The sequence below is a fragment of the Apium graveolens genome, chromosome 9, assembly GCF_009905375.1.
Source record: "Apium graveolens cultivar Ventura chromosome 9, ASM990537v1, whole genome shotgun sequence".
Taxonomy (NCBI): Eukaryota; Viridiplantae; Streptophyta; class Magnoliopsida; order Apiales; family Apiaceae; genus Apium; species Apium graveolens.
In genome coordinates this window covers 184,418,349-184,490,437 of record NC_133655.1, presented here as the reverse complement: position 1 = coordinate 184,490,437, position 72,089 = coordinate 184,418,349, and the positions used below count along the sequence as shown (strand labels likewise).

Below are 72,089 nucleotides of genomic sequence, written 5' to 3'. Positions count from 1 at the left end.
CAGAATCCATTGAGAAGTGTATTCTTGAATTCTGTCCCATTATCTGACCTTATTACTCTAACAGGGACGTTAGAATCTAACTCAATCATCTTGATATGATCAATCACAACTTGTGGTGTTTCATCCTTAGAGTGAAGAAATAAAACCCACGTATACTTGGAATAGTCATCAACTATCACAAGACAGTAACACTTCTTTGACATAGAAAGGATATTAACTAGACCAAATAAATCCATGTGCAATAATTGCAGAACACCAGTTATGGAAGATGTGTCAGTGCCTTTGTGACTTGCTTTCTTTGACTTTCCTTTCTGGCAAGCCTCACATAGTCCTTCTGGAGAGAATTCCAGCTGAGGCAGACCTCTTACCAATTCTCTTTTGACAAGAGAATTCATTGTTTTGAAATTGAGATGGGAAAGTCTCTTGTGCCATAGCCAACTCTCATCTGACGATGCCTTTGCATAGAAACAATTGACTTCAAGATTGCTTCCAGAGTTCATGTCAGCTACGAACAGATTTCCTTTCCGGATTCCCATTAAGGAGGGTTTTTCACTTTTCTTGTGCAGAATCTGACACTTCAGCTTGTCGAATAAAACATTGTAGCCGTTGTCACAGAACTGACTAATGCTAAGCAGATTGTGTTCAAGTCCTTGCACAACATATACATTTTCAATGATAACATTTCCAGCTTGCAAACAGCCATATCCCTCCGTTAAACCTTTGCTGTTATCTCCAAAGGTAACCACTGGGCCAGCTTTCTCAACCACATTTGATAGCAGGGCTCTATCTCCGGTCATATGTCTTGACGATCCGCTGTCAAGAATCCACACTACCGGTTGTACCTGTTTAATGCCCTCTTTTCTTGACGATGAGGTGCTTGCATTACTAGCCATGAGAGCAAGATTCCCAACTTCTTCATCTTCACTGTCAGTATCATCCCAGCTTCTTCCCTTTGCCAGGTACGCCCTTTCAGATTTACTCTTCTGATTAGAATCGTAAGAGTTCTTCCTAGCTTGTTTTAGCTTCCTGCATTCTGTGGCAAAGTGTCCCAACTCATTACAGTTGAAGCATCGAATGGTACTTCGATCAACCATCCCTGTTTTATACCCACCACTGCTGGTGTTAGAGGATGAAGATCCACCTTTCTGGAATCTGTTGTAGTTGGACTTGTACTTGAACTTGGGATTCCTTTTGAATCTGACATTTGAGAATCTCTTGACAATCAGGGCCATTGACTCATCCTCCAATTGCTCCAGTTCTTCCAAGCAATAATAATCATCTCCTGATTGATTTGTAGTAGGAGAATCAAATTCTGCTACTATCACATTATCTTTAACCTTGGAAGACTGTACCATTCTATCTGACTGTTGAGATTGTTGTTGATATTGTGGTTGTTGTTGTTGTTCATCAGCTACTAGAGCAGTAGACGTGCTGACCACTCTTCCTTTCCCGTAAACTTCCTTCTGCTGAATCTGCTCCAGCTCATAAGTCTTTAACACACCATAGAGCCTTTCCAAAGAAATCTCACTCAGATCTCTTGCTTCTCTTATGGCAGTGATTCTATGTTCGAGATGAGTTGGCAGTGTTAAAAGGAACTTTTTGTTGACCTCCCTGATGGAATAGTATTTACCATTAATATTCAGGTTGTTGATCAATGCATTGTACCTCTCAAACACTTCAGTGATTCCTTCTCCTGGATTTGATTTGAAATATTCATATTCAGAGGTTAGGATTTCTAGTTTGTTCTCCCTAACTTCCTCTGTGCCTTCATTAATAATCTCAATAGTTTCCCAGATATGTTTGGAATCTTTACAATTCATCACATGTCTATTCATCAGGGGATTAAGGGAATCTACTAAGATTAATTGAAGGCTAGCATCCAGGAAGCTTCTTCTATTTCAGCAGGAGAGAAGTCCTCAGGATCCTTCACATAAGTTCTCGCTTTGGTGATCACCACATCATTTTCTATTACTTCTGGTTCCATAACCATAGGAATTTTTGGACCCTTCTTCAACACTTGCAAATATTTGGGATTAGCAACCTGTAAAAACAGTAGCATCTTCTTCTTCCACATGACATAATTTTCTTTATCGAAAAGTGGAATTTTAACGGTTCCAACTTTTTGTGTAGTCATTATGAATTTTTTGAGTGAATAAAAAATTCAAGAAGTGAAAGAAACACAAAAGTCTAGGATCTAGATTTGTACGTTAATCAGATGGCTCTGATACCAATTGTTAGGTCCCAATTTGTTTGTAGAAGGGGGGGTTGAATGCAAACAATACCGTTTAGTCGAATAAAATGCGGAATAAAATTGTGAAACAAAATTCAAGTTAAATAAAACTTTTATTAAACTTGAAAGGTGTTACAACTACGGTATCAGTTACAAGGGATTAATCTCAAATCAATTATTACAAATCTAGAATAAATTCGACATGAACTTTTTCTATTTTTGTAATTAAAAGATCAAATGCTAAATGCGATTTGAGATTAAGTTCTAGGGATTTTGATCCGCTAGATTGTTACACAAGAACAAGAGAGTGATTTCTAGTTGATTGGATTTAACTTTACAAGCTAGAAATTGTGATCTTGAATTAGCAGATAAGATGAAATATTTGGCTGCTTTTTCTCTGTTTGTTCTTGGCTTCTGTTTGATTGCTTGAGAATGAATTGGTCTTCTGCTTCTTTTAATCAACACATCCGAGATTAATGAACTGGTGTGACAATCCTTTGTCCAATAAGACTTTCGGTGTGACAATCTTTTAGAGCTAGCAAGACAATTAAAATGAACTAGCAAGACTTTCGGTATGACTATTGATTGTCATACCGATTGTCATATTAGTTCAAATGAAATTGTTTTACTGAATTAATAAGTGATTTTAATCTAAATAATAATTCTATCAAGACAATCAACTGAATTAGCATGACATTCGGTATGACTATCAATTGTCATACCGATTGTCATACTAGTACAATCAGTTGTCTTTTTAGAATTAAAACAGATTTTAACCAATTAAAATTCTGAAAAACCTTAATATTAATTCAGAATTAATTAATCAATTAATTTAATTAATCAAATAAATTAATCTTTGCAGATATAATTTATTTTCATAATTAAATTATATGACTTAATTAATTAATAGAGAATTAATACTAACCCTGAGCAGCATCCATTCTTCTGACAATCTTCTGAAAGTCACTGAGACTTATGAATCAATTCCGCCACTTCAATGCTGACACTCGATGTACTGTCTGGTTCATGAGTGACTAACTTTCGTGACGTTTCTTCATGTCTTGACTTTGTTGTTCTGATTGAATCCTTGTAATAAATAATACCCTGACGAGATCTCTGTCACTTGATTAAATCCACGATCTTGATTTATATCACTGAGGCATGATCAAATTCTTGAACTTCTTCCAGTGAATCTTCAAGTCTGCAGATGAACAATGTTTCTTTATTCTTTGACAGATGTTACTTTGTGAGATCTCTCTGATGATAGATCCACTATTTACTTATTACATTCTTATTTGAGTTGAGTTAAATACTCGAATAAACGAGTAGGCTATGACATATGCCTTTCAGGAATTCTCCGTATCCTCGTCACTGACAATGGAACACAATTCAACAATGAGGAATTCAAGAAGTATTGTGAAGAAAATGAAATTGAGTTACGATTCACCTCTGTGGCTCACCCGCAAGCCAATGGGCAAGCAGAGGTAGCAAATCGGATAATCCTGGATGGACCAAAGAAGAGGATCGAGAAGTCAAGAAATAATTGGGTAGATGAGATACTTCCAATATTATGGGCCTACAGGACTACCTGTAGAGTCACGACAGGAGCAACTCCCTTCATGTTGGCATATGGGGCAGAAGCAGTAGTTCCAGTAGAGATATCACATTCCTCTCCAAGGATTCAGGCTTTCAATGCAGAAGAAAATGAGGAAGGGCAAAGGTTAGCCCTGGATCTGATCGATGAAGTGCGAGATAGGGCACATGCAAAGATAGTAGAATATCAGAAAAAGGCTTCATTCTACTATAACCTAAGGGTCAAAGAAAGGTTTTTTAAATAAGGCGATCTAGTATTGAGGAAGATAGAAGCATCTGGTGTAGGGCAAAAAGGGAAGCTTGCCGCGAATTGGGAAGGACCGTACAGAGTCAAGAGTGTTCAAGGTAGATGAACCTACAAGCTAGAGACTATGGATGGTTTTGAAGTCCCGAGAACTTGGCATGCACAAAACCTGAAGGTTTACCATGTATAGGGCAGCCGGATACGATTCTCGCTCGTCAGGATGGCGAGTAGGTTGAAAAGCACCTTGAAGCTTTGCTTGCTTAGGATTTATATGTTTTAGTTTTATTACGAAGTTTATTAAGACTTGTGTAAGGGACGAATCCCAGACAATTTTATGAAATTCATGAATTCTTCAAAGTATGTTTGTGGCCTAACGAATAAAAACCAAATGCATGGATGCAAGCACAAAAGGTGATAAAATAAGATCAGATAAATATTACAAGAAATTTGAAAAAAAAAAGTCTCGAAAATAAGACAAGCCACGCAGGGCTGAAAAAGCACTAAGGAGCTGAGGTGCCCTCGGCATCCATATCATCGTCCTCTCCACTCTCGCTGGATGTCTCTGTCATCTCGGAGGAGGAGGAAGAGCTGTCGTCCTCAGCGGGTCTGGAAGAAGACTCGGGAGGAGGAAGGAGTGGATCCTGAGGAACATGGTCCGAGACAACTACTCGGGTACAAAACCTCTGTAGCAAAGCCTCGTCATCAGGGCAGATATAGTCCGCCGGGTTAATATCAGGACAAGCCTCGTTCACGGTCCCAAGGGCCGTGTCCCAACTAGTCCTAAAAAACCCGGGAAAGACTGAATCATCCCTAATCCTCATGGATTGGGCAAACTCCTCCGAGTCCAGATAGTTGTCTATAGCTTTATCCTTCTCCGCTCGAAGTACCACCAGCTCGGCGTTATACTCTCCGAGTTCTTCCTCCTTGCGCTTGAGCTTCTTCTCCAGGGTAGCATACTTCTTCTGTTGCCTCCTGAGGGCATTATCGGCCTTATCAGAAGCCCGCTTCCATGATTCGGCTTGCCTCACAGCGCCTTGAAAGTAGGCGTTAGACTGAAACAAAGCAATTAACAAAGTATAAGGCAAGAAAATGCTACAAGAACGAAAGATAAGTTCAAAAAAGAGAAGGCATATCGAAACCAGAGACTGAGCTCCCATGAGCTTAATCCTCTCAAGATCAGGGGTGGCCACCACATCAGTAAAGTCCTTGGGAGTCACGCTATGGTAGGACCAATCCCAAGCATGTTTCGTGGAACCAACTACGGTGTCCCCTCGGCGGAATCCCCAGAGAGGCTGAAAGGCGCCTGTGGCAGCAGCAGTAGGGGCAGCAGCAGTGATAGGAGCACCATGGCCTCCAGCTCCTTCAGTTGAAGCCTCCCCTATAGGCTCTTTGTGCTTCTTCAAAAAGATAGGCTCCGTGGCCTTTCCCCGGGTGTCTAGGCCTGCGAGCCGAGCTTTCTTCATCCTAGCTGTCTCCTCAACCAAAGGAACATTGTCCTCGTTAATCTCCTTAGCAGCTGAAACAAAGCAAAGGACAAAATAAGTGATGTTAATAATGCATGAAATGAAGTAAAATTGAGAAGGGAAGAAAAATACCCTGTTGAGAAACAGAGGATAGTCCCACATGAATCAGGGAAAACTCCTCTAAGAGAGTCCAGCTGGTGGTGGTGCCATCATCCTGAGTAAGCCCATTATAAATAATAGTTTCTTCAGGAGTTAAGTGAATTGATTTGAGGCTACCATCACTAACCTTCCCAAAGGAAGATCGAAAAAGTGTGCCCCAGTCACCATTCTCCCAACGTAACCCAACGAAACTATTCCTCCAATTTTGATTATTATCAGGAATAGAGGCGCTGTTAAAGATATGTTTGCTTTTGGGCCTTTGCTTGACATAGACCCGACCACAGATACTGGAAGAACTATTATAACACTGAAAGACCTTCCTAAAAACAGCTACAGAAAGAGGAAAGCCCTCCCTAAGACAACAAACCATAAAACATAGAATGTTCCTCCAGGCGTTTGGAGGAAGCTAACACGGGTTGATTTGTAAATCAGCCAAAAGATGAGGAATAAAAGGGTGAAAAGGAAACCTAAGCCCAGCATTAAGGGCATCTGTGTAAATGAAGAGAGTGTCGGGTCTCCAGTGGCAAGTACGGTCACCACCAGAGACTAGAACTAATCTAAAAGGAGGAAGGACGTTATAACGAGCATTTAGTTTATTGAAATCAATGTTGTGCCAAGTGTTACAATGATTAAAAGAATCGAGATGTACAGTAGAGGGATATTCATCCCCCCTAGTGTTAATCATATCGATTAAAGACATGTACGAAGAACGGATCTCGATATCCTTACCTCATTTTGAAGCCGAGGCAATCTTCGCCGCTCTCTCGGAATTCTTGTCAGCCATTAGTAAAGCCTAGAAAACCTGAAAGTCTTGAAGGGAGGAGTTTCCAAAAAAAACTAAAGGAAGAGAAGAGGGAGAAATTTGTAGGATGAGTGGAGAAGTGAAATGAGAGGTGTGAGGAATCACACTCTCATCCCACCTTTTTATAGCCAAGAAGAAGGGGATTTGGGCCTCAAAAAAAGCCCATATGGGCCCAAAAATGGAAGGATCTGGAATGTTCCAGATTATTTTAGAAAAATCTTAGAAAAATATGGAAAAATCTGGAATGATATAGAAATTCCAGAATATTCTGGAAGTCAGGCTTAAGAGTTAAAGCCCAATCCAAGTTTGAATGGGCTTTGGATATTAAAGCATGATAAAGGCCCAGTCCAAGAAAGCCCAGAAACAGGGCCCAATTAGTTGACAGACAAAATCCCAGATTTAAGAAATGGGCCCTGGATGAAGACCCATTAAGAGGGTGGCCCAAGAAATCCAGGCCCAAATCAAGGACCCAAGAGAGTCCACCCCAGATGTATGGCCCAACTTCAAGGTAAAAGGATATGAAAATAATTATTCCTGACCCATTCGACCAGAAAACGTGAGGAAATCTTGGTCGAATAACCTGAGGTCAAAGTTCTGTTGATCAAGGCTGAAAACTAAGCATAAATCGACCAGAATTTAAACTCATTCGACTAGAAATCAAATGAAAATCCTGGTCGAAACAATCCTGCTCGAAATTGCTTCGACCAAGGCAAAAAAGATGGCTAATTCGGTCAAAAAGCATGAAATCCTGACCGAAATGAAATCCTGACCGAAATGAAATCCTGGTCGAAACATTCTACTCGAAAAATACAAAAAAAAAAAGAGAGGGAAAAAATCCTGGCCGAAATTCGACCAAGATTCCTGATCGAAACCATCCTACCCGAAATCCTGTCGACCAGGGCAATATGGAGGTTAATTCGACCAGGATCCTGGTCGAATGGATTCCTGGTCGAAATCTGCATAAAAAAAAAGAGAAAAGGAAGAAAAAAGAAGAAAAAGGGAGGGAAAAATTCCTGGAAAATTACAGAAAAATAAGGAAATTCCTTAAATAATTTCTGAAAAATATTAATATTTTCAGGAATAAGGAATAAATCCAGAAAATTAGGGAAAAATCCAGAAATTAAGGATAAATCCCAGAAAATTAGGGAAAAATCCAGAAATTAAGGATAAATCCCAGGAAATTAGGGAAAAATCCAGAAATTAAGGATAAATCCCAAAAAATTAGGGAAAAATCCAGAAATTAAGGATAAATCCCAGAAAGTTAGGGAAAAATCCAGAAATTAAGGATAAATCCCAGGAAATTAGGGAAAAATCCAGAAAATTAGGGAAAAATCCAGAAATTAAGGATAAATCCCAGGAAATCAGGGAAAAATCCAGAAATTAAGGGAAAATCCCAGAAAATTAGGAAAAAAATTCCTGGAAATTAAGAAAGATTCATTGTAAATGTGTAGGTCGCTCCACACTTTATGCAAAAACGAAACCCTATAAAGGAACGAATAGATTTAACTTCTGCGAAACCTAATCAATGTTTCCCAAAAGTTGGGGGGCAAATGATAGGGTTAAATAAATCCTGGTTTTATAATTAATGGGCTGCTAGGCCCAATAAGAAGATGTATGATATTCAGACCAGAAAGGTTAAGCCTGATGGACCAGATCAGGCCTGGTGGAATAAAAAAGGCCCAAAAGCCCTGATTATTAATTAATTTCGTAATTAATTAATAAGGGAAAAATCAGTTATTGAGAAGAGTCCCGATGAGGATATAAATCCTTATAGATTAGCCTCAAGGGGACCTAAAAGGATAAGGAATCAGTTTCCTACTATCTAGGACTCCCAACATCTATATAAGGGGCCTCACCCCACAGATCAGAACTACGTTTTTTTTGGCTTGAGTCTCTAATTCACAGAGATACGTATGCATCTCGTAAAGGCAGATCGAGCCACGAAGCACGAGAGCAGCCATTAAAGGCCTTGAGCTCCCGAATCTTAGTAATAAATACAGCAAATAATAACCTTAGTTTTTTATCCATAACAGACTTAGTGAAATACAAGTGTCTCCAGCATGCAAATTAACCCAATAAGACTCAACATCACTAAATACGATATCACTACACTAGCATCAATATCACCAATTAATCAGAAAATTATCTAAGGGATCATGGTATAGTGCAAATGCATGAAACTTCATGAACAAAATATCATAAAAATACCAAAAAAACTACATAGAAAAATATGCAACTATATGTTCTAAACTATCATGAAATATGCAACTACATGAGACTCACACAAAACTATATTCCTTCAACTACTACCCCCAAATTTAAAATATTCACTATCCTCAGTGAAGGTTATAGTTAGGAATCAGGCATACCTACTGTGAATCAGAATCCTCACCCTCAACGGGTGAAGTGTCAGGCGTGTCTGGAGGCAGATACACGGAATCCTCACCAAAAACTGGCCACCGAATGTCAACTCCGGTGGCTCTGAAAGCTGTCCCAAGTGCCTGGGTGAGATCGTGTGCAAACCGACTATGGATGTCATGCATCGCATCCATCCTCCTAGCGAGACGCCTATACTGCATCGTACTCAAACCAACTCCAATATCTACTGCCTCCTGCTACAGCTACAGCTGCTGCTGCTGTGATCCTAACGGTCCAACCTCCTCTCCTAACTAAGATCTCCAAGTTGCTCTACGGGCATGCTGATATCCTCCCACAGTAGCTTGAACCATAGGCACACCACCTGGCAGATGATCATATGAATACCCAAGCCCCTTAGGATCAGGCTTCCCTCCATACCACTCCTGCATGCTCAATAGTGTAGAACTGTCGATAGGAGCGCTGGGAAGCTGCAGCTGGTCATGTGCGGGCCAATAAACACCAACTGCCACACACAACTTCGTCACAACAGACGCATACAGAATAACACCTGTAGTACCTCCTCTCAAGAATCTCAGAATCCCCTGATAAATCACCATCCCCAAATCAATGTAATCACCCTGAAGAATCCCCCACAGTAGACGAGCACGCTCCACAGTTGAATGTAATTCTAGCTACTTTTTGAGATTAATGAAAAATGGTTCTATCTTAATAATATATAAGTGTTTGAATTGCAAAGTGCGGAATAAAGAGTTAGATAAATCAAAACACAAGTAATAAAAACATAAGTCTTTAAAACTTTCTGGTGAATTTGAATGTATTCACCAGATATATATATATATCAAGAGAACCCTGTGAAGCTTGAATAACTCACAGCTGCTTACAAATATGAACAATTAAACTTACAGAGAAATGCTACAAGATACAGCTTACAATTATTTCTCTGAGAATGAATTTGTTTAGTCTTGTTGTTGTTCTACTTGCTACTCTTGGTTTATATATCACCAAGATTACATAGTAATAAGATAAGATAATAAAACAAAACATATCAAGTCTAATACCATGCTGCTTCACTACTCTATTTCAGCATCTTTGAATATCTTCATAATAGCATGGAAATGGTAATGTTTCTTTGTTCTCAAAAACCCAGCTGAATAGGCTGCCACATTCCTTTTGCAAACACTCAATGCATCTGATTGTGTTGTCACTATCAACAGATGTTTAAATTGATCATCCGTCGGGTACATGATTATCATCCGTCGGGTAGCTATTTGACACTTGACTTCATTTCATTTATGCAGAATTACAAGACATCTTATATTTAAAATTAATCAACCTATTCTGCATATCTAATTAAAGTCAACATGACTTATATGCTACTATAGAATCCATACAAAGGTGTTTGCAGAAATGTGGTACATGACTTATTGTTACATAAGCTACTCACTCGATGGATGTCAAATCATCATCCGTCGGGACTATATTGAGTCATCCGTCGGGACTATATTTGACCATCCGTCGAGTGCTATATTTTCACTAAGTAGAATCTACTAATGTGTTTTGTTAATGTAATCATCAAGTTCACAACATATTCCCAACAATCTCCCTCAATTTATGTCTACTAGAATTGTAGCCATAAATTAAGAGAAACTTGCTAATAACAAAACACTCTAAAAATACAGATTTAAAAAGTAGTAGATAAAACTAAAAAGTGCTGCAACATTTACTGAAAAATTTACAAGACAAAGTGTACAAAGATCTGCTCGGAATCATTTTCATGGTGCTCCTTTAGTCTGAGTAGATTGATCTATTTCCTTGATTATCTAGATTTCTTCCCAAGCCTCCTGTTGTTTTCTTCTATCTGATTTTGGAGCTGTCTGTGGAATTCAAGTTCATCAGATTCTGAAAGATCTAGCATTCCTTGCATTTCCAGAAGAGTTTCATTGCTAGAGATGCTCAATTGGTACTCTAATCTAAAGAATCTTCTAACTCCCTTATCATCCATGAATTCCATCAGCCAGTATGGTCTTAGATGCACTCTACTCCCTGTGTAAGGAATAGTTAAAGTCTTTGGGAGTGCATCTTTGGCTCTAATACTCCTCAGTTCTTCAATCTTCTTTAAAATTAATCTTCTAGCTGTCACATTGAATCTAAAGTTCTTTTTGAAGGATGAATAAACTTTTATTAGTACAGATTGGCTCTCTTGAAGAATCATGTGAAGTGGCCATTGTATCTCTTTTCCTCCCTTGTACTTGAATACTATCCTTTCAGGTAGATTCCTGTAAGCATCAATTCCTCTAACTTCTTCCAGTTCATCTAGATAGAGGTTTAGATCATAGAATTCCTTGATGTCACAGATGTACATGATATCTCCCTTGTTGACCTTGGTTTGAGCTTTGGTTAGGGACTTGGATCTGAGAGTTGAGGGCTTCACTTTCTTGTCTGCTCTGGTCTTTTTCTTCTTTGGCTTCGTGAAATGAGGTATATTGAGTTCAGGAATTGGTAGACTATTCCAGTCTATTGGCTCATCCTTTGGAATGATAGGTTCACCATGGAAATTCTTGGATGGATCTATCTTGAATTTTCATGTGCCACAGAGGGCATGGATGTTTGAGTTGTTGTAGAAGTAGACTTCTTGGGAAACTGATCGTCCAATCCTTCTTCATTAAAGTTCACTTTTCTCTTGGAGTGAAGTTTGTATCTAAACCTTCTTTTCTGCTGTGATTCTTCTTGCATTTTCAAATCCTTAGATTTAGTGGTTTTAGATGGTTGTTCAGGAATTTGTTGTGTGGGTTTCACAGCTTGCAACTTGGCCAAGATAGCAGCTTGCTCCTTCTTTTGTTTGAGCTTTTTAGCATCTAGAGCAGCTTGCTTCTTTTCTTGCTTCAATATTGCCTTTTCTTCCCTTTTTGCTTCAACAAATTGAGGGTGTCCAGCCACCACACAAATTTCCTTACCATTTCTGAAAACCTTGGAAATTCTCCTTTTCAATGCTGAATCAGCTGGATCCTTGTAGAATGCAATAGATCTTGACAACAGTTTCTTCTCATCAGGCTTTGGTGTCTCATACACTGTGTTTAAAGGGTTCTTTAGTGAAAATTTTGGGTAGTTCACCTTTGGCTTCATGATTAGATCTGCCTTTAGGGATTTGATGCAGGATGTCTGGCCTTTTTCCAGATAGTTCATGCTCATATCATTCACAGAAATTTTCCTGACTTGAGAGTGATGAATGACTGATTTTTCTGGCTTCTTTGCTAGACTTAACTTCTTTTGAATATCCTCATCAATTTTCTCCCAGTTTATTGGACTAAACTACTTCTTCTCAGCTGCTCTCAAAGTGGCTGCTACTTCATTTATCAGATCAATGCTATCTTTGGTTGGTGGCTTTGTGAAAGCAATTGTTGGCACAATTGCTTTACTCACTTGAAGGTTAAGCAACTTTTGCTCCCCCTCACTCCTAGAACTCTCTTTCTCCCCCTTTTTGTTATCATCAAGCTGAATAGAGGATGAGGTCTGTACAGCCACTAGTTTCTGAAGCAAGTCTGTTTGTTGTGCTTGGTGTAGATGGATTGCTGTAAGAGAAGCTTCCATAGCAACCATTCTTTTGTCCAAGGAATCCACCTTGGTTGCAAGATCAGAGTTTTTCCTGAGATGTCTTTTGATGTCTATCATTTTTTTCTCTGGAAGTCTAGCTTCCAACTTGTCAGACATGGCTTTCTTAAGTTGATCAACTTCATTTTTAATGAGGGAGACATTTTGAGTTTGTTGGTAGCCTGATATTTTCTATAGTTGGAGAGATGCAAGATGTGCTTGTAGAAGTTTCTTGGTGCTAGCATTTGTGGTTGTTTGAAGTGCAGACTGTGTTTGGATGATAAGTTGGATGATAGTGGTCTTGAAATAGTGTTCATCACACTGCTTGGAAAATGCCCAAGATGGCATGCCTGATCTTGAACTAGAGCCTACTTCTCCCCCTATGTTCAATGGCTCTTCTTCACTATCTTCACCCTCACCTCCAAAGAAATCTTCTGAACCACCAGTCTCATAATTAACATCACCATCTGTTGAAGGCAAAGCTGTGATGGTATCCTTAGCTCTTTGCATGGACTGTGTGGTGTGCACCAAGTTTAACATCATTTCTGCATTATCATTGCCCTGTCCATCTAGAAGTTGATATGCTGGAACTGGATAAGTAAATGTCTCAGCATCTAAGGAGGTAGAATTTATAATAACTTGAGTTTGCTGAGATAGTCCCTCCCTGTCTACATCCTGGACATTCATTGACTCACTTACAATGACATCCACCCTTATGTCTCATGTACATGCATTTCTCTCATTATCTCTCTTTTCTTGCATCAAGGTGTCATCTTAGCTTCCCACCATCACACCCTCACCTTCACCATCTAAGGTGGAACTCCTCACACTCACTTTTGTCAGTCCTGAAGAAATGGACTGCATTGGATCACTCTTATTCTCTCCTTTTTTCCTGGGAGCAACCTAGACTCTCACTCATGTCACTACCTTCCCTCAATCTTAATAGTGACTGCACAATTACTAAGTCATCTGCACTTATGACTATAGTTTGGAGTTGTGCAGAGACACCCGACGGATGAGAAATATCCATCGGTTTAGTAATTTGACTATCCGACGGATGACTGCTGTTAGGCACATCTGTCGGGAGACAATCACTACTCGACGGATGAACAATATCCATCGAGTGAGTAGAAATGAATGAGTTTGGAGTGGAAACTATTATGGACTCTGTGCAGATTGATGAAAATTTTGGCATAGATGTATCAAAAGTCTCAAAAAGAAATGGCAAGTGAGCCAACAAATCATCTAGAAGATGATGCTCGCTTGCATGGATTTTTGGCTTCTCCAACAGAGTTAAAGATGGAGAATATGGCTGTGATGTTTGAATCATGTCAACATCCAAAGAGTATGTGGGAGAATTTGGTGTTTGAGGTGTTTCAATTTGTACATATTTTCGTTGTGACTCCACATTTGTTGGAGCCATATCAATTTGACTTTGAGATGGTGCAGTGACTGGGTCTTTAGCTCCAGTTTACACTTTGTGTGTACCCTGTGAATCCCCAAGGGTTTTAGATTTCTTCTTTCTTGTGTAGGTTTGTGGTGAACTTGTGTCCCTACCCCTTTTGTTCTGTGCTCCTGGTTGAGAGCTTGTTTTAATAGTTACATCCTTTTTGGAGGATGAAACTAGAATTGAGCTTTTATCCTTATTAACAACCACAGTTTATTGGGAAACTGTGGTTTGGCTTGGTTTGGGTACACTATGATCACCATCCTTATCCTTAAGACTTCTTTGATTTTCACCATGTCCCTCACCTGTCTTTCCCACCTTCACACTCCCCTCTTTGTGTTTAGTAGATTTTACAACTGGCATCTTTTGAGAGACACCAGAGGGGGCTTTCTTTGTCTTTGATTTTGAAACTTTGGTTTTGGTAGCTTAGGTAGGCATCTGTCTGGTCATTGACACAGATACCACTGCTACACTAGAAGGAAAAGAAATGTTTGAGGTTGGAAGAGTAGGGATAGTTGAAATTACCTCACTTACCTGAGGTGCCTCCATTACTGGAAAGTAGAAGAGTGACACCTCTTTGTGGTGATCTGCTCTATTGAGATCTGCAATAATTCTTCTTTCTTGAACCCAACAATCTAACTTGTTTGTTGGGTTCTCAAGCACAATATCCTCAGAGAGGTGGTTAGCAAGCATCATGAAAAATCTAGCATAATAAACATTCTTACCCCTCTTATTAAGCTCCCCTAACTTAAACCCCAACTCAAACAAGACTAGATCACTAAAATTGAAGTATTTATCAGTTAATAGCATGTAAAGCATGTTGAGCATAGAGATATTAACAGAGTCGAAATTGCTAATTTTTCCAGAAAATACTTTAGTAACTACATCACACAGAAAACTCCATTCTTTCCTAAGACCCAATCTCCTAATTTCACTTAATTTAGAGGTGGAGAGTGCATAACCCATGGAGTTTAACATGTTAACAATATCAGTGTCTATGTGTGGAGTAGAGACATTATTATCAGGAATCTTAAAGCATGCTTTAACAATATCACTATTAACACAAAATTTCTTACCCTTAATAGTGAAAGTGATGGTCTTGTTAGTTGAGTTGTACACTGCAGTCGTCCATATTTCCTCCACAACCTCACAGTAGATAGTGGGAGACTCCAGCATGGCATATTTGAGCTTACAGCCTTGCACAAAATCCATCATTTTGTGGTAGTCGCCAGACTGCTGAATCCCCTTGTTTGCTAGAGCCGTGAAATTGTTCTTCTCATAGATAAAGCCAGTTTAAGACATGATTTTGACGCTTGGTGCTATTGTTAGAGAGTAAAAATTGCAGAGAGAGGGTAATTGCTTTTGTGAAAGAAAGAAGTTAGAGCAGATGAATTGAGAATGATAAAAGAAAAGAAATGAAAATGAATTTTACTTTTATATTATCTCAAAAATAACTGTCAAAAATAATAAAGTAAAATAAAGTGACTAATAAAAATTACCCAAAATAGCCGTTTAAATAGATAAACTATAAAAATTCTATCAATTATCCGTCGTTTTATGCTTACAAACTGTAAGTATACTCGATGGATAATGTTCAAAAAATTAGCGGCTAAGATTTAGACAATTCGACGGATGAGGTTAAACAGTTATCCGTCGAGTTATAAAAATTCCAGAAAAAATAATTGATTTTATTAACAAATTGTATTCCGAAGGATGATCGAAATCATCCGTCGGGATGTAAATTTTGACTTAGCCAAAACTTCATCCAGGACTGAAAAATCAATTAAATTTTTGGCTGCTTTACAACTTGCAAAATATCTGAAAAAATTCAAGAGTAATTAAGCATACCTAACTCACTTACCAGTCTTGAAAAGGTGGATTCATCCAGTGGCTTGGTAAATATATCTGCAAGCTGTTTTTCACTTGGAACAAAATGTAGTTCCACAGTACCAATCATTACATGTTCCCTTATGAAGTGATACTTGATGTCTATGTGCTTTGTTCCTAAATGTTGTACTGGATTCTCAGTGATGGTAATTACACTTGTGTTAACACAGAAAATGGGAATTCTTTCCACTTGTAGACCATAGTCTAGCAATTGGTTTTTCATCCACAAAATCTGTGCACAGCAACTGCCAGCAGCAATATATTCAGCTTCTGCTGTAGAAGTAGAAACTGAATTTTTCTTTTTACTGAACCAGGACACAAGCTTATTTCCTAGAAATTGACAGGTTCCTGTTGTACTTTTTCTATCAATTCTACAACCTGCATAATCTGCATCTGAATAACCAGTTAGATCAAAACCAGAGTCTCTAGGGTACCAAATGCCAAGTTTTGGTGTACCTTTGAGATATCTGAAAATTCTCTTAATAACAATTAAATGAGATTCTCTAGGATCAGCCTGCAATCTAGCACAAAGACATGTAGCAAACATTATATCTAGCCTACTAGCTGTTAAGTATAGAAGTGAGCCAACCATGCCTCTATAACTTGAAATATCCACAGACTTTTGAGTAGTGTTTAATTCAAGTTTAGTTGCAATGGCCATGGGAGTATTTGCAGATGTGCAATACATTAATTCAAACTTCTTTAAAAGATCATAAATGTATTTAGTTTGACTAATGAATATTCCATCACTAACTTGTTTAACTTGTAAACCAAGAAAGTAAGTTAGTTCACCCATCATACTCATTTCATACTTACTTTGCATCAATTTGGCAAACTTTTTGCAAAGTTTTTCATCTGTAGAGCTAAAAATAATGTTATCTACATAAATTTGAACAAGTATGCTAGAGCCATTAACATTTCTAAAGAATAAATTTTTGTCTACAGTACCTCTAGTGAAGTGATTCTCTAAAAGAAACTTTGACAAAGTGTCATACCAGGCTCTAGGTGCTTGCTTCAATCCATAGAGTGCTTTCAAAAGATAGTATACATGATCAGGTAGATTTGGATCTTCAAAACCAGGAGGCTGACTAACATAGACTTCCTCCTCCAAAACTCCATTTAGAAAAGCACTCTTGACATCCATTTGATAGACCTTGAAATTGGCATGGGCTGCATAGGCGAAGAAGATTCTGATGGCTTCAAGTCTTGAACCAGGAAAAAGGTTTCATCAAAATCTATTCATTCTTGTTGACAGTAGCCCTTAGCAACCAATCTACTTTGTTCCTGACTACTATGCCATTTTCATCGATCTTGTTTCTGAATACCCATTTGGTGTCTATTGGATTCTTTCCTTTAGGCTTGGGTACCAGCTTCCATACATTGTTCCTTTCAAATTGGTTTAGCTCCTCCTACATAGCTAAAATCCAATCAGGATCCAACAAAGCTTTTTCTACCTTCTTTGGTTCTTCCTTAGATAGGAAACTGCTATATAGACATTCTTCTTGAGTTGCTCTTCTTGTTTGAACTCTAGAAGATACATCACCAATGATGAGCTCAAAGGGGTGATCCTTTGTCCATTTTCTTTGTTGAGGTAGATTGGCTCTAGATGAAGAGGCCTCATTGTTGTCTTGATGTGTGATTGGGTTTTAATTATTAGAAACTCCCCCTGAGTTTGTAAATCTATGATTTGAGAAAGAGGGACTTTTTGTAAGTGATCTATTCTGACTTTCATCTTCTTTTGATGACCCGACGGATGGTGAATTTTGAGTTTCGACGGATGAAGTTGATTGTCTCCCGATGGATGATGCAGATTGTCTACCAACGGACGAGGCATTTTGTAAATTGATAGATGTTGAGTTATTAGCTTCATTGGTAGTAGATTTTTCTGCACTTTCCTTAGTTATAGTTTCTTGATCACTTTCATCATCACTGTCATCACTAACCATCTCCACATTGTCAAACTTGAGGCTCTCATGGTAATCTCCATCTTGCAGTCCTTCAATATTTTTATCATCAAACACAACATGAATTGATTCTATAATAATGTTCCCATTTTGATCAGTTTGATTTCTCAAGATATAATATTTACAGCCAAAGACATGAAAAAAATTTAGAGTTGGCTTCTTGTTCTTGATCCATTGATAGGGAGTCATGCATTTTGCTTGATTAACCAAAGAAATATTCTGAGTATAACATGTAGTATTTACAGCTTCAGCCCAGAAGTATGTTAGTAACTTGATTCTTCAAGCATTGTCCTTGCAGCTTCAATAAGTTATCTGTTCTTTCTTTCTACTACATTTTATTGTGGAGTTCTTGCTGCTGAAAACTCATGCATAATCCCATTCTCTTCACAAAATTCTCTCATGACAGAATTCTTGAACTCGGTTCCATTGTCACTCCTGATTCTTCTAACTTTGAAATCAGGATGATTGTTGACTTGCCTTATGTGATTGATGATGATATCACTAGCCTCGTCTTTAGACTTTAGGAAATATGTCCAACAGAACTTTGAGAAATCATCTACAATTACTAGGCAAAATATTTTCCTTGAGATGGACAACACATTGACTGGTCCAAACATATCCATGTGTAGCAGTTGCAAAGGTTCTTCAACTGTTGAATCAAGCTTCTTTCTGAATGATGCTTTGATTTGCTTTCCCTTTTGGCAAGCATCACACAGTCCATCCTTAGAAAACTCCACTTGAGGAATACCTCTAACCAGTTCTTTCTTTACAATCTCATTTATGGTCTTGAAGTTTAGATGGGATAGCTTCTTGTTCCATAGCCAACTTTCATCTTGACTTACTTTACTGAGAAGACAAGTAACAAATTCTGCATTTGATGAGTTGAAGTCAGCTAGGTACACATTTCCTTTTCTCACTCCAGTGAGAACAACTTTTTTGCTCCTCTTGTTTGTCACAACACAGGCTTCTGAATTGAAGGTTACTGAATTGCCTTTATCACAAAGCTGGCTGATACTCAACAAATTGTGCTTGAGACCATCTACTAAGGCAACCTCCTCAATGATGACATTATCTTTTGAAATCAAGCCATATCCCACAGTATAACCCTTGCTGTCATCTCCAAAAGTAATACTTGGGCCAGCTCTCTCCTTAAACTCTGTGAACAGAGTAGAATCTCCAGTCATGTGTCTTGAACAACCACTATCCAAGTACCACAGATTCTTTCTATTTCCCTGCACACATTAAAACCAAATCGAGTTAATTTTGGTACCCAAGTTTCCTTGGGTCCAGCCTTGTTAGCTTTCTTCTTCTGTTTCTTAGGTTTGATCTCATTTGACTTGGGGATATCAGATTCATCCTTAGTCATCTGAGTTGGACCTTTGAAACCATTCATTAAAACAAAATTATCATGCACATTTTGATTAAAAGGAAATGGCATGCTATTTTCAAACATGTTATTCCAGTATGGCATGCTAAATAGAATTTGAGGCATACCAAATGCAGCATAATAAGGATTAGGTGTAAATGGCATATTAGCAAATTGTGCATATATATTCTGTGTAGACATAGCATTCAAAGGCATAGAAGGCATAGCACTCATGTTGGGAAAAGAAGGTGGTACAGTCATGGAAGTAGGCATGGCAATTATGCAATTAACAGATATATGATTAACACTGCCACACTTAACACAGATTTTTCTAGGAGCATACTTATCAGGTATGTAGTTGTTATGTTTGTTAATCCCTACTTTCCCATTTCTATTGTTTTTCTTTTTAGCCTCTGTTTTAACCTCAATCTTTTCTAGTATGTCATTCAATTGCTTGATGGACAGATGACCAACATTCACTTTCTTCTCCTTCTTCACTTGACTAGATTTCCCTGAAATAAAGTTTTTGAAAACTGATCCATATTTTTCATTTAACTTGTCAAGTTTGGCTTTACTCACAGGTTTGCTCACAGTCGACGGATGAGGATTTATGTCACTCGACAGATAACCTTTTTGATTATCCGACGGATGACTCTCATCATCCATCGAGTCTACATCTGTTAGCAATCCTTCAACCAAATTTGATTCCAGCTTCTCTTTACTCTTTTTCCAGGCTGCATCACAGAAGCACTCAATACCTTGAACTTTGGTGATTTGAGCATGGACATCTCTAGATGATTTCCATGCCTTAATCACCTCATGTTCACGATCAAGCTGCTTCTTCAAAATTTCTTCTTTCTTCAGGGACTCAGTTAATTCCTCCTTAGCAATCTTACATTCTATTCTCAATTTTTCAAATTCAATAAACTGAGACTCTAGCACATTATTCCTCTCACTTAAAAACAAATTATTTTCTTTAATTTTAGCATTTTCCTTAGTGAGGGACTTAAGTGTAACATGCAAGTGATATAATTCTGTGGACATGTCATTTATTGCATCATTACACTCAGCTTTAGATATATGTGCAAGGTTAGTGGTGATTACCTGATTACTTGAAGAACTTGTCTCTGTTTCATCAGACTTGGCCATTAGGGCTAGATTGACATAGCTGACATCTTCATCCTCATCCCGACCATCTGCTGCCCAGTCATTTTCTTGTGTAATAAAATCCCTTTCCTTTTTTTGAGCAACTCAAAATACTTCTGTTTATAATCCACAGGATCAAACTTTTTCTTCCTGGAATCTGACTTTTTACACTCACTGGCAAAGTGCCCCGCCAATCCACATTTGAAATATTTGAATTTTGATTTATCCACCATGTTTCTATTTGGCTTAGCTGCTCCAAAGTTCTTCTTGAACTTGAGCTTGGAAAATCTTCTGGAAAGAAATGCAAGATGTTCATCAATATCATCCATATCTTCTTGGCTCAAAGAATCTTTATTTTCTACTACCATCCCCTTACCCTTGTTTTCACAGACCTTTGAAGTAGACTCAACAGCTTCTATCTTCATCTTCTTCTCTTTCTCTAACTCAGCAACCAGTACAATGGACCCTCCTTTCTTTCTCCCTTTCTCCATTCTTTCATCTTGCTCTATTTCAAGCTCATAAGTCTTTAGAATGCCCTACAGTCTCTCTACTGTAAACTCCTTATATTCTTGTAAATTTCTCAAGGAGACTGTCATTGGTTTCCATTCTTTTGGAAGGGTTCTCAGGAATTTGAGGTTAGAATCTTTGGTTTGGTAGACTCTTCCATGCAGCTTCATAGCATTTAGTAGCTTTTGAAATCTACTAAAGATATCAGTGAGGGTTTCACCTTCTTCATAGTGGAAATGCTAATATTGCTAAATTAGTAACTGCATCTTGTTTTCTCCAACTTGTTCAGTGCCATCACAAATTATTTGAATGGTGTCCCAAACCTCCTTGACTATCTTGCAATTGATGATGTTGTCAAACATGTCACCATCAACTCCATTGAATAAAATATTCATGGCCTTCTTGTCCTTTCTGACTTGTTCAATATCAGGATCTGACCATTCATGCCTTGGCTTGGGAACTGATGGCTCATTTCCGGTTGCATCTCTCATTGGTACATGAGGACCACTCTCTATACAATCCACATAGGCCTCATCTTGAGAAAGTAAATGAAGATGCATCTTTACTTTCCAGTGATGGTAATTATCTTTGTCCAGAAAAGGAATCTTGACTTCAACATCCTTCTTGTTCATCTTGCTGTTTGTTATGATCTTTAAACTCTTTGTGCTTCAAGAGCTTGCTCTGATACCAATTGTTAGTCCCTAACAATACAACAAGAATTACAGAAGGGGGGGGTTGAATGTAATTCTGGCTACTTTTTGAGATTAATGAAAAATGGTTCTATCTTAATAATATATAAGTGTTTGATTTGCAAAGTGCGGAATAAAGAGTTAGATAAATCAAAACACAAGTAATAAAAACACAGGTCTTTAAAAGTTTCTGGTGGATTTGAATGTATCCACCATATATATATATATATATCAAGAGAACCTTGTGAAGCTTGAATAGCTCATAGCTGCTTACAAATATGAACAACTAAACTTACAGAGAAATGCTACAGGATACAACTTACAATTGTTTCTCTGAGATTGTATTTTCTTAGTCTTGTTGTTGTTCTACTTGCTACTCTTGGTTTATATATCACCAATATTACATAGTAATAAAACAAGATAATTAAACAAAACTTATCAAGTCTAATACCATGCTGCTTCACTACTCTATTCCAGCATCTTTGAATATCTTCATAATAACATGGAAATGGTAATGCTTCTTTGTTTTAAAAAACCCAGCTGAATAGGCTGCCACATTCCTTTTGCAAACACTCGACACATTTGATTGTGTTGTCACTGTCAATAGATGTTTAAATTGATCATCCGTCGGGTTGCCGTGTTGATCATCCATCGGGTAGCTTTGTTGATCATCCGTCGGGTAGCTATTTGACACTTGACTTCATTTCATTTATGCAGAATTACAAGACATCTTCTATTTACAACTAATCAACCTATTCTGCATATCTAATTAAAGTCAACATGACTTATATGCTACTACAGAATCTATACAAAGGTGTTTGCAGAAATGTGATACATGACTTATTGTTACATAAGTTACTCACTCGATCGATGTCAAATCATCATCTGTCTAGACTATATTGAGTCATCCGTCGGGACTATATTTGATTATCCGTCGAGTGCTACATTTTTCACTAAGTTGAATCTAATAAGATGTTTTGTTAATGTAATCATCAAGTTCAGAACATATTCCCAACAACAGTAATCTCATGCACATGCGAAGATGGCATGATGTTAGCACAAATAAACGAGTTCCAAGCCCATGCAAACCTGTTCATGCACGAAGTAGGGAATGTGGAGTAATCAGTAGTGCCCCTCTTGAACTTCCAATGAGTCTCAGGCACATAAAGAGTAGCAATGATGAGATCCAAATCAAAGTCCTCCGGAGTCTTATCGTTCCAAGTGTCCTGACCCACCTTCCTCGCGGGCTGCTCAATCACCGTCCTGATAGCATCAGCACTGTACTCTACAGTCCTCCCCCTCAGCACCATGAAGCCATTTTTCTCCGCTTTGGCATTAGCATAGAATTCCCGCACAACACTCATGGGCACAGCAGCGGGTGCTTCACAAAAAGAAACCCAGCCCATCTCGAGAATCATCTCTAACAGCTTACCATCCTTCCATGATGGCAGAAAACCTCGCTCTTTAGCAATAGGCTTCGAAAAAAGTCATGTGTCCTGGGCCTCACACCACCCGTAGATGAAGAATCGGTGGTGCTGCTACCAACGTGTGTTCTTTCTCTCTTGAGTGCCATTGGGATTGAATGAGAGAGAATAAAAGTTTAAGTGTTTGAGAGAGATTTGTGTTTGAGAATTTGTGATGTGGTGGAGAAGTTATGTATAAGTGTATGTATTTATAGGCGGAGAGGTGTGAATTTGATAAGGAATAGAAGTGGGAATTGATTGCGAGAATCGTGCGAATAATGGAATTGATCAGGAGAGGGATTTACTGGATGTGGAAGAGTAGAAATCGGTTTGGAATTGATTTTTGATTAAAAACCCCGATTTTCTCTTAAAATTGCTATTTTATTTTATTTTCGAACAGGGACCCGGCGCGGTCCCGCGCTAGGACAGCGCGGGCGGGCTCACTCTCTGGATCACCGGAGCGGTCGCACGCTAGATCAGCGCGGGTGCACTTACCTTCTGGAAAAACTGCTTAGTCACCGGAGTTAACCCTGAATTTTTTTCTTTTTCTGATTTTTTGAGTTTTTATCCTTTCTTCTTGTTTCCTCTACCTACTAATGTACAACATACTTGGGTTGCCTCCCAAGAAGCGCTTCTTTTACATCGCTAGATCGGCGTAGAATCTCGAGATCAATTGGACAATAAAACGGCAATAACCACCTTGCGGTTTGCCGTGTTACCGTAATAATGCTTTAACCTTTGACCATTTACCTTGAATGCTTGGCCCAGATCATTCTCAAAAATTTCCACCGCTCCATGTGGAAACACAGTTTTGACAATAAACGGCCCTGACCATCTTGACTTCAACTTTCCAGGAAAAAGATGGAGACGAGAGTTGAACAAAAGAACTTGTTGCCCCGACACAAATGATTTGAGCACTAAACCCCGATCATGCCACCTCTTGACTTTCTCCTTATACATTTTGTTGTTCTCTTAAGCTTAAAGTGAAAACTCGTCAAGTTCATTAAATTGAAGCATCCTCTTCTTTCCAGCTACATCCAAGTCTAGATTTAACTTCTTCAAAGCCCAATATGCTTTATGCTCGAGTTCCACAGGAAAATGACACCCTTTACCATAGACCAACTGAAACGGCGACATTCCCAAAGGAGTTTTGTAAGTTGTTCTATAAGCCCAAAAAGCTTCATCAAGCTTCAAAGACCAATCTTTCCTCGATGGACACACCACTTTCTCTAAGATACGCTTGATCTCTCTATTAGATACCTCATCTTGACCATTCGTCTGAGGATGATAAGCCGTAGCAATGCGATGATTCACATTATACCTTTTCATCATAACAGTGAACTTGCAATTGTAAAAATACGACCCCTCATCACTGATTATGACTCTTGGAGTTCCAAACCTAGTGAATATTTTCTTGTGAAGAAAATTAAGCACCACTCTCGCATCGTTCATTGGCAACGCCTTAACTTCAACCCATGTCAACATATAATCAACTGCCAACAAGATATATTAATTGTTATAAGATGAGACAAATGGCCCCATGAAGTCAATTCCCCAAACATTGAAGACCTCAATCTTGAGAAGCACATTAAGAGGCATCTCATCCCTCTTAGACATATTACCCACACATTGACATTAATCACATTTCAAAACGAACTGGTGATCTACTCTTAAATATTGAAACCTGCTTGAAGAACACGAGCTACTGTCTTTTCTCCACCATAATATCTTCCATAAGCCGTTGAGTGGAAATCTCGCAAGATCCCCACCATTTCGATGTAAGGAATACATATCCTGATGATTTGGTCAGCTCCTTGTCAAAAAAGAAATGGCTCATCCCACATATACCACTTCACTTCATGTAGAAACTTCTTCTTCTGAGTATAAGATAAGTCGGGAGGCATGATATTACTCACAAGGTAGTTCACAATATCTGCAAACCACGGTTCTTTTTCTTGCACTCCAAACATCTGCTCATCAGGAAAAGATTCATTTATCAATGTCTTATCCAATGAAGTAGCATTAGGATTCTCTAAACGCGAGAGATGATCAGAGACTTGATATTCAGTTCCCTTTCTGTCCTTGATCTCTAGTTCAAATTCTTGAAGCAAAAGAACCCATCTAATCAATCTAGGCTTCAAGTCCTTCTTTGAGATGAGATATTGAATTGCAGCATGATTAGTGAAAACTATCACCTTAGTCCCAAGTAGATACGATCGAAATTTCTCAAAACCATAGACAATAGCCAAAAGTTCTTTCTCCGTAGTAGTATAATTCAGTTGAGCACCATTTAGGGTCTTACTAGCGTAGTAGCCCACATAAAATATGTTGTTCTTCCTCTGCCCAAGAACTGCTCCAACTGCATAGTCGTTTGCATCGCACATCATCTCAAAAGGTTCGTTCCAATTAGGTGTAGTTATGACCGGTGCCGTGATTAAATTCTTCTTCAATGTCTCAAAAGCTGCAAGGCACTCGTCATCAAACTTGAAAGGAACATCTTTCTCTATCAAACTGTACAATGCCTTCGAAATTTTCGAGAAGTCTTTGATGAAGCACCTGTAGAAATCCGCATGTCCAAGAAAACTGCGAATTCCCTTAACATAAATGGGTGGAGGAAGATTTTTAATGACCCCCACCTTGGCCTTGTCCACCTCTAGACCCTTACTAGAAACCTTGTGCTCGAGAATAATGCCCTGACGCACCATAAAGTGACATTTCTCCCAATTGAGAACTAGATTGGTCTCAACACACCTCTTAAGAACATGTCCAAGATTTTGCAAGCATTCATCAAAAGAATCGCCAAAGACTGAGAAGTCGTCCATGAACACCTCCACATTCTGGCCAATCATATCAGAAAAGATGGCCATCATACATCTCTGAAATGTGGCTGGTGCACCACACAGTCCAAAAGAAACTCGTCTAAAGGCGAAAGTACCAAATAGACAAGTGAAGGTTGTTTTCTCTTGATCTTCTGGAGCGATACAAATTTGATTATAACCCGAATAACCATCCAGAAGACAGTAGTACTCATGACCAACCAACCTGTCAAGCATCTGATCAATGAAAGGAAGAGGGAAGTTGTAACACCCCCAAATCCGGGGTTGGGGATCCGGGTTGTCACGAGTTCCATTTCCCTTAATAACACTCAATCTTTATAAACAACCAACTACTGCGTACTGTGACCCCACAATATACACACACACCACAAGTTATAGTCTCAGAGATGAATACCAAAAATAACATAAGTAATTTTATTCCATAATTATAAACTATTACACCTTAAAAGAGTTTCTAAATAAATTTACATATTCTTTGCCATTATTACAATTCATAAATATACATAAGTCTGGTACATCAAAAGTTGAAAGCCTAGCCTATTGGTAGACCCTACCTCAGCTACACGACATCAACGCCTACCGGAAACTGTAGAACGTTTCCTATCCGCTCACAAATTGGGAGCTTGGTCCTGTTCATCTTGTCTATCTGTTGTTGTGTGATGAAAGAAGAAAGCAAGGGTGAGCAACAAGCCCACTGAAATAAAGTTCATCACATAGATGGGACTACAAGATAAGATTTTAATGGATTCAATCTTTGAAATATCATTCAAAAGAAATGAAGTTACGAGATACTTCATTAAGTCCCGATATATATATACACCTATATATATCTCTTACTTTCCTTGGAAACCTATGTTATGAAAAGTATAAACAGAGTTATAATATCCAATGAATTTGGAAAAAAGAAAACCTTGACATAAACCTGATATCTTGCTGATCAGGCAAAGATACCAATAAGTAACCTTTTCTACTAGTAGATGGACGAATTCCACACTGGTCATCACCCTGGCCGTATTAGGACCTATGCTGGACTGCCACTCAGCCACTTATGCATTGATGGACTCCCACTGAGCCACTTACACTTTCATGGACGCCCACTGAGCCCATGTTGCTTATGTCGACTCAAATAGATGGACTTACTTCCCGAATGTTGGGCAAGTAATCAAAATTTTTTCTCAAAATAGCAACCTCGTTGCGAATATAAAATACACCACAGAGCCGGATCCCTCAGGTTTTGGGCAAGTATTTAAATCCCCTTCGAAAGGAAGATCTTAAATCGAAAAATGAGTTTTGGGATCCGCTCTAACTTTTAAAAATCATTTTGAAGACTCGAAAACATTTTAAAGAATGTTTAGAGTAACGTTGATTTAATAAAATAAATCAGTCCCGATATGTTGGAGAAAATATCTGAATATTATTACTTAAATAATATTCCCATAAAGGATAATCTTTATAAAAATAATTGAAGTAGAAGTTTTACAACTCATACTTGAAATGAATAATAAATAATCAAAGATATACTTATACGAAAGTACGATCTTTATTTGAATAATCGAAAATAAGTTTGATTATCGAAACATTATTCTTTAATAAAATAAAGAATATTATTTAATAAAATAAGCGGAGTCATAAGTCATCGAATGAATATTCAAAATAATATTCATTAAATAAAGTAAGCGGAGTCACAAGTTCTCGAATGAATATTCAAAATAATATTCATTAAATAAAATAAAGTTATCGAATAAACCTTATCTGATTAATAGTTTTGAAAGCTATATCAATATATATATATAAATATATATTATACTCGGGAACTTCGACTCCCGGTTTAGAAAATGTTCGCCTTTGGGTCCCCTATACTAAGCGTATACGCAACTACTGCTTATCTCTAGCATAGGTATTATGCAACTTATAAGCATTTGGATCAACAATTAGATATCAAGATTACGAAACATACATGTGTATATACCATATCATCATGCTCCAATATATCGCAAAATTTGCTAATAACAATCATGCACTTATCACAAGATAATGCATATACATATATTTACATCACAATAACAGTATAACGGGTAGAAAACTTGCCTGAGTGTTCCCGGATAGACTTAAGCTTAGAGTGGGTCCGATAACCTATGAAAAAAACATAAGTCGGAATTAAACCCCGGTCGCTTAAGAAACTAGTCTTTAACCAATTGAACCCTAACGTTCGCTTATGGTCACTTCTACGCTTAACGAATCACATAAGTCGTTCGAGTACACTCGGCTCCACCATTTTTAATAAATTAACCATTAAGAATTTTAAGGCGATTCTTTCGCGAGTACCCTACCACTGCCTAATCCACTTTAAATAATTGTTTCATACTCCAATTAGTCATTTAAGGGCCTTAACCAAGGTTTCAAAGTAAGGCGAGGGGTAATGGTTCGTTCGTGAAACGCCGTTACTTAAAACAGCCGTTTCTCCTAAACCATACATCGGATTCACACGAACCACATATCAAAACGAAGCTCGTAACATGAACTATCTAAAAATGGCAATAGCCATAATCTAACAGTGAGTTCACGGGTCGTGAAGTTAAGAACAAAAATAGTCTAAGGTAAATCGGGCATTACGACGGCTATGTTTACGCGATTACCAAATTTTAAACTACTCCAATCCATCCACAAATCAACTCACAATCAACAATACAACCAACCCTCATCCAAACCTTACCACATCAGTCTCAAGATTTTCCAATTCATTCAACCCTAAATATAAACTACTAACTATACTTAAGTTTCATTAACTATAAACAAGATTCAATCATCCAAATCACTACAAACCCAACCAAACTTGAAACACACAAGCATCATGCTTCTCATATACTATAACAATCAAAACCACTCCTAAACATTCAAAGTAAAGCTTAGGGTTTGAATTTTTTTATACCTTCTTGAAGCTTTTAATCAATGAAAGATCCTTGAAATGTCCATGGAAGCCTTGATCTATGCTTAAGCTACCTTGACCTTACAAATAAAATCAAGAATCAAAAGTTTGTTCTTGAAAGTTACTATTCACCCTAAACTAAAATGATTTATTTGAGCTAGAAAACCTTGGATTCAAGCACTCAAACTACTTGCTCTTCTTAGTTATGAAATATAGGAGCTTTAGAGACTAACCTCTTGATTTATGATGGAGTGAAGCTTGAGTTTTGAAATTTTCCTTCTTGTTTAAAGAAGAAAAGCCGAGGCAATGAAGGAGAAGAAGAAGAAATAGCTTCTTGATTGGTGTTTTGATGATTTGTGTGGTGTTTAGCTTGGTTACATGGAATTTACCATGGTGAAAAATGTGTGGCTCACAATCAACCAACCAATCCTTCCCACTTGTCATGCTTATGTCATCAAGCTTAGGTCATCTTGTTATACTTGTCTTCTTCTTGTTGGTGTGATGACATCATCATCCACTAATCTCTTTGATTAACCCTTAATTACTTGGCTAATGACCGCTTATCTGTTATACGGTTCGCTTAACTTTCATTCATGTTTATCGTTCGAGGGATCATATCCGGGATCTTATTACTTGGGTTCCCCTAAACCTTTCTCAATATTTTATATTCCTTTTATAATCCTCTCTTATAATCCTTGAATTTAAATCCTTTTAATCATGTTACCTTATACTCAATTCTTTCTGTAATAACCCCAATTTTGGAAATTTTTGAAACCCTTATGAATAGTGTTTTTGCTGAACGAGAAAACTTTTCATGCCACGCTATGTAGGGGTTCTGTTATTGATCTTATGGGATATTATTAGTACTCTATGAAGTATATAAGTGTATGTAAAGATCGTCAGAATCCAATTCCGAACACTTTGGTTTTTCCCGGAAATCCACAATATACGGAGAGAATTGAGTATAAGGTAACAGGATAAAAAGGATTTAAATTAAAGGATTATAAAAGAGGATCATAGAAGGAATATAATATATTGAGAAAGGTTAAGGGAACCTAAGTAATAAGATCCCGGGTATGATCCTTCAAACGATAAAACGAGAACGAAAGTTAAGCGAACCGTATAGCAGATCAGCGGTCATTAGGCAAACGATTAGGAAGTTAATCAAAGGGATTAATGGGAATGATGTCATCCAACCAATAGAAAGAAGACAAGGAAGGAAGGATGACATCATGTGGATGAGATAAGCATGACATGGGAAGGAGGAGGTGTGGTGGCTTTGTAACCACACAAATCCAAGGGCAAGAAGGTAATTCACTAAAGCAAAAACAAAACCAAATCAACCAACCAAGCAAATCATTTCATTTTCATCAAACAAAACACAAAATTCTCCATTCTTCATGAAGCTCTCGGGTGGGTTTCTTAATTTTTGAAAGTCCAAGCTCCTCCACTTGTTATTTTCCAAGGTAATTATCCTAGCTTCTCCTAATTAAGTTACATACTTCCTATAAGTTTAAGCTTCTAATTCCAAGCCAATCTTTTTCTATAAATCATCAAAGAAGATGGTGAATAGTGTTTTCAAGAACTAAAATTTGTGTTCTTGAAGTTTTGTTTAGATTAAGTTTGGATAAAGACTTTAAAGGTGATTCCAAGCCATCCTCTTGATTCTCCACTCTCCAAGGAAGGTATAAACTACAAACCCTAGCTTTAGTTTTGAGTAATTAGGATTGAATGTGTTTGATTTAGCATATGTGAAGCATGATGCTTGAATGGTTGAAGTTTGGTTGAGTTGTAGAGATTAGTTGGTTTTGTTGTATTGTTGGAGTTGTAAATCTTGGTAATTAGTTAAAGAACCTAAGTAAAGCTTTTAGTTCATGTGAGGAATAAGTATAAATGGTAAATGTTGTGGTTTTGAATAAAAGAACTTAAGTATGATTAAAGTTAAGTTTAGGCATAAGTATGAATGATTAAATTGAATTGGTTGGGGTTGTTATGATGTGATAAGGATGGATGATTGTTGTATGATGGATTTGAGGTTGGATTTGGGGTTGATTTGGAATGGGTTTGAATGGTTTAAAAAAAATGGGAAATCGCGTAAACATAGCCGTCGTAACGTCCGATTTTCTTTGGACTGTTTTTGTGCATAGCATTAGGACCCGAGAACCCCCTGCTAGATTGTGACCACTGCCATGTTTAGATATCTCATGTTACGAGCTTCGTTTTGATATGTAGTTCGTTCGATTCCGATTTACGGTTTAGGAGAAACGACCGTTTCAAGTAACGGCGTTTCACGAACGAAACTTTTTCCCTCGCCTTACTTTGAAATGTAGGTTAAAGACCAAAAAGGGTTAATTAATGCATGAAACATTTATGGTAAGTGTTTTAGGCAGTTGGTAAGTCACTCGCGAAGGAATCGCTTTAAAACTCGTAAAGGTTAAATTATTAAAAATGAAGGAGCCGAGGGTACCCGAGTGACTTAAGCAAATCAGTGAGCGCAAAATCAAGCGTTAGAGTCTAAGTTAGTTAAAGTATAGATTTACAAGTGATTTTGGTTTAATTCCAACTTACTTGTTGTTTATAGGTTACCAGACTCGTCCCGAGCCTTTTATCACCCCAAGTCGCTCAGGCAAGTATTCTATCCGTTATACTGTTGTTGTGATGTAAACATATGTGTATGCATTATCTTGTGATATTGCATGATTGTTGATAGCAAACTTTTGCGATATATTGTAGCATGTGATATGGTATATATGCATGCCTGTTTCATATTCTTGAAATTTATATCTGTTGGTTATTTGATAATACCTATGCTAGAGGATAGTTGTATCTTGCATATACCCTTAGTATAGGGACCCAAGGGTGAAAATATTTTCTAAAACCGGGAGTCGAGGATCCCGAGTAGATTTTATATGGATATGGATATATATATATATATTTATATATATATATGGTTATAGTTTTCCAAACTATTAATCGAATAAGGTTTATTCGATAACTTTAAACTTCATTTTATTATTGAATATTATTTCGAATATCATTCGAGGACTTATGACTCCTTTTATTTATTTATTGAATATTATTTGAATATTCATTCGAAGGCTTATGACTCTTTTATATTATTTATGAATAATATTTGAATATTCATTTGAGGATGTATGACTCCTTTATTTTATTTAATGAATATTATTTATAATATTCATTCGAGGTATTATGACTCAGCTTATTTTATTTATTGAATATTATTTGAATATTCATATGAGGATCTATGACTCCGATTATTTGCTGAGATATATTCTTTATTTTATTAAAGAATAAGGTGTTAATAATCAAACTTATTTTCGATTATTCAAATAAAGATAATACTTTCATATAAGTATATCTTTGGTTATTTAATACTCGTTTCAAGTATAAATTTTAATACTTCTACTTCAATTATTTTTATAAAGATTATTCTTTATGGGAATATTATTTAATTAATAATATTCTGGGGACTGATTTACTTCATTAAATCAGCCTTACTCCAAACACTCTTTAAAGTGTTTTCGAGTCTTCAAAATGATTTTTAAAAGTCAGAGCGGATCCCAAAAACTCATTTTTATATTTAAGATCTTCCTTTTAAGGGGATTTAAATACTCGCTCAAAACCTGGGGAATCCGGCTCTGTGGTGTATTTTATATTCGCAACAAGGTTGCAGATTTGGTAAATGAATTGATTACTTGCCCAACGTTCGGGAAGTAAGCCCCTCTCATTGAGTCGGCATAAGCGACAGACCGAGGTACGGTCTATTATTGTGTAAGTGGCTCAGTGGGAGTCCATCAAATGCATAGGTGGCTGAGTGGCAGTCCAGCATAGGTCTTAATTATGACCAGGGTGATGACCAGTGGGGAATTCGTCCATCTACTAGTAGAAAAGGTTACTTATTGGTATCTTTGCCTGATCAGCAAGATATCGGGTTTATGCCAAAATTCTTTTCCTTTCCAAAATTCATTGGATGTTTCGAACTCTGTTCATACTTCACATAACAGAGGTTCCAGGAAATGTTTAAAGGGATATATATATGTGGTTATATATATATCGGGACTAAATAAAGTATCTCATAACTTTTTCATTCAATAATCTTTCAAAGATTGAATCTATTCAAGTCTTATCTTGTGGTCTCATCAGTGGGATGAACTTTTGAAATTGATTATAACTTGAACGGTGGTAGTTCAAGTAGTATTGGGAATGATATAAATGTAGTGAAGTATTTGGTAACTTCATCTTTTAAACTTATATCTAATTAATAATTGTCTTATGAATGACAAAGATTTTCAGAAAAACGTTGAGACAAGGTTAGATATATGAGATCACCTTGCAACGATATTTTTTATATACAGTTATACACTGGGACTTTGTGTATATTATGCATGGAAGAGGACTTCCAATATTTTGAAAAGTATATATGTATATATATATATACTGAATATTTTGCGACTTCATCGCATTAAGTTATCAACTTGGTTCATTTCGTTTGACCAAGACTTTCATGAGTATTATGAGTAGACTCATATACTGTAAATAATTATGCATATTATTTTGGTGGGCTTGCTGCTCACCCTTGCTTTCTTCTTTCATCACACAACAACAGTTAGGAAAGATGACCAGACTCCAGCAGACCCAGCGCAAGCGCGTGGAAAGCGTTCCGCGTCTTCCCGTTGATGTCGTAGCTGCTATAGCTGCAGAGGTAGATCTATTGTAGATTAGACCATCTGCTTTTGGAGAATCAATTATGTATAATTATAACTTGTGGCAGATAATGGCAATTAACTGTAAATTTATCAAGTAATCGTTTTGGGTTGTAATAACTTTTAAATTGTGGATTCAAAGACTTGTACTTATTTGAATTTCATCTCTGAGACTATAACGGGTTGTGGTGTATGTTAGTGTGGGGTCACAGCATAAGGTTGGTTATTATTAATTAAGTGAAGTGATATTGTGGAAAGAAAGACCGTGACGACCCGGATCCCCGACCCCGAATCTGGGGGTGTTACAGAAATGGTATCAGAGCTAAGCGTTATAAACCTCAGAGATGATGGGACGTTAAGATAATAAGTTCACTAAGATAATAAGAACTCTTGCCAAGTTCATAGTCGGGCTACCTAACGTAGCACTGACAGTTAAAACCCTTATGGGAACCCTTATAGGTATCGTGATAGTAACATAGTTTGTTCTCGTATAGGGCAGCGGGGCACCAAACCTTGAGGTTCAGGAGCATCAGCATGAGGATGTTTTATTACAAGTTGGAGATCAAATTGTGAATCCGATGGAGTACCCTAATGAGGGACCGGATGAGGTTCAGATAGAGAATGCTGCGGTTGAGGATGTTATTCCGGAAAGGATTGTGGCTGAGGAGGATCTCATGGAGGATCCTGATGAGAATGAAGAGAGGACCGTTGAGGAACAGATGACCGTAGTCAGGGCGACTACCAGAGCAAGAATGGCCGCGAGGGTGGCCCTAGAGAATGAAGAGTTACCAAGGGCACAAAAGTTAATGAGGGCAGAAGGAGTGGGGCCTTCCACGACCCCAATTATACCAGTATCAGACCCTCTTCCAAAGGCTCCTGTAGACCTCCATGAGGTTCCACCAATTCCTGTTCCCTCCCCTGTACAGAGCCCAGCACATACTGAGGAAATGCCACCTTTATCCCCTGCACCATTGTCACCTGATACCGTACTTGGTTATCCATTTGGATCTCCTGGGTCTGCACCACCTGTTCCCCATGGACTGCTAGATGCTACCACTCAGGCTTCTCTTATCGCTGATTATCATATGACTTTGGGTGGCCTGTCAGAGGCCCGGAATGTTAGGAGTGATCTGTTGGATCGACTTACTGCACCAAGGATTGAGGGTGGGATACTTCCGGCAGGATTAGCGTATAGCATGGAAAGGATTGAGGCTACCACCCGTGTTACAGCTAGAGGCCATCTTGAGGGTCAGGTTGATCCAGCTCTACTTGCGACTATCTTAGACCTCATCACCTCTGTGATGGAACAGGTTAGGGATGTTGTGCGTGCTCGCACCTCTTAATCCATGGTAGTGTGCAAGGCCAGAGCAATCAAACAAGGGTCTCATGTAGCACCGCTTTTGGATGATTAGCCTAAGTTATGAATGATTAGTATTAATGACGAGATGACTATTTATGGTAGTACTTTTGGGATAGGAGCGATAAGTTCATATGATGTAATCCTCTTTAATATGTTCAGTTGTTGTACCCTCGAACAAATGGTTATGTATATATTCGTTAATTTCAGTTCAGATCAGTTTGATTGTGATAAATCACATTGTTAATTGCTCTATTAACACTTAAGAGAGTGTCATGAAGTTTATCGAACTTAAGAATTCATAATTTGCAATCGTGCAAGGACTAAACGAGGGGAAGACTTAAGCAAAGTAAGTAAGACAAATATCCAGAGACTCTCAAAATTTTCCAAGTAATATGCCCCACAAGGAATAAGGTTAGAGCAAACCCTGAATGTGATAGTCAGGGAGGACGCCATCAAGAGATAAAGAACCCGAAAAATAAAGTGGAAAATGAAGATTTTAAATTAAAAGATGACTCCAATTATGGGGAGTAGGAAGAAACGTTAGACTGAGGAAACAAAAGTCGAGTAAGGAAAGGAGACCCGAGACGGTACTCCTATACGGAAATTCATGGACCTGTCTAAAAAGAACTTAGACTATTATCCCCAACCACCACCCTGAGGAGACAGTGCGGTGAGAAATTCTTACATGACCTTTAAGTCGCTAAGCTCTCAGAGTTCCAAGGAACAAGCTGACCCAGTCGAGGCAAGAGCCTGGCTAAAGGAAATAGATGAATCATTTGAGATTCTAAATGATTGACGAACCACAAAAGACTGTTTTGTCACTTACCCTCCCAAGAGAGAGACCACCCGCTGGTGAAAGGCCAAGGAAGGCACGGAGCAAGAGATTATAATAAACTGATTAAAGTTCAGCCAATTGTTTTCGGGATCGTAATTCCCAAGGTTATGGAATAGTGTAAAAGCTTTAGAGCCAGAACAAAGGCAGACGAGTATGATGAATTATGAATCTAAGCTGTAAAAGTTGTTAAGATTCGTTCTGAAGACGCGAATCCAGAATGACGGGATATTTGAAATCAATGCTTATGTTGTGTTGGTTCATGAAATAATGATAAGAGAAAGGGAAATAAAAAGGAACTGAAGTGGAAAGGGATATAAAGGCAAAGGAGTTTGAGGTATGATAAGGGAGTCGGGTATGAGGAAACCCTAAAGACTCATAGCAATAGAAATAGAAAAGTATGTAATCGTCCGGATGAGAGTGATTCACCATGAGTTAAATTGATGGTTGAAGGTATAAGAGATACATATATTTTATCCCCTGTAAGTTGGGAAGATTCGAGGAAACCTTGAGATAATTCGAAGGATAAATAATGAGACGCGGATAGACTGAGGAGACAAGAAAGTAAGGAATTAAGAAAATTGGGTGAAGGAAGTGACCTTCAAGAAGGTAAAGTGTAAGACCGGTGGCATGATACCCAGAAAGGGAGACGCCAGATATGAAAGATATCCCAACATTGAGGTGACTGTTGAGATAAACAACAGAAGTAAATAAGGAATTATTAAAAAGAAGTTCACGTTGAACACGACCAATATCTTCCAGAACATCCTTGTTATCGTTACCAAATTAGGCAAGACAAGCGGATAACCGTTGTTATCTTTTGGAGGCCATATGGATTGACCTCAATTTGAATAAGGATGCTATTATGAAATTAGGTATCGACTATCGAGGTGGGAATGATGAATAAGATAATCTGTCGAGGATATATGACTTGATTTATCCATGGATGGATGCAGGTACCTTTTAAAGGTGGAATTAAGGCTAGAACATCGGTAACTTAAAATGAATCCTAGGGGAATGCATAAAGGTTTGCATTTCACCCTTAATAGGGACGGTATGAGTTTTGACAGTATGATTTGGAAAGGGTTAAGGTAACAATAACCTTTAAGAATTCGTGGAGAAATTTTCAGAAGTATATAGACAATGGTTCTAGTAATAGTAAATGGTATTTTGATATGCCCTGTATCTAGGAAATACAGGAGGAACGATTCAAGGATAACCTTAGAGGTTTTACAAGGAGAAAGGTAATATTCGAAATTCTCAAGAATAGAAATGTTGATAAAGGAAATATGACGTAATTATGATGTTGCCAAGTGGGGCACGTGTTAAACCACGAGAAAGTATGGATCAAACCAGTAATGGTCGAAATTGTTCAGGGCAATTAGGGCCTAGGATAAAAGATGTTCTAAGTATAGTTGAAAGTCAGTCGTGACAGTGATTAACCTCTAAAGACTGATGCAATAACTTATGGAAAAATGGTGATATTTTTTTTTTTTACTCATCAGATTTTAAGGAAAACATCTTCACATAAGCTGTGATTGAAATAAGGTAGAAAATTTATTTGGAGGTGGTTAAAATGACATTGACTGTAAGGAAATTTTACTATCAGGAAAGGCCAAAGAGGTGGCCGACACTTTAAAGGTAAGTGGATAATTATAGGCGCGTGTGCCAAAAGAATACAGTGATGATGGTTAAAAAAAAAATGTGAAGGTTGTATTATGGTTTGGAAGATTGACATTCCTTCTGATGACTGTGCAATACCCAACCGTAATAGTAGTTAGTAAAGGTTTAATTCGTGTAATCGCCATGAGCGGGCTATCTATCTCAGAAGATACTATCTTGAGATAAGCCAGGACCATAGTTCAAAAAGGACTAAACAAACCTTTGAGTTAAGTCTTCTATTGAAGGCATATGATTAAGAATGGTATTAACCTGCTATCATTGCTTTGAGCGAAACTCTTCTGCAAATTTTATCTGCTTCATGTCATGAAAGTACGTCAGAGTTTGGAGTGTTCTTCATGAATTGTGATTGGTGGTTATGTTAACTCCTTAGGAGAATTAGATACGAGATGGATGGACTCCGTATGGTTAGTTATTAAGACTTCATGGAAAATGAATGACTACAGTAGGTCAGTGGTGGACCTTAGTAAGGCAGCAATGATTCTGCGAGTAATGAGCTGATTACAACCGTGAGAGTTGTATTGGAATGGGTGTTGAGATTGAGTACCACTAATCGGGTAGTGGTAGTGTATAAGCTATCATTGATAGACTAATTAAGTAGAGTATCTACCTAGTGAATAATTATTCTTTCTTATCAATAGAGAGTCGTATTATTATACAAGGAAGGTTGCGGTGCAAGCATAGAATTCAAGTAACGATGATGTCTAGAATGAGATCCCAGATTCGATTTTCGATGTCGAGGGAGTTTCAAAGGTAATTGTGTATAAGCTCGAGGAAGAGCATGGGTCCATAGGATGATGGACGGGATAGCGAAAATATTTAGGCACGTGAAATGCGATGCTATAATACTTGATGTTGATTAAATACATATATGTTTTGTTCTTCTATGACAAACCTCTATAGTTCAGAGGTAGGTTCCAAGCCAGATATTTTGTGGCAGTATATTTTTTTCATATATACAATTCTCTTCAGTTCGTTCTTTTCTCTTCTTTTCATTTCATGTAAGCTGAGAAGAACAACCCTTCCAGAAGGGGAGGTATTGCCGAATGACTATCTATCTTTGTGATAGAAGCCTAGTAGGATACCACATGTTGTTTAATTGCTTGTCAAGTACTAAAGGCTGGCCACCTTCTGTACTAACTATGCAATATAACAAGTGTTCATGATCATAGTGATCTCTCAACAAATTCCTTTACTTCTATTTGATTGATCAAATTTTGGAAAATAGAAACAACTGAAAAATGAGTAATAAAGTGGTGGTAGTATGCGGAATGGGAACACATTCGTGATACTAAGGTTGACGTGGTTATTAAAAGGTTATAGAACGCTAACAAGCAAAAGTATAACCCGTATAATATTAGGAACGGAAGGTAGTAGCGATTACGAACTGGAAAAGAATGGGTATTGAGAAGCAAGAGCTCTAATGATTGGAAGCTATGATGAGAGTCTGTGCAATAGACTTGAAAGAATTTGGAATGATCACTTAATTCGGATTGAGTTATCTTACGACAATAGATCATATGTCATTATCGAGATGTCGCCTTATGAGATCCTTGAGGGAAGACAATGTCGATCTCCCTTATGTTAGGATGAAGTTGTAGAGCGCAAGATACTCGGACCCGCAGTAGTCCAAAAGATCAAGGATATGATAGATCTAATCAGAGGACGGCTGGTAGTAGCCCAAGATGGACATGATAAGTATGTTGATTTGAAACGAAAGGATAAAGAGTATGAAATAGGGGACCTAGTAATGTTATAGGTATCCCTTGGAGAGGATTGATGAGGTTCGGAAAGAAATGAAAGCTAAGTCCACGAATTGCTGGACCCTTGGATATATTAAGACGTATTGGGAGGATAGCATAGAAGCTAGCCCTAACCCCGAACATGTAGCAGGTCGTAACGTGTTTCACGTATCAATGTTAAGGAAGTGTAATTTAGATGCCAGATGAATAGAGGCATATGAGCGCATAGATATGCAACCCGACGTAACCTGTATGGAGCAACCAGGAAGGGTTATAGAGTGAAAAAGAACAAGTGCTTAGGAGAAGGATTATTAAACTAGGCAGAGTTTGGTGGTAGGACCACAATGTGGGAAAATTTACTTAAGAGTTAGAAGGTGCAATGCTAGGAAGGTATCCCTATTCATTTTCTATCTGATTCCGGGACGGAATCCTTTTAAGGAGGGGAGACTGTAATAACCCCAATTTTGGAAATTTTTGAAACCCTTATGAATAGTGTTTTTGCTGAACGAGAAAACTTTTCATGCCACGCTATGTAGGGGTTCTGTTATTGATCTTATGGGATATTATTAGTACTCTATGAAGTATATAAGTGTATGTAAAGATCGTCAGAATCCAATTCCGAACACTTTGGTTTTTCCCGGAAATCCACAATATACGGAGAGAATTGAGTATAAGGTAACAGGATAAAAAGGATTTAAATTAAAGGATTATAAAAGAGGATCATAGAAGGAATATAATATATTGAGAAAGGTTAAGGGAACCTAAGTAATAAGATCCCGGGTATGATCCTTCAAACGATAAAACGAGAACGAAAGTTAAGCGAACCGTATAGCAGATCAGCGGTCATTAGGCAAACGATTAGGAAGTTAATCAAAGGGATTAATGGGAATGATGTCATCCAACCAATAGAAAGAAGACAAGGAAGGAAGGATGACATCATGTGGATGAGATAAGCATGACATGGGAAGGAGGAGGTGTGGTGGCTTTGTAACCACACAAATCCAAGGGCAAGAAGGTAATTCACTAAAGCAAAAACAAAACCAAATCAACCAACCAAGCAAATCATTTCATTTTCATCAAACAAAACACAAAATTCTCCATTCTTCATGAAGCTCTCGGGTGGGTTTCTTAATTTTTGAAAGTCCAAGCTCCTCCACTTGTTATTTTCCAAGGTAATTATCCTAGCTTCTCCTAATTAAGTTACATACTTCCTATAAGTTTAAGCTTCTAATTCCAAGCCAATCTTTTTCTATAAATCATCAAAGAAGATGGTGAATAGTGTTTTCAAGAACTAAAATTTGTGTTCTTGAAGTTTTGTTTAGATTAAGCTTGGATAAAGACTTTAAAGGTGATTCCAAGCCATCCTCTTGATTCTCCACTCTCCAAGGAAGGTATAAACTACAAACCCTAGCTTTAGTTTTGAGTAATTAGGATTGAATGTGTTTGATTTAGCATATGTGAAGCATGATGCTTGAATGGTTGAAGTTTGGTTGAGTTGTAGAGATTAGTTGGTTTTGTTGTATTGTTGGAGTTGTAAATCTTGGTAATTAGTTAAAGAACCTAAGTAAAGCTTTTAGTTCATGTGAGGAATAAGTATAAATGGTAAATGTTGTGGTTTTGAATAAAAGAACTTAAGTATGATTAAAGTTAAGTTTAGGCATAAGTATGAATGATTAAATGGAATTGGTTGGGGTTGTTATGATGTGATAAGGATGGATGATTGTTGTATGATGGATTTGAGGTTGGATTTGGGGTTGATTTGGAATGGGTTTGAATGGTTTAAAAAAAATGGGAAATCGCGTAAACATAGCCGTCGTAACGTCCGATTTTCTTTGGACTGTTTTTGTGCATAGCATTAGGACCCGAGAACCCCCTGCTAGATTGTGACCACTGCCATGTTTAGATAGCTCATGTTACGAGCTTCGTTTTGATATGTAGTTCGTTCGATTCCGATTTACGGTTTAGGAGAAACGACCGTTTCAAGTAACGGCGTTTCACGAACGAAACTTTTTCCCTCGCCTTACTTTGAAATGTAGGTTAAAGACCAAAAAGGGTTAATTAATGCATGAAACATTTATGGTAAGTGTTTTAGGCAGTTGGTAAGTCACTCGCGAAGGAATCGCTTTAAAACTCGTAAAGGTTAAATTATTAAAAATGAAGGAGCCGAGGGTACCCGAGTGACTTAAGCAAATCAGTGAGCGCAAAATCAAGCGTTAGAGTCTAAGTTAGTTAAAGTATAGATTTACAAGTGATTTTGGTTTAATTCCAACTTACTTGTTGTTTATAGGTTACCAGACTCGTCCCGAGCCTTTTATCACCCCAAGTCGCTCAGGCAAGTATTCTATCCGTTATACTGTTGTTGTGATGTAAACATATGTGTATGCATTATCTTGTGATATTGCATGATTGTTGATAGCAAACTTTTGCGATATATTGTAGCATGTGATATGGTATATATGCATGCCTGTTTCATATTCTTGAAATTTATATCTGTTGGTTATTTGATAATACCTATGCTAGAGGATAGTTGTATCTTGCATATACCCTTAGTATAGGGACCCAAGGGTGAAAATATTTTCTAAAACCGGGAGTCGAGGATCCCGAGTAGATTTTATATGGATATGGATATATATATATATATATATATATATATATATATTTATATATATATGGTTATAGTTTTCCAAACTATTAATCGAATAAGGTTTATTCGATAACTTTAAACTTCATTTTATTATTGAATATTATTTCGAATATCATTCGAGGACTTATGACTCCTTTTATTTATTTATTGAATATTATTTGAATATTCATTCGAAGGCTTATGACTCTTTTATATTATTTATGAATAATATTTGAATATTCATTTGAGGATGTATGACTCCTTTATTTTATTTAATGAATATTATTTATAATATTCATTCGAGGTATTATGACTCAGCTTATTTTATTTATTGAATATTATTTGAATATTCATATGAGGATCTATGACTCCGATTATTTGCTGAGATATATTCTTTATTTTATTAAAGAATAAGGTGTTAATAATCAAACTTATTTTCGATTATTCAAATAAAGATAATACTTTCATATAAGTATATCTTTGGTTATTTAATACTCGTTTCAAGTATAAATTTTAATACTTCTACTTCAATTATTTTTATAAAGATTATTCTTTATGGGAATATTATTTAATTAATAATATTCAGATATTTTCTAATATTCTGGGGACTGATTTACTTCATTAAATCAGCCTTACTCCAAACACTCTTTAAAGTGTTTTCGAGTCTTCAAAATGATTTTTAAAAGTCAGAGCGGATCCCAAAAACTCATTTTTATATTTAAGATCTTCCTTTTAAGGGGATTTAAATACTCGCTCAAAACCTGGGGAATCCGGCTCTGTGGTGTATTTTATATTCGCAACGAGGTTGCAGATTTGGTAAATGAATTGATTACTTGCCCAACGTTCGGGAAGTAAGCCCCTCTCATTGAGTCGGCATAAGCGACAGGCCGAGGTACGGTCTATTATTGTGTAAGTGGCTCAGTGGGAGTCCATCAAATGCATAGGTGGCTGAGTGGCAGTCCAGCATAGGTCTTAATTATGACCAGGGTGATGACCAGTGGGGAATTCGTCCATCTACTAGTAGAAAAGGTTACTTATTGGTATCTTTGCCTGATCAGCAAGATATCGGGTTTATGCCAAAATTCTTTTCCTTTCCAAAATTCATTGGATGTTTCGAACTCTGTTCATACTTCACATAACAGAGGTTCCAGGAAATGTTTAAAGGGATATATATATGTGGTTATATATATATCGGGACTAAATAAAGTATCTCATAACTTTTTCATTCAATAATCTTTCAAAGATTGAATCTATTCAAGTCTTTTCTTGTGGTCTCATCAGTGGGATGAACTTTTGAAATTGATTATAACTTGAACGGTGGTAGTTCAAGTAGTATTGGGAATGATATAAATGTAGTGAAGTATTTGGTAACTTCATCTTTTAAACTTATATCTAATTAATAATTGTCTTATGAATGACAAAGATTTTCAGAAAAACGTTGAGACAAGGTTAGATATATGAGATCACCTTGCAACGATATTTTTTATATACAGTTATACACTGGGACTTTGTGTATATTATGCATGGAAGAGGACTTCCAATATTTTGAAAAGTATATATGTATATATATATACTGAATATTTTGCGACTTCATCGCATTAAGTTATCAACTTGGTTCATTTCGTTTGACCAAGACTTTCATGAGTATTATGAGTAGACTCATATACTGTAAATAATTATGCATATTATTTTGGTGGGCTTGCTGCTCACCCTTGCTTTCTTCTTTCATCACACAACAACAGTTAGGAAAGATGACCAGACTCCAGCAGACCCAGCGCAAGCGCGTGGAAAGCGTTCCGCGTCTTCCCGTTGATGTCGTAGCTGCTATAGCTGCAGAGGTAGATCTATTGTAGATTAGACCATCTGCTTTTGGAGAATCAATTATGTATAATTATAACTTGTGGCAGATAATGGCAATTAACTGTAAATTTATCAAGTAATCGTTTTGGGTTGTAATAACTTTTAAATTGTGGATTCAAAGACTTGTACTTATTTGAATTTCATCTCTGAGACTATAACGGGTTGTGGTGTATGTTAGTGTGGGGTCACAGCATAAGGTTGGTTATTATTAATTAAGTGAAGTGATATTGTGGAAAGAAAGACCGTGACGACCCGGATCCCCGACCCCGGATCTGGGGGTGTTACACTTTCGGTATCTGGTGGATTTTAGGGAAAAATCAAAGTGTTCGAATTTGGATTCTGACGATCTTTACATACACTTATTTACTTTATGGAATACTAATACGATCTTAGAATGTCCATAACAGTACTCCTATATAGTGTGGTCTGATAATTTTCCTTAATCAGCATCATCAGCAAAAGTTACTATTCATCAGGGTTTCAAAAATTCCAAAAATTGGGGTTATTACAGAAGTGATCTTCCTTGTAGCCTGTTTCAACTTCCTGTAGTCCATGCAAACTCTCCACCCTGTGACTGTTCTAGTAGGAATAAGCTCATTCTTCTCATTTGCTACCACTATAATACCGCCCTTCTTTGGCACACATTGAACCGGGCTTACCCATGAACTGTCAGAAATAGGATAGATGATTCATGTATCTAGTCACTTAAGCATTTCCTTCTTCACTACTTCCTTCATGATTAGATTAAGTCTTTTTTGTTGCTCGACCGTAGGCTTACTACCTTCCTCTAGCAGAATTTTATGCGTGCAGTAAGAAGGGCTGATTCCCTTGATATCTACTATAGTCCATCCAATTTCTGATTTGAACTCTCTCAGAATCCTCAAAAGCTTTTCCTCGTCACTACCTGAAAGGTCAGATGCAATATTAACAGCCAGAGTAGATGCATCACCTAAAAACGCATACCTCAAATGCTCAGGTAAAGGCTTAAGCTCAAGAGTTGGAGCTTCCTTAATAGATGGCTTGAGGCGTTTATGAGCTTTGTTCAATTCCTCCATTCCAAGACATTCAAAAGGCATATATATCTTCCTCTTTCAGGGAGAAGCATACAAATATTGTAATTGTTCTTTACCTTCGTCTTCTTCACTATCCACATTCCCCAATAAGGCTTTCTCTAAGGCATCGGACCTTATCAAATGATCAAGTTCCGATGTGACCACCGAATTGATCAACTCCACTTTTAAGCACTCCTCATTATCAGTAGGAAATTTCATAGAATTGAACACATTAAAAGTAACATCCTAATCCAAAACTCACATTGTGAGCTCACCCTTCTACACATCTATCAAGGTTCGGCAAGTTGCCAAGATAGGTCTCCCCCAGATTATGGGAATCTTCTTATCCTCCTCGAAATCAAGAATTACGAAATCAGCATGGAAGATGAGTTTATCAACCTTTACCAAGACATCCTCCACTATACCTCATGGATATGTAATAGAACGGTCGGCTAACTACAAGGTCATATAAGTCGGTTTCAGATCAGGTAAGTCTAATTGCATGAAGATTGACAAAGGCATCAGATTGATGCTAGCTCCCAAGTCATATAAGCATCTATCAAAAGACACTTTTCCAATAGTACACGGAATAGTGAAGCTGCCTGGATCTTTAAGCTTTAGAGGAAACTTCTGTTGCAGCACAACACTGCATTCCTCCGTAAGAGCTACTGTCTCTAAATCATCTAGCTTCACTTTTTGAGAGAGAATATCTTTCATAAAATTTGCATAAATAGGCATCTTCTCAAGAGCCTCAGCGAAAGGTATGTTGATATGAAGTTTCTTGAACACCTCCAGAAACTTCTCAAATTGCTTGTCCAGCTTTTTCTTCTATAGCCGCTTAGGAAAAGACGATGGAGGATAGATCTATTTACCCCCTGTATTACCCTCAGGCGGAGTGCTCAACAGTAATCTTCCTTGGTTCCACTGCTTCATCCTGCTGCTCTACTTCTTTCTCTGCCCCAGCTTCTTCAGTCAACTCTTGAGTTTATTCGGGATTCGTAACCTTTCCAGACCTTAAAGTGATTGCCTTTACCTGTTCCTTAGCTTCCCTCTTTCCTGGCACTTCAGTGTCAATAGGTAGTGTACCATGCTGACGATTTAGCAAGGCATTGGCAATTTGCCCAATTTGATTTTCCAAGGTCTTAATAGAAACAGCTTAACTTTTGCACATAAGCTTCAACTCCTCTAATTCAGATTTTTCATTGGCTTGTTGCAGCTGGAGTTGCTATCTAGGTGCATACTGTGGTTGTTGAAAACCAGGGGGTTGTACTGCTTAGTTGGATATTGCTAATAAGGCTGTTGTACCGCATTCTGAGTGTTGCTCCAGCTGAAATTAGGATGATTACGGTTGTTGGGATGATAGGTGGCTGGCACTGGTTGCTGTGATCGTTGGAAGTTGCTCACAAACTGAGCTGATTCACTAGAAATTATGCACTGATCAGTCTCATGGGCACCAACACAAAGCTCGCAGACACTGGTGATTTGATTAACTCCATAATTAGTCAAAGTGTCCACCTTTATCGTCAAAGCCTTGAGTTGGGCAGCGATAGCAGTTGCTGTATCCTATTCCAGAATTCCTGCTACTCCATTGTAGAAGCAGTTAATAATCATCCAATCAGGCATGCCATGGTGTGGGCACTTCCTTAGCATCTCCTTATATCGATCCCAGGCCTTACACAGAGATTCTCCAGTTTGCTGAGCAAACTGAGTAACAGCATTCCTGATTGTAACAGTCTTAGCCATAGGGAAGAAATTAGTGAGAAACTTTTGAGCAAGATCTTCCCAAGTGGTGATAGACCCTGCTGGTAGAGAATATAACCAACACTTAGCCTTGTCTCTCAGAGAGAATGGAAAGAGGCGTAGCTTGATAGCATCTTCAGTCACATCATTAAACTTGAAGGTGTCGTAGATCTCGATAAAATCCCTGATGTGCATATTGGGGTCTTCAGTAGGAGAACCCCCAAACTGAACTGAGTTATGTATCATCTGAATCGTGCTTTCCTTGATCTCAAAAGTGTTAACCCTGATGGCTGGTCTGATGATGCTTGGCTGAATGTCATTAATCTTAGGCCGAGAATAGTCCATCAAAGCCTTCGAATTTTCTGCTTGATCACCCATCTATACTAAAGCTGGTTCTTCAACTTTCTCTTTTTCTTCTAACTTCTTTTCTTCCTCAAAAACTTCCCTTCGAACCACCACAAGTTCTCCCTCGGCTTTATCCAGTGTTCTCTTATGAGTACGCGAATGCGTAAGCATACACCCTCGCTAGAGTACCTGAAATAAGACAAGGAATAAATAAGTAACAATGTCCGAGTCAATGAACTTTAATGATCACTGATGGAAAGCACATAAACTATAAATTAACATCGCAGTCCCCGGCAGCGGTGCCAAAAACTTGTTAGTCGCTAAACACGCGCTAATAATACATGCAAGTATACGAGTTCGCAAGTAGTATAGAATCTTTTCTAGTTTGTTCCCACAGAGACTGTATTGGTTAACTAATTAATTCACGCACTTAAGCAACAATGCATGGTTATTATTAAATGCTAAGATGATAACAAATTGAGGTTGTTTATAACTAAGAATTAAGCTAACAATTATAACTACGAGATTAATATTGACTGAATTAATATATATGATGAACATGGGATTCTAACTTCATTAAATACTTCATTCAATAGCCTTTTTGTTCTCAACCTTAGCATGCAATGGCGATGACACTAATCACATAACACGAAACTGATAAACGCCAACTTTCGTTGCACGAGTAACATACTACCAGACATCCACAAAAGAAATGGAAGCTGAATAGACACCAATTATATTGTGACCCTATATGTCTATAGAATTTGACAATATAACGGTTTAAGCACAAGTTATCTATCTTGATTACACATGGCAAGTAAGATGATTAAAATTACCTACGAATAATGCATAACAAATACATGAACCTATGCTAGCATGGCAAGTTCTAAATCCTTAAATTCACTTTTGCTTCATTAAGAATTAACTCACTATCTTATAAGTTCTCGACGCTCATAAGATGAATACGCACAACCAATACTAAGATATCAATCAATCACCACATACTAAGGCATCAAAACAATTTAACTAAAGAAATCCATAAATAAATCCGTTAGAACCCCAAGATAACGATTAGCCCATTATCAGACTCATCATCAACGTGGGTTCCAATGAAAGCATGGTATAACAAACGTAATCTTTATAACGAATAAATAAAACTAAGTACAAAACAAGATTAAGGTTCACAAGTAAGAAAATTAGCATCCAAATATAACTTAAAATAAAGATTCACAAGTAAAAACAAGATCTTCTTCGTCTTCGTTGAATCGTGCTAACGGTCTTCTTAAGGCTCTCCTTGATATGTCTCTGGCTTGATATCTTAATTAAAATGACCTAGAGTTGTTTATATAGCAGCCCCATACAGTGTAGAATTCTTTCTCTCAGAAACCAAGTAGAAACAGGATTCTGCCATCCCGACACGACGCGGGCGCGCACTTAAACGGCGCGGGCGCGCGCGTGCTTGAACGGCGCGGGCGCGCTGGCTTTCTGTACTTTGAGCGTGGCCGCACGCTTGATTAGCGCGGGCGCGCTGGGCTTCTGCCATAATTTATTTTCTATATTTTTTCTTGCAGCTTCGAGCCAGCTTTCCACGAGCTTTTATTCCAACGCCACCTTGACACCAAATTAGCACCAAAACAATGCTAATTCACCTAATTACCTAGATAATGCCTGAAATGCAAAAACACTCGAAAACATGTTAAAACACTTAACAACTTGAGTACAAACACATCAATTCAAAGCTTATTAAAGCATTATAAAGTGTCATTAATGCCACTCAACAATTACTTTTTAAGAAATTTCGCAATTGGATCCCCATTTCTTCATATCCACCTATGTCTTTTTATACGGAACCTTCGTTGCTGGCTCAACTATGAGCGTCAAATTTACCATAACTCACTTACTTGAGTTGAACATCCTGACAATTTCTTGAATAAAACGCTCAAAATTTATTTATAACTAGAATTTCTTCGATCTTGAATCTTCATGACAAGTATCTTCCACATGATTGAGGTACGTTTCATCTTCACATTGTATTAATCTATTATCTAGTTATTATTAAGAATTCATTCATCTACTTCTGTTGTCTCATCAATCATTTGCCTCGTCTGATGTACACAACTTTACTTTCTTATTTTTATGGTTAATCTATCTCATACGGTTTGGTAACTACTCCAAGTCGTGCTCAAAATCTCAGACTTGAAACATATAACGTATACATATTTTCGCTTCTGATTTGATGTCATCGTGATAACCGCGTTATTGGAATAATGATTTGTATATGTCCACCATTTATTGGCTTACAATCATATTTATACTCAACAAGTAATTCCATTTGCTACATAGGGTTATTTTACTTCTTTTAGAATGCTCAAAGAGTAGACTTTACACAAGAAGAGAATTTGTGTATATGATTCTGATTGGAAACCTTTTGTAAAAAATAAGAGTACAAGGAAACAATCGGAAGGATCCATAAATTAATAAATCATAATTGAAGAGGAAAGAATAAATGATGATTTAGATATGAATGAGACAACCATATTTGTACTCAAGATGGATAGTCTTTCATACTATATGGCATATACCACATGATTAGGTGGCGTCCCACTAGACTCTTCGTTATTTCGACAAAGCGTCACATCATAACACTACTTTTCTTGATCAAAAAGAAATATTCTAAGAAGAGAAATAATTTGAAAGGGATACAATAAATTTTCTTTTCTTCTTGTCTCATATATCTATCACTGAGAGAAGCACACAAGCATTCAAGAATCAAGAAGAGTATACGCAGTCGTGGAAAAGAATGACACCATTGGTTTCCATCTACGTTTCGCTTATGCATACTTTCAGGGCTCATTCGAGTAACAGATTCCAGATCCACATCAGATGATAGATTCAGAATATTTTCTTGAAATGCCTTTAACGTTTTAACAATCTGAGCATAATTGTCTTCTCGTTGAATTTGCCGTCTTGACTTCTTGCTTCATCCCTGCCATGTAGGTTTTGTATTTTTAACGTCATGCTTCCATGTTTGATACTTTAGTAATTCAACCATAATCGCGTTCTTTCGGGATTTATAATTATAATTTCTAATTTCTTCTATGCCGCGTAGCGTAACCATTGATCCTGCAACGCCTCGACTCCCTTGATAGGAATATTATTCTTCTTCAATTATCTGGAAGATTCCTCCATTTTCTTCAATCATCCTTGGGCTTCTTTTGGGTCAATAAACTCATTTTAAACTTTAATAATTCCATAAATTGGATAAATAATGTTCCACACATTGATTTGATTATTGATACTATTAAACAAAGTTTGCACTCTTCTTTCGAGAAAATTTTAAACTTCTCCGTATTAGCGGGTCTACATGGCCCTCTGAACAAACAATACTGAGTTCGATCAAGTATTCTTTCGGGTAATCTAATACTTATAACAACAAGAACTCAAGTACTAATTTGAAAACCAAAACTTTAAAACTCATTTTGTGTAAAGATCCTTTAGAAATTTTGTTAAGAAAATCTTTTCGAAGACTTGTTTTAGAATTTTAAAAATCAAACATCTGGTCGTCCTTACTATATGAGTTGGTTGTTGTTCTCTTCAACAATAACAAGGTACCTAATTGAAGAAACGACCACCTAAGGGTCCATCCACTTCAGTATATCTTCTACCCCTTGTTGGGTTCATTTCTCCTTCATTAGTCGGCAAAAACTTCATTTACCATTGCATACCATTTTATTCGTAACTCTAACTCCAATGCTGATATCTGGTACTACCTTTGATGTTTTCATCGTTGTCCCTGATGTCATATATACAACCAATAAATGCAATTCAGCATTCTATCCGTAGATAAGGTCGTATCTTTTGCTAGTCTTAGATATACCTAACATGGTAGATATCATTCCTTGCGCGGCGCCCGTAAAGTGATAAGAAACTTCTTGCAACTATAGTGCAATCAAAATTTGCAATATTGGCTCTTCGTTAGCTTCAATTAACTCGTTGCCTCCAGCCTTGAGCTTGACCTACTACGCAATTCTAAATTGGCTCATACTAAAACTTTTTTATCTTTCCTTATATAAAATTCCGACAAAAATCAATCGCATTTTCATTTAAAACCATATGAAAATAGGGTAATTTATCCAATCCCCGTCGAGCTGTCGACTATTCACAACTATAGGATCTGAGAACTCAATATATTTAAGGTGTCAATGTATTCACCTTCCACTTATCTTAACAATATCCTATCTTACTAATACATATTAGATCTGCTAATCCTAATGCACACTCAACTCGAACTCAAAATGAGTATACTTAGGGTCTTCCTTATTTATATGACCTATCAATCCTACCTTACTTCCACCTATTCTTATTTCAGGGACCAATAACCTGTGGCTCTGATGCCAACTTGTAACAGCCCCAAATCCGGGGTTAGGATTGGGTGTCACCAAATAACTTTAAACAATATAGGTATGTATATTAAAACAAATATACAAACAACCACTAAATTCCGGATCATTTACAGGTTATGGTATGAAATAAGAATTTAACCTTCTAAAATTACAAGAACTAAATACAATTTTATTACCTCCTTCCTAACTTCCTCGTATTATTTACTCTGACACCTCCAAATTCCTTCAGCTGGGATCTCTCCACTTTTGTTGTCTATTAAGAGCTATTCACTTTTGTCCTCATTTGATACTGAAAGAAATAGGAATTCACAAAGCAAGAGTGAGCCAAAAATGCCCAGCAAGTATCATAATTGGTTTCCAGGTAACAGATCAAAGAAACTTCTAGAACAAATTTTTAAATGATTTCAAAACATTTTTATTTATTTAAAACAGTTGAGTGAATAAAACATCGACCCTCAGTCAAAAATGACATTTCTCTGTAAAAGAACAGTGAACGTTTCACTGATTCATTTCTTGAATCATAGCTTCGTTTGTTTTTGTAATCATAACTTTCCAGGGAGGAATGCCGTTAATGGCGATCAACAATAAATTAGACTGGACACTAGAAACCAATATATGCACTATAACCTGCTGATCAGTCAGGATATAGTGTGGATCTATACCCAACAGCACAGACCCACTAACATATGGGGTACCCAGGAATTATGGTCTAATAATCAAGGGTCCATCCATCTCTGGCCCTTAGGGTCCAGCTCAATCCTGGCCCTCATCGTAACCATCTAGTCTGTAGAGTATTTTGATGTCAAATCACTTTAATTTCTAAACATCCCGATTCAGGGTTCGCAAATAACTCGAAATTGTGGGTATTTGCTCAAGAGATCAATCGATAATCAAGGAACAAGATCAAAGAGGTACTTGCATAAATAAGAGTAATTATAGCGAAATATAAAAATATTTAACTATTATGAACTTTGAATAGGAATGAAGAAATATATTCAGTATATTAGAAGAAAGTTTAGAAATACTTGCCTCAATTGATAACCTTCTGATCTTTAACTATCTGCCATATCACCCAGTCCTGATGTATCCGTATTTCCATTGACAGACCACTTGACCTTTCTTATCATTCACCATTTCAGGTTTATCTCTATTCTGACTCCACTCGTTTCATTACTATATGTAATCAGGCTTTAATTTTACAATCTATGTCTGGCTTTGAATGCCTCGTACTATGTGTATCTATTATAAAAGATACCATTCAATTAACTGATAATATATAATTATCGAGTCTATATGCTTATCCTTATCGTCTACCTGCCCGATAATAACAGATAAGGATCATCTTTAATCATATAAAGTTTAATAGATACGTGGACTCATAATTCACATAACACATAAACACATAAGGCATGTATCACATATTTCATATAACATACGACTCAGTTCGTCAAAACATTCGACTCGGTATGATCAAAACTGAAATCAAGTCGAAATACAATATTACGATAATTACGTGACTCGGAACCGTTTACAAAATTAAGCTACCTTTCAAAACGAAATATTTTATGGCTCGAAAGTATTTTAAATGAAATCGGAATATTTTTCAGAGTCTAGACGCGTTCGTTTTGTATTAAACGGATGAACAGTCTATTTAATACGAATTTTTGAATATTTTTTAGAATTAAAACAGGTCTCTGAATCATTTTATACTTAAATAACAGAGTTCGAACACCCGAATCTAACTTTAAAATAAATTTATATTAATTATCGAGCCTTGAAAATAATTTTAAATAATATTTTAAAGCTCGAAACTATTTTTCAGAATTTTTAAATCAGAAGAAGTAATTAAATTGAATTAAATAATAAATTAAAATTATTTAGTAATTAATTAAATCTATTAATATTTAAATTAATTAACTAATTAAATAATTAATTATCAATTAAAATTAATTAATTAAATAATTTAGATTAAATTTCGAATTGAAAATAATTTTTAGAATTAAAAATACTGATTTTTGGAATTTTAAAATAATCAAAAACAATTTTCTAAACATAAAAATAGACAGATTATCATTTTTATAATTTTTATGAACAGAAATCCATTTTTTTATAAGTTTTTAAAATTGTAGGGAATTAAGCCATCCTCTTCCTCCTTCCTTCGCCGGCGACGGGCGGGGAAGCCATTAACGGCGACCCCCCCCCCCCGTCTGAAGCTTTCCGGCGAGTCAAAACACCACCAGAAATCACTCATATTTTCAGGGAATGATCCTCTCAACTACAGGAACATATCTGCAGGATTGTAATGATCAAATAACAAGGATTTTGATCGGAAAAATTCAAGAAAAATGGTTGTCGCCGCCACATTCCAGTTTCCGGAGAGGCGATTCGGCTATCCTCCGTTCAAATCGTTTATACCATTTAACTGCCTATTCCACGATCTATTCATTCATGCCCTCAATTTCAACTCATAACCTAAAACAAAGAAATACCCAAATTCCAATTAAGAACATTCAAAGCTATAAACCCTAATTTTAAAATCCGAGAATCAAACATCAATTTAAACATGTTATTGAACTCCAAATTGGTCATATAATATAACATAATGACCAGGAAGAAATTATATACAAGATTAATCCATCAAATCATACCAACAACATCAAGAACAAAAATTCCTATTTTAATCAATAAATAATTTGAAATAAAATAATAAGATAAGAAAATAACCTCAATTTCTGCACCAAAATAGTTGATTGATTTAGAAAGAACTTTTCGAGAGTTTCGATTTGATATATGGCACACCCGAATCGGAGTTCGATAACGCCTTTGTTTGTGCGTTTGATTTTCAAGAACGTAACAAATAATTAGGTTTTTCTTTGTATTTTATCGGTTTTAACTGACTAATTATGATTATACGAATAAAATAAGATAATAAAAGGGCAATTTATATTTATGGAATATTGGTTCGTGTTGGATCGTACTGGATCGATAAATTAGTTACTTAGCCGCTAAGTAACTGCAAAAACGATCCGATTTAATAGTCATATTGGATAATTATCCAAATCGGGCTTCTTATAAAACACTTTATACGAAAATAATGCAATAATATCCCGTCTTTCCAGAATACAGATTTTTTTGCTTTATCGAAATGAATATCGTATCGAAAATTTTGCGTCGGGACGCGTACGGGTCAAATCGTAATCCGGATTGAAAAAGTTAAAACACGAAAAATGTCCGGAATTATCAGATTAGGTTAGAAAGGATTTTTGCGAAGAGTTTCGGGTCGTAAAAATGTAAAAACGGTCGAAGTTGGATGATTCCACGCTTTATAAAGTAGTTTTGTAACTATTCAGAATATAATCAATAAATTCATAAATCATTATAAAATCATATAACACTCCAAAAATTTCCATAAAAATATCACAATCATCTATATTTTATTTTGGACATAATAAAATTAATATTCTCGTATTTTATCATATATAAACATCCAAATATTATATTAGTCATCAGATAATTCACCAAAAATTCACATAATAATCACATAATAATTATTTATTGATAAAAATAATTACACGCTATGTCCCGGATATTACACCTTGCTTCTCTTTTTCCCTCTATTCGTGTTCATTTCTCCTCTTCTTCCCTGTTGTTTCTGTACGCCACCGTTTTCATTTTTCTGGCCCGTTTCCGGTGAGCCGCCTCTCGATTTTTCTGGCTTGGCTGGTTCAGTTTTTGTGCTATTGATATATGTGTATACACGTGTCTATATATATGTGTGTATCTGTGTGTGATTTTGTGTGCATGTAGTGTGTGTGTGTGCGTTGGCGCGGTGGCACAAGTAGTGTGTGCCCTGTGTTTGTGCTTGTGCGTGTTGTGGTTGTTGCTTCTACTGTGCTTTGCTCCTGTTGTTTTATTACTAATTTGCAATTTTTTTATTTTTTATTTTTTGCAGAAATTTTTATTAGAGTGATTTCGTGATATAAATTTAATAATTTGTGCCGGAAAAATTTATTCAATTGGCAAAGTTTATTTGGAAACCCGAATATTATCGGGCACCAATAAATTTTGCCGCCGTCGATGATGAGCCTCAGAGAGTCGACGGTGGACTTGATGATTAATTCTGAGTCCTAAATTTATAAAAAAAATAAAATGATTCGTAAAATTATTTTTCGGAATGTAAATAATTATTTAATTTAAAAGTCGTATTGAGACATGGATTGTAAAATTGTGATTGTTGGGAATTGGACGTCGATTATGTTTCGACTGGTAGTTTAATAAATAGAGGAGTCACTGTCCAAATTTTCCAAAAATTATTTTAGTTACGGGAGGCGTACTATATTATATTAAATGTTTTGTTATCATTAAAGTCGTTACGTGAATATATGTATTTATACGAGTCGGGTTATCGGATTGGATTAGTTAGGTTCAAGGATATCAAGCATGTCCCTAGGAATCCCGAGAAATCGTCGCAAGGCAAGTACCCCTGACCATACTTTTATGGTTCAGTATATATGAATAAACTGTTGCTTTTTTTCGAAAAGGAACATAAACATTTTAAGTTACGTATCCCCTATATTTGTAACTAATTATTTTAAATCTGTTTAGGAGAAAAGTAACTTCGAAAAGGTACCTATCTCCAAATGAAAATGATTTGTGAAACAATTTTATGTGTGCTGTTAAATGAACGATTTTACACTGAGATAGGTACAAGTGATTTGAAAACTGGATAAAACGATCAGATATTAGATACATAGGGGCCAGAGTGGCCTATTGAGGTTGCGTAAGCGGCTAACTCGGTTGCGCGTACTACTAAACCAATTAGTCCAGTAGGTCAGAGACCTAGCTAGTCTTTGAGTTCCGGAACAGGTTTATGGGAAGGCAGATGAAGCCATCTGGTGTTGATATCCTGATCAGCTGTCTTCATATATCCACTACGTATCTGATTTGGTTTTATAATTCCCGTAACGGAAACAGTGATTTATACAATTGAATTTAAATGTGAATAACATGCTAAAATTGTATTCTGGTGTTTACACAACACACAACTACGTTGTTTTATTAAGAGCATGATAGTTAGTGATATCCAGTTTTAATGTTGTTTTATCTTGGCAGATATTCGAAATGATTTATAGGTTATTGCTTTATAGTTCTGTTCCTATAACTGTTTACATAACTTTTTTTACTCTGATATTCATATGTTGGTACTGTTGAGCGATTATATGCTCACCCTTGCAATATGTTATATATATATATATCACAGATGAATAGAAGACTATTAGAGCCGGTTAGAACAGAGTCTCAGCCCCTTCCGGTCCCGGCTCCTCTTAGGTAGTTCGTATCAGATCTTGTGTGGCCTGATGAGTTGCTGAATATGTTAGTGTGTCAGACTTTTTAATAATGGTTGTGTAATAGTGAGTAGCTTAAATCATACTTGAACCTGGAAAGGATCTTGGTTTGAGGTCGTGTTAGTGTAATAATAATAATCTTGTAGTTTTTTTTATTTATAGTTTGTTATATTTAGTGACGTCAGCCCCTGACCCCGGGGTTGAGGCCGTCACAGTTGGTATCAGAGCTACAGGTTCAAGTCCCTGATTTAGGTTAGGAATCGAGTCAAAAAGGTATAGAAATTGTGTCCTAAGGTGTGAGTCAGCAACTCATTTAAAGGAGCAAACCTAAGAGTCAATCGAGGGTACCGAAGGCGTTACCCTGGAATTTATTGATGTTTTTATAGAACTGCCCTAACCTTGTTGTATCTTTCCTGTATATTTATATTGTCGAAAGTGGCCCATAGTGATATCCAGTTCTCCATCCCGAGAGAACAGATCTGATTCAGATAGCTCAGACTCAGAGAGGACACTCGATGTTGTAGCTGAGGAGACTACTTTACCTCCCCAACCATTGCCTCAGTTTGTCCCGAGAGATATACCTGGACCTAGTACCCATCCTCGTTGGGTGCGGAGGTTAGTGTCAGCTGTTAGACATTTCTCCCTGGGCTGTGGACCTAACTCTTCCTTCCCTAGACCCCAAATCCCTCCCTTTGCTCCCATAGGTACTTCATCTCCCATTCTATATCATGTTCATTAGGCGGTGAACAGGTGCGAGTACCAGTTGGACCCTTCCAGGGTATTCATGTTCCCTCACCCAATATTTAGGCTAGAGTGAGGACCTTGACCCAGACTGCTGTTGAGCGAGCGAGATCCATTGATCCTTTCATTAGCTCTGAGTTTAGGGTTATCCAGTACCAAGATTTGGTTAACTGGTTGATGTTTGAGGTGGGCACAATTGGTGGTAGTGGCAGTGGCAGTTGTTTGAGAGAAGTTGCAACAGTAGTAGACATAACTCAGATATGGTTACTTCAGGAGTTCTGTAGTTTGTTTTTATATGTACATTATATTATTGTAGCATGTAGTAAATGGGGGCTGTTATATCAGCCAATTTTGTTGTGTATTTGGATGAGTTAGTAGTTAAATATCAGTTGTACTGGTTGCATTTTCTGTATGGTTGTTATATAGTAGATGCTTTATTATGTTGTTCAATTTTTATACTTGTGTGTTGTTATTATTGTTGTTACTATTATTGTTGCTTCTGTTGCTGGTATTTCTATAATTTAGCCATTCACTCTGGGTGGATCCAATTAACCGAGGATGAGGACATTTTCATTGTGGAAGCACTCTCCTGATACGTATGTACAAATTGTTTGGGGCATTCCATTTTCTTATATATTACTGTTATATTTCAAGATAATATCACCTAAGAAGAATCCTCAACCCAATAATGAATCTGCTGGGGATCCCTCCATAAGTGAATTGATAGATCTTTTGCGTCAGCAGTCTACTCAGCTGGCCTAATAGCAACAGCAATTCTGGCAGCAGCAACAACAACAATTCCGGCAGCAGCTCATACACTAACAACAACACCAAATCCAACAGCTACAACTACAAATCCAACAGCAGCACCAGTTGAGGGGAACAACCCAAGCTGTTAGTTTAAAATCTTCCCATGCTGTAAAACCCCCAGAGTTCAAAGGTGAAGTAGATACTGTTGCTACCAGGATCTGGTTGAAAGAAATGGAGAAGGCTTTTGCTCTCACCTAGGTGAGTGATGATTTAAAGACAAATTATGCTAGTTACTTTTTGAAGAATGATTCGAACTATTGGTGGGATTCTACGCGAGCCTTGGAAGGAGAAGGTCCTATTTCCTGGACCCGATTCACAAAACTGTTCTTGGAAAAATATTTTCTGGATTGTCTCCAGAATCAGATAGAGATGGAATTTTTAGAATTGAAGCAAGGAGATAGAAGTGTCACAGAGTATGAATCCAAGTTCACGGAATTGGCTCAAATAGTACCAGAGTATGTAAGCTCAGAAGCCCAGAGAGCGAAGCGGTTTCAACAAGGATTGAAGCCAGAGATTAGGAGTGGAGTTGTAGCTCTACAACTTAAGACATATACTTTGGTAGTTTAAGCTGCCTTAGTGATAGAAAGAGACCAGAGGTTAGCTGCTAATGAAAGAGGTAAAAAGAAGAGGAAGTTTGAGAGTGGGCCTGACAAGTCAGAACAAGGAGAAGCAAGTCAGAAATTTCTGTGATGGTTTGGAAGGAATAAAGACAGGAAATTCAGGAGGCAGAATTTCCCACAAGCTAGGCCCAATACCATGTCAGTCAGTTCAACTCCGATGAAGTCCAACAAACCGGTGATCGATTGTAAGACATGTGGAAAGAAGCACAGTGGTCAGTTCAGAGAGAACGTCAACTGTTTCAAGTGTGGCCAGAAGGGTCATTATTCTACAGAGCGCAATTCTGAGAACTAAAGAATCGCCTGTTTCAGCTGCGATAAAATGGGGCACATTGCTAGGAATTACAAATCAGCTACTCAGGGCAGTATAGGAGGAAGTGTATCTCAAGGACCAACAACAAGTACAACTAGAGCCAGAACTTTCAAAATGACCAATAAATCTACGGCTCAGGATTCCGATGTAGTTGCAGGTATGCTTTATCTTAATTCAGTGCCTGTTAACATTCTATTTGATTTGGGAGCGTCTAAATCTTTCATACCCCTGAACTGTGTGAATAAAATGCAATTAATGTTGGAAGACTTAGATGAACCTTTGACCATAGAAGTGGCCAATCAAGATAAGGTACCTGTAAGCCAATTTTCCCCTAAGTGCTCAATAGAGATTTCAAGCCATTCTTTTCCCGCCGACCTAATACCTTTTGAGTTAGGAGAATTCAATATTATTCTATGTATGGATTGGTTGTCTCTATATAAGGCAAGTATTGACTGCAAGAAGAAGAGAATTGTTATGTATACAATAGATAATGTAAGGATAAGTTATCAAGGACATAAGCAGGACAAGAAGTTTCTCTCAGTATTGCAGGCAAAGAAATTATTAAGGTAAGGATGGAAGGCGTAATTGGCTCATGTTATGGACACTAAGAAAGAGACACCTACTCTAGATGAGATTCCAATAGTAAAAAATATCCTGAAATCTTTCTGGAAGAATTTCCAGGATTATCACCTGATCGAGAAATAGAGTTATCCATTGATTTAATACCAGGGGCAGAGCCAGTTTATAAAGCTCTATATCGAATGGCTCCATTAGAAATGAAAGAATTGGCCAAGCAACTTCAAGAACTGCTAGACAAATGAGTCATCCGACCAAGTGTCTGTGCAGTGCTCCAATGTTATTTATGAAGAAGAAAGATGGAAGTATGAAGCTATGCATTGACTATAGGGAACTGAACAAGTTGACAATCAAGAATAAGTACCCTCTACCCAGAATCGATGATTTATTTGACCAGCTTAAAGGAGCATGTTGTTTTTCAAAGATCGACCTGAGATCTGGCTACCACCAACTGAAGATCAATCCTGGAGATATATCTAAAACTGCATTTAGAACAAGGTATGGCCATTATGAGTTCTTAGTGATGTCGTTCAGATTGACCAATGCACCAGTGGATTTTATGGATTTAATGAACCGGGTGTATAAGGAGTACTTAGATAAGTTTGTTATTGTATTTATTGATGACATCCTCATCTATTCAAAGACTCAAAAAGATCACGCAAAACACCTAAGGATTTCCCTCCAAAGGTTGAGAGAAAAACAACTATACGTGAAGTTTTCTAAGTGTGAGTTTTGGTTGACAGAAGTACAGTTCTTTGGACATGTGGTAAGCAAGGAAGGTATCAAGGTAGACCCTGTGAAGATCGAAGCCGTATCCAAATGGGAACAACCGAAGACTCCGACAGAAGTAAGAAATTTTCTCAAGCTAGAAGGATATTATCAAAGATTTGTAAAGGATTTCTCTAAGATCGCAGCTCCTTTAACTAGGCTAACCAGGAAGAGCGGGAAATTTATTTGGACGAAGAAGTGTGAAGATAGCTTCTAGGAACTGAAGAAGAGGCTAGTATCGGCTCCAGTATTAGCATTTCCATATGAGACGGGAAACTTTGTGATATATAGTGATGCTTGTTTGAAATGTTTAGGTTGTGTACTGATGAAACATGATAAAGTCATCGCCTATGCCTCCAGACAACTAAATCCTCATTAGCAGAAGTATCCAGTCCATGATCTCGAGTTGGCAACTATAGTTTTTGCATTGAAACTGTAGAAACATTATCTGTATGGAGAAAAATGTAATATTTACACAGATCATAAGAGCTTGAAGTATATTTTCACTCAGAAAGACCAGAATATGAGACAAAGAAGATGGTTGGAGTTAATTAAAGACTACTATTGTTCCATTAACTATCACCCAGGTAAGGCCAATGTGGTGGATGATGCCTTAAGCAGGAAAGAGAGGCTGAATATGGTTCAGATTGCAGAAGAGTTAGCACAAGACCTAGAAAAGATGGAAATTGGAGTTTGAATACCAAGGGAAGATAAGGAGGAATTATATGAGATTACATTTCAATCAACATTGATGGATAAGATTAAAAAGTGTCAAGAGGGAGTTATGGATCAAGAATTGGATAATCTGACCGGAGAAGAACTTTGTACCCAAAATGATAACCAAGGTATGTTTAGATTTTCTTCCAGAATTTGGATTCCTAATGTGACGGAACTGAAGAATGAAGTTTTATGCGAAGCGCACAACTCTCCATTTTCTATGCACTCTGGGAGCACTAAAATGTATCAAGATTTAAAGAACTTCTGGTGGCTCGGAATAAAGAAGGAAATTACAAACTGGCTTAGAAAATGTCACGTGTGCCAGACTGTAAAAGTAGAACACCAAAGGCCGAGTGGACGGTTACAACCCTTAAAGATTCCCCAATGGAAATGGGAAGAGATTGCAATGGATTGTGTAGTGGGATTGCCAAAGACGAGAGCCAATCATGATGCTATTTAGGTAATTATCGACTAATTGACGAAGTCAACACATTTCCTCCCAATCAACGAAATATATTCTTTGGAAAAACTAGTTAAGTTGTATTTGGATGAAATCGTGCACAAGCATGGAGTCCCTGTTTCCATTGTATCAGATTGAGACCCAAGATTCAGTTCAAGGTTTTGGACTAAGTTTCAAGAATATCTAGGAACCAAACTAAATATGAGTATCGCCTATCATCCCTAGAAGGACGGTCAGAGTGAGAGAATAACCAGACCATATAAGATATGTTAAGAGTTTGTGCTTTGGATTTCAAGGGAAACTGGGATGACCACTTACCTTTAATTGAATTCTCGTACAACCATAGTTATCATGCCAGTATTGGAATGCCACCTTATGAAGCCTTGTATGGACGCAAATGTAGATCACCAGTATATTTGGATGAAGTGGGAGAAAAGAAAGTGTTAGGACCTGGGCTAGTTCAGCAGACCAAGGATGCAGTGGTATTGATTCTGAATAAGGTTAGAAGTAGCCCAGGATAGACAGAGAAAGAAAGCTGATTTAAATCGAAAGGATATGAACTATGAAGTAGGATCGCTAGTATTAGTGAAAGTATCACCTTCGAAAGGATTGGTTCGATTTGGTCAGAAAGGTAAACTCAACCCAAGGTACATAGAACCCATTAAAGTTTTGAAGAAAATAGGAAAAGTCGCTTATGAGATAGCGTTGTCACCGCAATTGCAGCATATTCATAATGTGTTCCACGTATCCATGTTGAAGCCATATATTCCTGATTCGAATCAAGTTATAGAGTATGAACCAATTGAGTTTCAGCCAGATTTGTCCTATGTGGAACAGCCAATCCAGATTTTAGATTGTAAAGAGCGGTCCTTAGAAATATGTCAATCCCCATAGTAAAGGTGCTTTGGAGAAACTCTCGAGTAGAAGAGTCTACTTGGGAGTTAGAGTCAGACATGCATGATAGATATCCTCATTTGTTTAATTAAATCAGATTTTAAGGACATAATCTTTTTAAGGGAGGAAGGATATAACGACTCATATATTTTTATATTATTTAAAGTATAATTGTTGAATAATTAAATAAATAAAATATGTGTATTGGTTCGGTCAACTGTGTGTTGTCTTATTATTTTTTATGTGCGATTATTGGTGTACAGGGAGTATTTGTATAATTAATTATTGAGCCGTATTGTTTTGTTTTCACTTTTATAAATGATTTTATTACAAATTTATTTTCCTAAATATTTGTATTATCTCTAAAAATATTTTTATGACTTTATAATTTCAATAAATATCTTTGGGATTTTATAAAATCTAGAAATCAATATTTCATTAATTATTTATCATTAAATAATTTTCTGATTACATTTATTTCTAAATTCAGTATTTAATTCCAGGATGCTTCAAAAATTATGAAACTCATAATTTATTAAGTTTGGAATATTTCGAGAATTTTAGAATTAATTTGGAAATTTTTCTGATCAAATTTACCAGCACATTGATTCGTTTAATCGTTAAATATGGATATGAGTTGCATTTCAAAAATGGTTTAAAAATTATGAAAATTTTATTTTATTCATATTTTGTTATTCCTAGAATTTTAGTAATTATTTGGTAATTTTCCCGGTCAATTTTAACTGTAGATTGTTCGATAAAATGTGTTATGCGAGATAGAAATCGGGCTCTCGGGGATAACAGAGACACGTGTCAACTTCTTATAAAAATAAATTGACACATATCTCTTCCAAATAATACATGTAACATAGTGGATTAAAAGAGGAAAAAAACAACCCCCCTCCATTTCTTCATCGGCTTCGATCTCAATCTCTCTCTGTTCCTCTCTAACAAATCTCTCTCTCTCTCTACTTCTCTTTTTCCCTCTGTTCGTGTTCCTTTCTCCTCTTCTTCCCTGTTGTTTCCGTTTGCCGCCTTTTTTATTTTCTGGCCCATTTTCGGTGAGCCGCCGCTCAATTTTTCTTGCTTGGCAGGTTCAGTTTTTGTGCTATTAATATATGTGTATACATGTGTCTATGTATATGTGTGTATATGTGTGTGATTCTGTGTTCGTGCGTGTGCAAGTGTGTATGTGCGCGTTGGCGCGATAGCGCGTGTAATGTGTGCTCTGTGTTAGTGCTTGTGTGTGTTGTGGCTGTTGCTTCTGCTGTACTTTGCTCCTGTTGTTCGATTATTAATTTGTAATTTTTTTATTTATTATTTTCTGCAGAAATTTTTATTTGAGTGACTTCGTGATATGAATTTAATAATTCGTGCGGAAAAAATTTATTCAATCAGCGAAGTTTATTTGGAAACCTGAATATTATCGGGCACCAATAAATTTTTCCGCCGTCGACGATGAGCCTCGAAGAGTCAACGATGGACGGTGATGATTAATTATAAGTCCTAAATTTATAAAACAAATTAAATGATTCGTAAAATTATTTTTCGGAACATAAATAATTATTTAGTTTAAAAGTCGTATTGAGACGTGGATTGTAAAATTGTGATTGTTGGGAATTGGACGTCGATTATGTTTTGACGGGTAGTCAATAAATAGAGGAGTCGCTTTCCAAATATTCTAAAAATTATTTTAATTATGGGAAGTGTACTATATTATATTAAATGTTTTGTTATCATAAAAGTCATTACATGAATATGTGTATTTATATGAGTTGGGTTATCGGATTGGGTTAGTTAGGTTCGAGGATATCAAGCATGTCGGTATAGCTAATTAGGGTATTATGTTACTGTAGATCCCAGTCAAAGTTCGCGAGAATTAAAGTCAGTTGAGCGCAGCTACCCTAGGAATCCCAAGAAATCGTCGCAAGGCAAGTTCCCTGACCATACTTTTATGGTTCAGTATATATGAATAAACTGTTGCTTTAATTTTGAATAGGAACATAAACATTTTAAGTTACGTATCCCCTATAGTTATAACCAATTGTTTTAAATCTGTTTTAAGGAAAAGTAACTTCGAAAAGGTACCTATCTCCAAATGAAAATGATTTGTGAAACAATTTTATGTGTGCTTTTAAATGAATGATTTTACACTGAGATAGGTACAAGTGATTTAAAAATGGATAAAATGATCAGATATCGGATACATAGGGGCCATAGTGGCCTATTATGGTTGCGTAAGCGGCTAACTCGGTTGTGCGCACTACTAAACCAATTAGTCCAGCAGGTCAGAGACCTACCTAGTCTCTGTGTTCCAGAACAGGTTTAGGGGATGGCAGATGGAGTCGTCTGGTGTTGATAACCTGATCAGCTGTCTTCACATATCCACTACGTATCTGATTTTGTTTTATGATTCCCGTAACGGAAATAGTGATTTATACAGTTGAATTATAAATGTGAATAACATGCTAAAGTTGGTATCTGGTGTTTACACATCACACAACTACGTTGTTTAATTAAGAGCATGCTAGTCAGTGATATCCAGTTTTAATGTTGTTTTATCTTTGCAGATATTCAAAATGATTTATAGATTATTGCTTTATAGTTCAGTTCCTATAACTGTTTACACAACTGTTTTTACTCTGATATTCATATTTTGGTACTGTTGAGCGATTATATGCTCACCCTTGCGACCTGTTATATATATATCAGATGCCTAGAAGACCTATCAGACCTGGTCAGAATAGAGTCTTTGAATGAGTTGCTGAATAAGTTAGTGTGTTAGCCTTTTTAATAATGGTTGTGTAATAGTGAGTAGCTTTAATCATACTTGAACCTAGAATGGATCTTGTTTTGGGGTCGTGTTAGTGTAATAATAATATTCTTGTAGTTTGTATTTGTGGTTTGTTATATTTAGTGACGTCAGCCCCTGACCCCGAGGTTGAGGCCGTCAGAAAAGGTGTTAGCATATTATTTGTACAAGTATTTAGGCTTTGAGGTTTGAGGTGGTTTAGTATTTGAGTTTGTTGGCTTAGAAGGTTGAGCTTGGTTAATTTGGATTTTTAGGGTTTGTTGTTGTGGTTCTGAGCCATCTTGACTTTTCTTTTTCCTTCTCTCTTCTCCTCTCTTCTTGTCATCTCCCTTCTTCTCATCTTGCTTTTTATCATTGCTACCATTTTCCCTTGAAGATTGACTTGGATTTGAGCCAGAAGGTGGTTGATCATTTTGCTTCTGCTCATCATCATCCTTGTCATCCCTTATATTGAATTGTGAGTTTCGCAACATGGTATCAACATTCATTAGATACATGTCCAGTATCCTTATCATCTCCACATCTTCAGCCAAATTATCAACAATTGAGTAATGTAATACATCTCAAACTTCGTAAAACAGTTTAAAGCAATCTCATGCATATATCCCAGTTTTGTAAAATATTCACAACACCACATTTCTTAAAAGGTAGGGTTTGAAAACTTGCATGGGTATCTCGAGGTGGAGGATGCTCTAGGTTCCGCTCGGAAATCTATGACCACAAATATAATTCATTTCGTTAGGTCCCGTTCTAATTTACGGTGACTCGCACTCATGCGCTATTTATTATGCACCCTCTCTACTTATACTACCCTTATTATTCCTTTAAGTCCTTATTCAAATCATGATCGCTTCATTTTTCTAAGTATCTTAGGTTCATTCTCTTTATCGTTGTCGGCTCCGCTTATGGATTCTTACGGTTTCTACTCGTGCGGTCTCGGCTCCGATATTTTTATAAAATTGAGAAATCATTATTTTTACTTGAAATTTTTATGACAGTTAGGAAACTAAATATTTTACTCTCTGTAGAAATTTCATGATTTATTAACACTTTTAAGTCAATCCTTTATATTTTCAAAGTTCGTGATTTGTAGCAGTTTTTGTCGCGTAAATCACTTTTACTAAAATGACCATAACTTTTGATCCGTAAATCGGAATCAAGCGATTCAAGCGCCTAAACAATCCTTATAACATTTAATATCATAATCAAGGGTTATTTTTCAATAAACTACAGTTTAAAACTCTGGGACTTTCTGCAGAAACTTAAAGTTACGATTGCTAGGAGGCTTGAGAATTAATTGGGTGATTTTACAAGAACTAGAGCATGGAGTTTGGAATTTGAATTCCTTCTTTTCTTCCTTGGGGCCGAATGGAAGAAAAAAAATGGGGGTGGGGGGTATTTATAGCACTTGGTTGCTTAGCTTGGTTGATTTGCTAGGTAACTTCTAGGAAATGGGGTGGAAGATCTTGCACTAGATTTTTATTCTCCTAGGTTGAACCCTAGGTTTATTCTTGTTGCAAATCTTAGGGACAAATCTTTGGTAGCTTCCTAGAAACTACTTATGTTAGCTTCCTTAGCACATTATTTGGATAGCTTGCTTGATAATCCTAAGTTTAGCTTACTATTTGATAAAGTAACCATGGTTACTCTCTTACCATGGTTTAGTTAGTGCGTTACGATTATTTAATCATTTACGCGTTCGCTTGGTCGCTTAAACGTTTTCGTAATACTTGTTTGTAAAATGATTCGCGACGTAATTCCTTTCGTATTTATTCCTTATATTTTTAATTATTATATATGAATATAAATTCGTAGGGTTTTAATCTCGTAATTATATTGTGATTCCCGTAATCCTCGATAAGTCGTAAATACGGTCGTTTTTCAAAGTTCGTTTTCTTCGAAAACTAATACGTTTACATACACTCATTTGGTACGTATAATCGTAATATCAACTCCGAAACTCATTTTCTCGTGCACTACATAGTGTGGGCTCAAAAGTTTTTCCCCGTCCGTCAGGGTTACTATTCATTAAACGTTTTACATGGTCTCAAAAATTCAAGTTATTATATTACCATTTATAAATGTCTTTTATCGATGTCAAAAATTTGGGTTCTTATACAAACACTACCACAATGAAAACAAGGATTCTATGGTCTATATCTAACTGTTCTTTTCCTAAAATCTGATTTGGAAGAAACAACATTTATCTTTTTATTCTTCTTGCAAGAATGAGCAAAATGATTAGTGCTACCAAAGTTTAAACAGGTCTTTCTAGGTGCATTAGGAGGGGTTACATAATTTTTATTCTTATTAACACCTACCTTGCCATTCCTATTTTTCATAGACCTTTTCCTCTTGTCTTTCATGTGAAGATCCTTCAGCTTTTGCTTAAGCTGTTTCTGAGTCATTGAGCCAATATTTAGTGATTTTGTGTGAAGTTGTTCACTCTTATCAGTAATTAAGTTTGATCTAGGTGTTGAGGTTGTACCTTCCTCATGGATTAACTTAAAAATATTAGCACTTGGATTAAACTTAATCTTCTTAATCTGAACCTTGTTCTGTTTGACCTTGCTATCAGTTTTTATTGAATCTGTTTTCTTAGTTTCTTTTCCACTTTTTTTTATCAGAAATAGATCTAGCATAATATCCTAATCCTGATTCCCAACAACCATTCTCTAAAATTTCTGGAGTTGTCTTTCCTGAGTTAGTCCAAAGTGTAATAACTTCTCTTTCTTTAGCTAACTCCTTCTCTAGCTAAGCATGCTTTTTTAACAATTTTTCTTTAACATACACAACATTATCTCTTTCTTTTTGAATTTCTAGCATGGAAAGCAACTCAATTTCTAGGTAATCATTCCTTTTCTTTAACACGGAGTTTCACTCTTGATTGTATTATTCTCTAAGGTTTGATCCCTATAACTAGCATGCAGAGTCTTAAGAAATAATCTTAATTCATCGATATCATCAGTATCAAAAGTAAGAATAGTCCGAGGTACCTTTAATGCAGCATTGTCAGCCTCAGCATCAGCTTTTTCCATGAGAGCATAATTGACTCCATCATCTAAATTTGATGAATCATCCCAGTTTCTCTTTATTGAGATCAAAGCTTGTTTCTTCTCAGCTCTGGGTTTTCTGTAGTCAGCTGCAAACTGTCCAATTCCATCACAGTTGAAATATCTCTCTTTTGACTTGTCAAGTTTTCCAGATCTCGATTCCTTCCAATCAGTATTTCTTCAGTTGTTCCTCTTATCAGAGTTTGAGGAACTGAAACCTTTTCTGGAAAATCTTCTCCCTTTCTTGAAGTTCTTGTAGACCATCTTCTTGAAGCTTTTAACCTGTAGGGTAGCCATTTGATCCATGTCTTCATTGTTGTTATGATCACTGTCAATGTCTGATTCAGTATCAGTATTTGAGTCATCATCAAAATTTGATGATTCAGTATCTGACTTTACAATCATGGCTTTCCCTTTGGAGTAGATTTTCCTCCTAGCTTTCTCTTTTGGCTTCTCTTCAACCTTGAGTGCAAATGGTCTAGATTTAGATCCTTTCCTCTTGCTTCTTTGCTCCATCTCTAGTTCATGAGGTTTTAGAACTCCATAGATCTCATCTAAAGTGTGTCATCAAGTTCAAAGTTATCCCTTATTGATGAGACTTTATAGTCCCACTTTTCAGGGAGAGCAAGTAGGAACTTCAAGTTTGAATCTTCAAAATCATATTATTTGTCGACAAGCGATAAGTCATTCAACAACTTCTGAAATCTGTCATATATCTCAGTTTAGGACTCATTGTCTCTTGAGTCAAAGTGCTCATATTCTTGAGTAAGTACTGTCCTCTTGTTCTTTTTGATAACGGTTGTACCTTGACACTTTACTTCTAAAGCATCCCATATCACTTTTGTTGTCTTACATCCAATTACTCTACTGGACATAACACTATTAAGACTGCTGTGCAAGAGGTGTCTAACCTTAGCATCCTTCATGATAGATGAGAGATCTTCAGGAGTATAGTCATTCCTGTCTTTGTCTATCATCTTCTTTGGTTCTCCTGCAAGAGAAACAATTACCTTCATTGGTTTATGAGGACCATCATAGATCCTGTTTAGATATTCAGGATTTGTAGCTTCTAAACACATGGCTATCCCGACTTTCCAGATTAGATATTCATATATCTTCAGGATAGTGTGACGCCCTCCAAACCCGGGTCAGAAGTTTGGGGCTCACAACACACACACACACATTATATAAACCTGTATATAAAATATTTTATGCATTAACCCTTCTTTTCACAACAATGGATCGCAACAGGTTCAAGTATGAAAATAAGCCACACCCTTATCTTTTATTACATCGTACCAAATCCTAACTAGTTCAACTTACATCTGATAATGATATTATTCTTAAAATCTGTTGTGCATATGTTGTGTACTTGATGATGACATAAACAAAACACCTAAGTAGATTTTACTTACTGAGATAATGTAGCACTCGACAGATAAGAATTATAGTCCTGATGGATAACTCATTATAGTCCCGACGGATGATGACTTATTATCCATCGAGTGAGTAGCTTATGTAATAATAAGTCTGTAGCACATTTCTGCATACACCTTTGTATAAATGTAGTAGCATATAAGTCATGTTGACTTTAACTAGATATGCAGAATAGGTTGATTAATTGTACATAGATGATGTCTTGTAATTCTGTATAAATGAATTGAAGTCAAGTGCCAAAATAGCTACCGACGGATGATTAACAAAGCCATCGACGGATGATCAAATAGCTATCAATGGATGTTCAATATAGCAGTCGACGAATGATCAATGAAGCCATCAACGGATGATCATAAAGTCAACGGATGATCATGTACTCAGCGGATAAAGAATTCAAATATCAATTGACAGTGACAACATAGTCACATGCGTCGAAGTGTATGCAAATGGAATGAGGAAGCCTATTAACTGGGTAATAGAGAACAAAGTAACAAAGCATTAGACCCGATAGTTTTTATAATGATCCTGTCTTTTGACTTTGTAATCCTGGTAATATATAAACCAAGAAATAGCAAATAGAAACCAAGATCTGAGATACAAAAAGTGAGAAACATTTTGTAAGCAGAATTATTAGCATTTCTTTGTATTCTCAGTAGTTCATATTTGTAAGCTGCTGTGAGCATTCTTGCACACAGAGTTCTCTCGATATAATATATATATCTCTGGCGGAATTGTTTAAATCCACCAGAAAGTTTTTAAAGACTATTGTTTTTAATTACTTGTGTTTTGGTTCACTTAAGTTTTTATTCCGCATTGTGCTAATCAATACACTTATATTTATATTTGAGTTTGAACATTTTTATTTTAAGAAAAAGGTTCAAGAATTCCATTCAACCCCCCTTCTGTAATTCTTGCTATATTGTTAAGGGACTAACAATTGGTATCAGAGCGAGCTCTTAACTTATAAAGAGTTTAAAGATCAAAACAATTCAGCAAGATGAACAAGAAGGATGTTGGAGTCAAGATTCCTCTTCTAGATAAAGACAATTACCATCATTGGAAGGTAAAGATGCATCTTCATATGCTTTCTCAAGATGAGGCCTATGTGGACTGCATAGAAAGAGGCCCTCATGTTCCAATGAGAGCTGCAACAGGAAACGAGCCATCAGTCCCCTAGCCAAAGCATGAATGGTCTGATCCTGACATTGAACAAGTCAGAAAGGATAAAAAGGCCATGAATATTCTGTTTAATGGAGTTGATGCACACATGTTTGACAATATCAACTGCAAAACTGCCAAGGAAGTTTGGGATACTATACAGATAATCTGTAATGGCACTGAGCAAGTTAGAGAAAATAAGATGCAGCTCTTGATTCAGCAATATGAGCATTTTCAAAATAAGGAAAGTGAGTCTCTCACTGACATTTTTAGTAGGTTTCAAAAACTATTAAATGCTCTCAAGTTGCATGGAAGGGTCTATCAGACTAAAGACTCTAATCTGAAATTCCTTAGATCTCTTCCAAAAGAATGGAAACCAATGACAGTCTAATTAAGAAACTCACAAGATTATAAGGAGTTTACTTTGGAGAGACTGTATGGCATCCTGAAAACCTATGAGCTTGAAATAGAGCAGGATGAAAGGATGGAGAGAGGAAAGAGTAAAGGAGGATCCATTGCACTAGTTGCTGAGTTGGAAAAGGAGAAGAAAGTGAAGATGGAAGCTGTTGAATCAACTTCAAAGGTCTGTGAGAACAAGGGCAAGGGGCTTGCAGTAGAAAGTGAAGATTCATTGAGTCAAGATGACATGGAGGACATTGATGAGCACCTAGCATTTCTTTCCAGGAGATTTTCCATGCTCAAGTTCAAGAAGAACTTTGGAGCAGCCAAACCAAATAGAAACATGGTGGGTAAGTTAAAATTCAAATGTTTCAAATGTGGCTTGGCAGGGCATTTTGCTAGTGAGTGCAGGAAGTCAGATTCCAGTAAGAAAAAGTTTGATTCTATGGATTATAAGAAAAAAAATTCGATCTACTCAAGCAAAAGGAAATGGCTTTTATTACACAAGAAAATGACTGGGCAGCAGACGGTCTGGATGAAGATGAAGATGTCAGCTATGTCAATCTAGCGCTAATGGCCAAGTCTGATGAGACAGAGACAAGTTCCTCAAGCAATCAGGTAATTACTACAAACCTTGCATATTTATCTAAAGCTGAGTGTAATGATGCCATAAATGACGTGTTTACAGAATTATATCATTTGCGTGTTACACTTAAGTCTCTTACTAAAAGAATATGCTAAAATCAAAGAAAACAATTTATTTTTTAGTGAGAGAAATAATGTGCTTGAGTATCAATTTATTGATTTTGAGAAATTAAGAATTGAGTGTAAGATTGCTAAGGAGGAATTAACCGAGTCTTTAAAGAAGGAAGAAATTTTGAAGAAGCAGCTCGAGCGTGAACAAGAGGTGATTAAAGCATGGAAAACATCCAGAGATG

At 36.8% G+C, this 72,089-nt stretch overlaps 1 non-coding gene across 1 annotated transcript; it reads left to right on the top strand.

Annotated features, from left to right (window-relative positions):
- Positions 1-46,184: 46,184 nt before the first annotated feature.
- LOC141688285 (small nucleolar RNA R71) lies at positions 46,185-46,291 on the top strand. The gene has a single exon (XR_012561738.1). It is a non-coding gene; the product is annotated as a small nucleolar RNA R71 (small nucleolar RNA).
- Positions 46,292-72,089: the final 25,798 nt, after the last annotated feature.